Source organism: Triticum urartu, chromosome 5, assembly GCF_003073215.2.
Source record: "Triticum urartu cultivar G1812 chromosome 5, Tu2.1, whole genome shotgun sequence".
NCBI lineage: Eukaryota > Viridiplantae > Streptophyta > Magnoliopsida > Poales > Poaceae > Triticum > Triticum urartu.
The window spans coordinates 597,054,977-597,127,065 of NC_053026.1; the positions used below are offsets into that span (position 1 = coordinate 597,054,977).

A 72,089-nucleotide genomic window follows, 5' to 3' on the forward strand; every position below is an offset into this window, starting at 1 on the left:
ATGATGATACCCTCGAAATCACTACTATCTTTGCTATGCTAGTTTGCTCGCTCTTTTGCTATGCCAATGCTACGATGCCTACCACTTGCTTGCAAGCCTCCCAAATTGCCATGTCAAACCCCTAACCCCCTTGTCCTAGCAAACCGTTGATTGGCTATGTTACCGCTTTGCTCAGCCCCTCTTATAGCGTTGCTAGTTGCAGGTGAAGATCGGAGGCCGTTCCTGTTGGAAAATTTATTTACTTGTTGGGATATCATTATATTCCCGAATTTTGTGATATTGGTGTTATGTTCCCGGATTTTGCGTTTCTTACGCGTTTGGGTTATAATGGGAACCCCTTGATAGTTCGCCTTGATTAAAGCTTTTCCAGCAATGCCCAACATTGGTTTTACCATTTGCCACCTAGCCTTTTCTTTCCCTTGGGTTCTGCAGACTCAAGGGTCATCATTATTTTAACCCCCCCCCCAGGCCAGTGCTCCTCTGAGTGTTGGTCCACCTGTCAGCTACCGGTGGCCACCAGGGGCAACTCTGGGCTGGCCTACCCGTACCTAGGACAATCTGAGTGTGCCCTGAGAAAGAGATATGTGCAGCTCCTATCGGGATTTGTCGGCACATTCGGGCGGTGTTGCTGGTCTTGCTTTAACCTGTCGAACTGTCTTGAAGAACTGAGATACCGAGTCTGATCGGAACATCTTGGGAGGAGGTCTATTCCTTCGTTGACCGTGAGATCTTGTCATGGGCTAAGTTGGGACTCCCCTGCAGGGATTTGAACTTTCAAAAGCCGTGCCCGCGGTTATGGGCAGATGGGAATTTGTTAATGTCCGGTTGTAGATAACTTTAACCTTAATTTAATTAAAATGAATCAACTGAGTGTGTTACCGTGATGGCCTCTTCTCGGCGGAGTCCGGGAAGTGGACACGGTGTTGGAGTAATGTTTGCGCAGGTTGTTCTCTAGTTTCTCGCTCGTGCTTTGCCTCCTCTTCTCGCTCTCTTTTGCGAATAAGTTAGCCACCATATATGCTAGTCGCTTGCTGCAGCTCCACTCATATTTTTACCTTGACATACCTATAAGCTTAAATAGTCTTGATCGCGAGGGTGCGAGATTGCTGAGTCCCTGTGGCTCACAGATTACTATTACACCAGATGCAGGGCCTGATGATTCCCCTCCAGGAGACACGTATGAGCTCAAGTGGGAGTTCGACGAAGACTCTCAACGTTACTATGTTTCCTTTCCTAATGATCAATAGTGGTGCCCAGTTGGGGGTGAACGGGACCGTTGTCGCTTGTTGGGTTATCTTTTATTTTGGAGTCGTAGTCGGGCCATGAGTGTTTGGATGATGTAATGTTATTTATGTACTTGATTGACATGGCAAGTGTAAGCCAACTATGTTATCTCCCCTTGCATTATTATATTACATGGGATGTTGTGAAGATTGCCTAACTTGCGACATATGCCTTCAATGCGATTATGCCTCTAAGTCGTGCCTCGACACGTGGGAGATATAGTCGCATCGAGGGTGTTACACATATCCTAATAGAATAAGGTCAGTTAAAAGTCTACTTACTTGGACATTGGCCCGGAGAGCAGCGCTGGCGTCGTAAGCAGCCTGGCTATTCTTGTGCACCGTATTCATCCGCTCCGTCATCACGTTAGCCTGACGGATGGCTTCCGCAGCCGCATCTGACTGGTTTTCCGGAACAGGGTAGCTGGTGAACAAGGGGGCAGACGACCCGGGTGCAGCAGCTTGGAGCTCCGGAGTGGGAGATTGGACGACTGAAGGAAACGCCGGTGCAGTCGACAGTGCGAGGCGCTCACTCGACAAGGGTACAACGAAAGTTACAGAGGCCACGCCCGCGTCTTCAGATTGACGGACGGTCGGTGTTGTCGTTGGTCCCTATTGAGACGTCTTGCTAGCCGCTACCTTTTTGTTCTTTCTGGACCTAGGAGCCACATCTTCATCATCATCTGGGAGATGAATGACGTTGGGTGGAGCTGCAGAGAAGTTCAGTCGACCCCAAGTGAACCGCTAGAATTCAATCGGCCAAGTAATCAAGAACAAGATCATAAGAGTTTTTACCTGGGTTGGAGGTAACCACGTCTTCCATCTCCTCGTGTCGGTACTGGTAAGAAGAGGTTCTTGATGTAGCAGCACTGCAAATGTCCACACTCAGTCGGTTACGTTCTGTTGCTCGAGTCGACGAAAACAACAGATCAGATGATTACCTAGAGATGCTGGGGACGGTCACTTTGATCCTGGGCATAGCCTTCGGTAGTTTGGAGGTGGCCTTCGATGCTTTTGCACAGGAGGTGGTACAACCTTGAGCTGCGTTGGAGCCTTCTCAATCGGCGCTAGGGAAGACGTCCGGGGGCGCTTCGAAGATTGCCCAGTCGGCGCGGTCGCTCGGACCGGCGTGCTGACCGGGTCGTGAGCGTGCTTGGATCTCCTCTCTCTGCGAGGAGGCGAGTCGACCTCCTCGTCATCACTCAAGTCGTCGCTCTCCTCGCCCTCCTCGGCATCCGAGTGCCACTCGCCGCTCTCGCCCCGCTCGCTCCTTCCTCGACGCCTTGCTCCTGCACTCCATTGGGCATCGAGTACATATCAATGAGGGCCTGAAAGGACAATGTGCAAAGGAAATACAGTCGACCATCAACAAGGTGTCACACAGTGAATCAAGAAGATACTCAGCAAAGCAGAATCATACCTGTTCTGGCTGGCGCGAGTGGTCGAATGGAATCACCCTCCTAGACCCCTAGGGGATGTCTTTGTTTCCGGTGATTCCCCTCAGCCACTTCTCCACCGTGTCTTCGTTGACGTCCTCCGGGTGGATCCGAGTGGAGTCCTCGAGTCCCGAGTACATCCACATCGGATGGTCACGGGCCTGAAGCGGCTGGATGCGTCGACCAAGAAAGACCTCCACCAGGTCCATCCCAGTCACTCCATCGTGGACAAGTTGGACGACATGCTCGACCAACGTCTTGACATGCGCCTTCTCTTCTGGGATCACCCTCAAGGAGGAGGGCTTCTCCACTCGAGCCAGGGAAAAGGGGGGAAGTCCAGTCGACTGACCCAGGGTCGGCTGGTCCTTAAAGTAAAACCAAGTCGACTGCCAGCCCCGGACCAAGTCGGGAAGGATCATCGCTGGGAAGGTACTCTTGTTCCTCATTTGGATCCCGAGGCCACCGCACATCTAGATCACCTGCGTCCTCTCATCACTCGGATTGGCCTTCTTGACCGACTGGAAGCGACAAGTGAATATGTGTTTGAAGAGACACTAGTGCGGTCGACAACCCAAGAAATTTTTGCACATTGACACAAAGGCAGCCAGATAAACTATGGTGTTTGGAGTGAAGTGGTGGAGTTGAGCCCCAAGGAAGTTCAAAAAGCCATGAAAGAAAGGATGGGGAGGCAAAGAAAACCCGCGGTCGACGTGAGTGGCGAGGAGAACGCACTCAACCTCCCGCGACTGCGGCTCGGTCTCGTTCCCCGGGAGCCGCGCCTATTCGTGGGGGATCAGTCCCCCCTCCACCAGGTCATCGAGGTCGCCCTGCTGATCGTCGAGCTCATCTAGTCGCCCTGGATCCAGCCCGGCGGCAGGCCGGATCTTGACGAGGATCCGCCCTGGCTGGTCCTCTTGTCCTTCGCCTTCGCGGTCGCCTTCTTCGCGTGCTCCAATGCCACCGTCTTCTCTTTTCCCATGACAGCGGATCGAGCCCAAGCGAGGTTGCGACACCGAGAACGGAAGCGGGTGCGGCGGAGAAGTCTGAGGAAGAAGGAAGAGAATGAGAGCGCACAGTTCAAAGGCCCGGTCCGGTGTCTTTTATAAGGTCATTCCCGAGTGACTGACTTGTAGGCCCAGGCGATCTAAACAAATCCCGCAACAGTCACGCGCGCGATACGTGGCGAAAAAGGTGGCGTGGGGATCGAGGCGACCTACCTAATCCGTCCCGATTACCACGGCCTCGCCCGTCCGGCGCGCTTACCAAAATTTGAATCCCGCGAAATCCACAGAGAGCAGAGCAACTTGTCAGACGGAAAACATCCTCCACATTGTCATTCGGAACTCTACTTTGAAAGTTCACTCGACAAAAACTAAGAATGGACCAAGGCGACTGAAAAAGAAGTCGATCTTATTCCACTACTAGGGAAAAGCCTAGCAGCAGTGCGGGTTTTTGGCCTTTTAGTAGCGCGGGGGCCGGCGCTACTAATAAGGCGCTACAGCTAACGTATAGCAGTAGCGCTGGTCCACCCGCGCTACTGCTACACAAGTGTTGCAGCAGCGCTCTTAAAGGAACCTCGCTGCTGCTAATAGCTATAGCGCGCTTCCCCTATGCGCGCTACTGCTACAACCGCGCTGCTGCTAACTTTTCTCCACTCGCTACTGCTAATTTTAGTAGTTTTTTTTGTTTTTTCGGCATATTTGTTTTGTACTTGAACAGGCTTTATAGAAGAATCTTTAGCACATACAAATGTCATCATGATACACATACAAATGCCTACGAGACCACAAATGTAATTATAGCATATACATTCAAATAGTCTCGTCATAATCATCATCCAACACAAAGTGGTATCTTGTCATCATCTCGAAAATAGCGATACATGCAAGTCTCGAATACTTGCAACTACAACGTCATCCATCTAAACAAAGGTATTCGCGAGAAGAGCTATCACTATGAGTGAGAGCGGAACTATGCAATACATGAGATGGCGGTTACGAGTCCTCTCTCGCGCTAGCGTGAACCTCAAGTAACTAGCTTATCCTTCTTGTCTGCTTTTGAAGCCTTTATGGCCGGCGTCCGAGAACCCATTCACTTGCGCCTGGCACTCATGCCACTCGTTGTACACCCCTGGAACCTTCCCTTTGTACACGACATAGCAGTTCCATCTCGCCATCAAGAAACTAGGTACCTGTTAGAGATGCATGTTCATGAAGAGGATGTACAATCATATATATGCAACAAAATATACTAGAGAACACCGAAAAAGAAAGGGTTAGCAACTAGATGCAACATACAGTATGCAAATTAATTAACTAGAGGTATGCAGGTCATCGTACGCAAACTAACAAAGTAGCGTTATGCAAGTTCGGCAGGGATCATGGACATCACAAAGTTGCATCGCTACAAATAGTATACAAGTTCAACTGACACATATCATCATCATCGACATCATAAATGACTAGAAGTTCCATCCTTCCATATCATCAAGGATGGACCCTAGCTTCTTGAACGGCGTGAGGTCTAGACGTTGCATGCCTATGCGAGTTCGGACGTCAGCTCGCGATATAGGGCCGTGGTGGAACATCCCCTTCTCATCGACGACTTCTTTCATGATGATCGTCGCAATGTCGCTTTGGATGCGAAAGAAGTCATCTCTAAGTTTATAATCCGCTTCTCCATGAGATTCTAGCCACTTGTGGATATGATCATCATTTCTGCTTCTCATGCGAAGCTTTTGGTGATCCGTGTTGAACTGAATCATGAGATGGAGGATGTAGAATCCATCCTTCTTGCTTGGTTTTGGGACTTGGATGCAGGAGAAGTTAGTTTTATGCGCGAAACCCATCTTCTTGTTCCTTTGTTTCCTGATCTGCATGTGGCCACCTCTAAAGTTGAAGCCTTGGAGAGCATCATCTAGAATATTCATTATGTGGGTGTAGTCTTTTTTCTCGTAGTCTCTGGAAGGGTCAAAATACAGGGCGTGGGAGACTTGCGGATAAAGAACGATAAGGATGGCACGCCCGTTGCTGCGGGGAAAAGACACCTCAAATTATTCCCCATAGAGAGAGAAGGAATGATTGAAATGTATGAAAGGATTCTTCGAAACTGACTTACTTTGGATGATAAGGCGCGAGGACAATTTCAGCATGACCTTTGCTAAAAAATGGACATATCGAGCGCCTGAAATTCACCGGAACGGAAATGAATCAACATTCCAGCGTAACATAGGCAACTCGGATCATTTACCAAAACATGACATGTCCAAAACATGACATATCCACATATCACATGTCCAGTTAAAATTTGCATATAAATTCAGCAAATTTTGAAACCTATCTAAATTCATAACTAAATAGATAACCTAATTAACATAACTAAAACCTAAGTAAATTAACCCTAGCTAGCAGAGAGAGAGGGGGGTAGTTTACAGAGGGTGCAGGGCGAGGAGGCAGGCCCGACGACGGCCGAGGTTGGGAGGGGAGGAAGCAGAGGAGGGAGGCGAGGGCCGACGGGTCGGGGGCGAGCGCCGGTGCCGGGGGAAAGCGTGCCTGGGTCGGGGGTGGCGGGGTCGGGGACGAGCGTGCCGGGGTCGGGCACGGCGGGGTCGGGGGCGAGCGCGCCGAGGTCGGGGGCGGGCGCGGCGGTGCGACGGGGCTGGGGAAGAGAGAGTGGGGATTTGGGGGAAAAGAGGCGGGATGAAGCAGGGAGAGGGAGAATTGTGGGTTAAGTGGACGTAGCAGTAGGGCGTTTACACGAAACGCGCTACTACTATTACGAGCAGCTATAGCGATTTTCTGCAGAAACCGCTACTGCTACCTTGACTAGTTGTAGCTCTTTTTCACTAAAGCGCTACTGCTATAACCAGTTTCCCTTTTTTATTTTCCTCAGCATAATAGGAACATATATATTACATCATTGGACCCTTGCATAATAATGGCTAAGTGTGTATACAAAATAGGAACATATATATATTACATCATTGGACCCATGCATAATAATGGCTAATTAAGTGTGTATACAAAATAGGAACATATATATATATATATATATATTACATCATTTGACCGATTCCTCAGCGCTGACGTTTTCATTTTTGAGTTAGCTTCTTTCCCTTCTTGTTCATCGAAGAATAATTGAGCCCCTCATTGTGACTTTGCCTTTTCCATGGAGTACGATTTTTCTTTGGTAATGTAGTATTGATTCTTCTTTTGATGTATACTTCATTATCATCATCATCTTCCCTCATTGGGTTGCCGTACTGATCATAGTCTTCCTCGTCGGCGACTCCATCCATTCCAATGATGTTTCTTTTGCCTTTCCTCACGAAAACACGACTGGGATTGCATGGGTCGGTTATGAAGAAGCATTGTGTCACGTGCTTAGTGTGTACCCATGGCTCGTTTTTTGCGATAGCGTTCACAGTAGCGCTCTTGGCGTCGGGTATAGTCATGGTAGTGAAAATCCAGCTTTGTCTTTCAACATTCTTAGCCCATCTGACACGGAACATCGTCGTGTTGTGCAGTCCAGAGTAGTCAAGCTCCCAGATCTCCTCGACCCTTCCATAAAATCGTTCAGTTGCGCCGTTGTCGCTACCGGTCATGCATTCCATCGTCACCCTTGAGTTCTGATATTCATCATTGTCCATATCTTTGGCCTCCGTGTAGAACATGTATCCGTTGATATCATATGCCTAATAGGTTACGAGGTTGGGCGAGGGGCCATGTGCTAAGGCGTATATGAGCAATCCGTCCTTAGAGCCCTCCTCCGGGGGATTAGCAATAATATCCTCTTTGAACCAATGCAGGAAAGTGGAGTTGTGCTCTCTAGTAACTTCGGCCTCCGTCCTGCATACCCCCCGGTCACGATACTTCTTTGCGATAATTTCTTTGTGCAGTGCCAGGAAAGGATCTACCTCATCTATGTGTTGTAGCACTACCAAGTTTGCTCTGTGAAAGTCGTTGCATCGATCTGAGTATGCCACGTGCAGTTCCCTGCGACCGTTGCAGTGACCTTCTCCTTCGAGCCTCCCATCGTGCTTGTTAACGGGCAAACCAACACTAACACCAGGCGGCTGGTCTACGCCATATAGAAAATTCTCACAGAAAGAGATGCACTCTTGTGTCAAATAGTCCTGGACGATGCTTCCATCCGGACGGGACATGTTACGAACGAATCCTTTGATGATCCCATTCATCCTCTCAAACGGCATCATGTTGTGCAGGAATGACGGCCCCAGGTTTATTATGTCATCCACAATATGGACACATAGATGCACCAGCACGTCAAAGAACGCGGGCGGGAAGTACATCTCAAGCTCATTCAATATCACAACGATCTCTTCCTGTAGCCTTCGGAGCTGCTTCACACTGATCGACTTTCGATAGATGACGTCAAAAAAGTTGCAGAGACCAATAAGTGTGTCATGGACGTGCTTGTCCATTATCCCTCTAAGGGCAACAGGTAATATCTGCGTCATCATCACATGACAGTCATGAGACTTCATCCCGCTAAACCTTTTCTTGTCCGTGTCTAGATATCTACTTATCTTGCCACAGTAACCGGAACAAACTTTGACTCCGGTAAGGCACTTAAAGAATTGATTGATCTCAGCCTGACTTAAGGTGAAGCAAGAAGGGGGGCAATAATCCTCATTATTTATTTTCTTGCCCTTCTTCTCCCGTGCCTCTGTCTCCGTCTCTGTCTCGTCTGACATTTTACGGGGCGGCATGTGCAGATCTTCCCTGATTTTCAAATCTTGCAAGTCTTTTCTTGCCTTCGGCCCATCCTTGGTCTTATCCGGCATGTTCATCAGTGTTGCGAGCAAGCTCTCAAGGACATTCTTACAGATATGCATTTGATCAAGGCAATGAGGTGTATCGAGTTTGTTCCAGTACTCCAAGTCCCAGAACATAGACCTCGTCTTCCATACCTTCACCAGCGGCTCCGGCGCCTTTCTCATCATCTTTCCCGGCGCGGGGCACTCCTTCCAGTTTTTCAACAGCTCATCGATTTCGGCACCGCTCCGCTTACGTGGAGGTCCTCGATGCTCAGCGTGACCATTGAATAGATCTCCACGGTTTCTCCATGGGTCATCCTGTTCGAGCCATCTTTGATGCCCCATGTACACGATTTTCCCAGACCCTCCATCTTTCCTTGACGTTAGCTGCTGAGACGTCGTATCATTCATGCACCGCGTGCATCCGCAATATCCATGGCACACCTGGCCTGCCACATATCCGTAACCAAGATAGTCGTGCACTGTTGTGATCAGCGCGGCTCTGATGTTGAAATACTCGCCTTTGCTGGCGTCCCATGTCTTGGCCGGTGTTTTCCATAACGTGTCTAACTCCTCTTGAAGTAGCCCCACATACAAATTAATATTATTTCCTGGTTGTTTCGGCCCTTGAATAAGCATGCTCATGTGAATGTACTTCGATTTCATGCACAACCAGGGGAGAGGTTGTACATCCATACAAACACGGGCCATGTGCTATGGTTGGTGCTCTGGTTGCCAAATGGATTCATGCCATCGGTACACGCACCAAGCACGATGTTCCTTGCATCACATTCAAAATACCGATAGAAGCTGTTCAACGCTCTCCACTGGCTTCCATCCTTGACGTGTCTTAGCTTCGGATCATCTCCATCGTCGGGCTTCTTCCTCTCCGCGTGCTAGCGCATTAGCTTTGCTTCCTTGGGATCTACAAAATACCTCTGGAGACGGGGAGTGATCGGTAAGTACCATTCCACTTTCTGGGGACATTTCTTCCTGGCCTTCTTGTATCGAGAAGCATTGCACACCGGACAACTTGTTTTTTCCGCGTGCTCCTTCCGATAAATTATGCAATCGTTGATGCATGCATGGTATCTAACGTGTGGCAGATCAAGAGGGCACATGATCTTCTTGGCCTCATCAACAATACTAGGACATAGATTACCCTCGGGAAGAACATCCTTTAGGTACTTGAGATGCTCATCGAGGCTAGTGTCGGTCCATTTGTTTTTAGCCTTCGTCTTCAGCAGTTGGAGCGTGAAACTCAAGCGGGTCACCTCAGGATTGCAACCATCATACAATGGAGTGTTCGAGTCTACCACCAGTTGCTCTAGCTTAGCCTCCTCTCTAGAAGCAGCTCTCTCAGTACTCGTCTCCTTGCGAAGCAATGCTTGAACATGAGGGTTCCGCATGATTGAACTTAGTATCGACGAACTCTCCTGCGTGGAATCCATGTCGTTCTCTCCGCCGCCATGTCCGGCCCCTTCTCCGCCGCCATGTCCGGCGTCTTCCCCGCCGCCATTATCGATCATCTCTTCGTCTTGCCCTGTGTCATCATTGCCTGCCCCGTCGGCATCCTCAACATCGTCATCCTCATCTTCAGTTATCCACCGAGTATAGCCATCCATGAAACCAGTCATGAGCAGGTGCGCTTCGACACGACCATCGACATGGGGGTCAAGCCAAACTATTCCTTTGCATTTTCGACACGGACATAAAACCTCTGTTAGGTTATTTTCCTTCATGTCCTGCATCGCCGACCGCAACCACCTGTCCACCATCGTTCCATTAACCATCGTCAACTCTGCACGGTAACAATAAACAAATTGATTATAAGAATGCGTGCATTCATCAAAGTCATACAAAAATTCGGCATGACCTTCCTTAAAATAGGACATATATAGATCTAGAGTTTGCCCGGAATTCGCCGAAACAGAAATAAATCGACATTTCGGCAAAACATAGGCAACTCAAATGCACAATTTGGCATCAACTCGTGCCACACACACATTTTCCATAAAAATATCACACACACATGCATAAACATATTTCCATTTTGCAAAAGCATGAAATATTAATCACACCTCTATCTCAAGATCAAGCACACGGTGGAGATGATGATGTAGGGAGGTCAAAAGTGCACAAAGCTCTTCTTGACAAAGAAAGATCTAGTTAGGGGGCAAATAGGTCACTTAACTAAATGCTACATCTACCTAGCTAGCTAATTTGGGAGGAGACAACTTCAACTAGTGGAGGGGGGAGGAAAAAGAGAAAGGAGATGAATTAATGGAGGTGGTGTAGTTATAGCTAGGAGTAATAAAGAGAGAGAAAGGTAGGTAGAAGAGGGAGAGTAATGGGGGAGAAGTATTGAGGAAGAAGAAGAGTGAGAGAGGGAGGATGTGGGAGGTAGGGGAAAGGGAGGAGAGGAGATGGGGAGGGGGAGATGGAAAAGGTGGTGGGTGCTGCGTCTTAGCAGTAGCGCGGGAGAGAAAGCACGTTGCTGCTAAGAGCATAGCAACAGCGCACTTTCCTGTCACGCGCTACTGCTAAATGGGCCAACCCTGTGCACAATTTCAAAATTAGCAGCAGCGAGGTGACAAAAAAGCACGCTGCTACTATGGCATTAGCAGCAGCGAGCTCCCTGGCGCCGCGCTACTGGTAAACTTATGTCGTTGTGTACTGTCGGTGGATTTTTGTAGCAGCGCGGTTTAAGCGTCACGCGCTACTGCTAAGTTTGCACCAGTAGCGAGCTTTCCGTAGCCGTGCTGCTACTACTTAGCAGCAGCGCCAGTTTTTATGCCGCGCTGCTGCTAAGATTCTGAGTATAAGGTTTTCCCTAGTAGTGTTCCCTCAGTTCATTGATCCAGAGCAAGATATACTCATAGCACGAAGAATGAGTCGGAAGTGTTCTCAACTCCTTCCTCACTCAAACCCTGATCCATTCGGGGGCTAATGATGAAGTCATGTACCTAGGGTAGGGTCATGGATCTGAACAAGATACCCTCCCCAGGGACATCCCAAAGAACAAGAAGCAGTCGAAGAAAAATCATCATTCACTCGAACATAAAGCCATGTTCCACTCGACAGTCTTGAAGACACTCGACCATATAAACAACTACTCAACTACCAGAAGACTAAGAGCCACTCACTTTGCAACGGTCGGGATTTAAGTCATAGCTTTAATGGTCATTTATGTACTTTTATTACAGGCGTTACCAGTAACGTCTCCACCTTTATGTACCTTAAACCCTTCGTAACTGAGGGCGGGAGGGGTCTGGCAAAATCTATATAAGCCCCCCCTCCTGAGGGACAAGGGTTTGCACCCCCTGTAACTCACACGCGCATAATCCAGTCGATCGCCTTCGGGCTCCGAGACGTAGGGCTGTTACTTCCTCCGAGAAGGGCCTGAACTCGTAAAACTCGCGTGTACAACTCCTCCATAGCTAGGATCTTGCCTCTACATTCCTACCCCCCATTGTAGTGTCATACTTAGAACCACGACATCGATATCATCCAAACAGTGTGTGTATGCGCGGTATCCCTTGTTTCTCTATCCTGAAAGATTACTGAGAGTAGGCCAGTCATTGATGGTCATGAACAGCAACGCCTTTAGGTCAAATTCTTCCTGTCTGTGATCATCCCACGCACGTACACCTGTTCCATTCCACAGCTGTAAGAGTTCTTCAACTAATGGCCTTAGGTACACAATAATGTCCCTGTCGGGTTGCTTAGGGCCTTGTATGAGCACTGGTATCATATTGAACTTCCGCTTCATGCACAACCAAGGAGGAAGGTTATATCTACATAGAGTCACAGGCCACGTGCTATGGTTGCCGCTCTGCTCCTCAAAAGGATTAATGCCATCTGTGCTTAGACCAAACCATACGTTCCTTGCATCACCTACAAATTCCTTCCTGTACTTCCTCTCGATTTTTCTCCACTGCGACCCGTGAGCGGGTACTCTCAACTTCCCGTCTTTCTCACGGTTTTCTCTGTGCCATTGCATCACCTTGGCATGCTCTTTGTTTAGGAACAAACGTTTCAACCGTGGTATTATAGGAGCATACCACATCACCTTGGCAGGAATCTGCTTCTTCCTGGGGCACTCGCCCTCGACATCACCAGGGTCATCGTGGGTGATCTTATAGCGCAATGCACCGCATACCGGGCACGTGTTCAAATCCGCGTACTCACCGCGGTAGAGGATGCAATCATTAGGGCATGCATGTATCTTCTGCACCTCTAACCCTAGAGGGCAGGTAGCCTTCTTTGCCTCGTACGTACTCTCAGGCAATTCTTTGTCCTTTGGAAGCATCTTCTTGAACTTTACCAGCAACTTTCCAAATGCCTTGTCAGATACACTATTCTATGCCTTCCATTGCAGTAATTCCAGTGTGGTGCCCAGCTTTTTCTTGTCAGCTTCGCAATTTTGGTACAACTATTTCTTGTGATCCTCTAACATGCTCTGCAACTTCTTGTTCTCCTTTTCACTTGCGCGGTTTCTCTCTGCATCGGCAATGGCCCGACCTAGATCATCAGTTGGCTCATCTGATGACTCTTCTTCAGCTTCTTCCCGCATTGCCGACTCAGCTTCTTCTCGCATTGCCGGCTCGGCTTCTTCCCCCCATTATTGTATCATCATATTCAGGGAACCTGTCATGGCCAGGATAGCTATCGTCATTCTCTTCTTCTTCATTTTCTTCCATCATAACCCCTCTTTGTCCGTGCTTGGTCCAAACATTATAGTGAGGCATGAGACCGGACTCAAACAGGTGGATGTGAATGGTTCTTGAGTTAGAGTAATTGTGATTATTCTTACAGCCAGCACATGGACAAGGCATAAAACCATCCGCCTGCTTGTTTGCCTGAGCCGCAATCAGAAAAGTATGCACGCCTTCAACGAACTCGAGAGAGCATCAGTCATCGTACATCCATTGTTGGCTCATCTTCATTACACATCACCAAATAGACCAAATTAATACAAGTTCACATATAAATTTCATACAACACTTATTCTCATAAAGCAAACATATAAATAACTCTCTAGCTCAAGCATTTAAATGCAACAACAAATGCGATGAAGATTGCAACTAAGGTAACAATTGATCAAACAGCATAACGATACCAAGCCTCAGTATCAATGACATATTTTCTAATCTTTCTAATCTTCAAGCGCATTTTCTCCATCTTGATCTTGTCATCATCGACGACATCGGCAACATGCAATTACAATTCCATCTTCTCCCCCTCAATTATTTTCAATTTTTCTTTCAAATACTCGTTTTCTCTTTCAAATAAATTTAACCTCTCGACAATAGGGTCGGTTGGAATTTCTGGTTCACATACCTCCTAGATAAAAATATCTCTGCCAACTTGATGGGCATAATTTTTCATAAACACGAAATGCAACAAAATAGTTATAAAAGAAAATATACCACATCCGAATCATAACCCGGACGAGGGCCAACGGGGACAGATATCAAAACCATGGCACTATGAATAACAAACAACGTTCGGGTAAGATAATTATACAAGTAACTATATATCTAAATCACACAAACATGATTTTTTATATAAAAAAGATAAGAACAAGAGGCTCACCCCACAAGGTGGTGCCAGCGACAGGACGATGCGGACAATGGACGGTGGTTAGGACGGAGACGGGAAGACACTAAGTAAACCACACCTACATATGCAAACTAAGAGTTATTTTGAGCTCAAATTGCATATTAATCAAATAAACTAGCTACCACATATAATTCCTCCCAAATTCCTAAAACCCACAAATTAATGACTATATAAAGCATTGCAAGAGCTAATCTAGCAATGAGAAATGAAAGGACAAAGTTGATTACCTTTGTGATCACTTGAATGGATGGGGGCCTTTAAATCTTGACAAAATTTGTGAAAAATGTGTGAGGGGAAGAACAGAGAGGAGAGGTGAAAGGGGAAAAATAGAGCGAGCTCGGGTGGACGAAGGGTTTATATAGGATGACCTTTAGTACCGGTTTGTGCCACGAACCGGTACTAAAGGTGCTGAAGGGGCCCCAGACTGACAACATCCTACCACCACTCTCTTTAGTACCGGTTCGTGGGACGAACCGGTACTAAAAGTTCGACACGAACCGTTACTAATGAGAGTGGCCCGCCTAGCCGTTGGAACCGGCACTAATGGTGACATTAGTTCCAGCTCAAAAACAAACCGGGACTAATGAGCTGAACATTTGACCCTTTTTCTACTAGTTCCTCTTCAATCTCCAACACTTCCCCTCTATGTAGTGGAGATATACAAAAGAGACGATGTGTAGGACAAACACCTCAGTGCACACACATATGCCAAATTCCTAGTGCGGAGCTATACTTCTCCGATGACCCCGTCCTGATGACTGTGTGCACAACCATCTGGGAGAGCATTCCTCCATAACTGTGTCCCTTGAGAACTAGCTGCCCAGTGTGCAATGCTTCTCAATACAAGAAGGCAGGAAAGAAAGCTCCTCAGAAAGTTGTATGGTACTTTCCGATCACTCCCCGTCTGCAGGGTATTTCGTAGATCATAAGGAAGAAAAGCTCATGCGCTGGCACGCAGAGAGAAAGAAGCCCGACGATGAAGATGATCCGAAGCTGAGACTCCTCGTAGATGTTAGCCAGTGGAGTGAATTCAATGCCGTATATGGATTTTTCGCAGAAGATGAAAGGAACATCATGCTTGGTGCGAGTACCGATGGCATGAATCAGTTTGGAAACCAGAACACCAACCACCGCACATGGCCCGTCTTTGTATGGATGTACAACCTCCCCTCATGGAAGTGCATGAAGAGAAAGTACATACACATGAGCATGCTGATTCAAGGGCCGAAACAACCGGGAAATAATATTAACCTGTATATAGGACTTCTGAGAGAGGAGCTAGACAAGTTATGGAAAGCGCCGGTCAAGACATGGGACGCCAACACAGGAGATTATTTGTATATGAGAGCCGCACTGATGACAAAGGTGCACGAGTATCTCGTTACGGGTACACCTCAGGCCAGGTGTGCCACGGATACTGCGGATGCACGAGGTGCATGGATGATACAACATCTCAGTAGCTTACATCAACAAAAGATGGCAGGTCTAGGAAAATCGTGTACATGGGGCATCGTAGATGGCTCAAGAATGATGACCCCATTCAATGGTTTGGCTGGGCATCGAGGACCTCCACATAAGAGGAGCAGCGCCAAAATCAACGAGTTGTTGAAAAACTCGGAACAGTGCCCCGCACCGGGAAAGATGAAAAAGGGTCCCGAGCCACTGCTGAAGGTATGAAAAATGAGGTATGTTTTCTGGCACTTGGAGTACTAGCCCAATCATGACACACCTCATTGCCTTGATCAAATGCATATCACGAAGAATGTCCTCGAGAGCTTTCTTTGCACACTAATGAACATGCCAGAGAAGACCAAGGATGGGCCAAAGGCATGGAAAGAGTTGGAAGATTTGGAGATCTGGAGAAATCTCCACATGCCGCCCCGTAAAAAGTTGACGGAGGAGACGGAGACAAAGGTGGGGGAAAGGGGAACAAAAGTCAACAAGAAGGAGGATAATTATTGCCCCCTTCTTGCTTCACCTTAAATGCGAAGGAGATCAATCAATTCATCAAGTGCCTTATGGGAATCAAAGTCAGTTTCGGTTATTGCGGGGAGAAAAACAGATTTCTATACACCAAGAAGAAAAGGTTCAGCGGGATGAAATCTCATGACTGTCACGCGATGATGATGCAGATACTCATGGTTTCCATTAGAAGGATAATGGACAAGCACATCTGTGACATGCTTACTGGTCTCTGCAACTTCTTCGACATTATATGTCGAAAGTCCATCAGTGTGAAGCAGCTCCGAAGGCTACAGGAAGATATCGTTGTCATACTATGTGAGCTTGAGATGTACTTCCCGCCCGCGTTCTTTGACGTCATGGTGCATCTGTGTGTCCACATCGTGGACGACGTTATCGACCTCGGGCCGACATTCCTTCACAGCATGATGCCATTCAAGAGGATGAATGGGGTCATCAAAGGATTCATTCGTAACATGCCCATCCCGATGGGAGCATCGTCCAGGGGTATTTGACCTAGGAGTGCATCTCCTTTTGCTAGAATTATATAGGCGGTGGAGACCCTGTTCTTGGTTTGCCCGTCAAGAAGCACCATGGGAGGCTCAGAGGAGAAGGTCACAACAACGGCTAGAGGGAATTGCACGTGGACTACTCGGATCAAGGGAACGACTTTGATAGGGCTAACTTAGTAGTGATACAACACCTAGATGTGGTAGATGATTATGTGACACTGCACAAACAAACCATCGCAAAGAAGTACCATGATTAGGGGATGCGCAAGACGGATGACGAAGTTACTGTAGAGCACAACGCCACTTTCTTGCGTTGGTTCAAAGAGAAAGTTCTTGCTAATCCCCCGGAAGAGGGCGGTTCGGACGAATTGCTCATACACGCCTTAGCACATGGCCCTGCGCCCAAACTTGCGACCTATCAGGCATACGATATCAATGGGTACACGTTCTACACGGAGGCCAAAGACATGGATAGTGATTACCAAAACTCAGGGGTGACGATTTAATGCGTGATCGACGCCAACGGCACAACTGAAAGAATCTATGGAAGGGTCGAAGAGATCTGGGAGTTCGACTATGCTAGAATGCACAATGCGACGATGTTCCGTGTCAGATGGGCTAAGGCCATCGTAAGAGAAAACAAGTATTTCACTACCATGTCTATACCCGACGCTAAGAGCACTACCATGAATGTTAACGTCATCGCCAAAACTTAGCCATGGGTACATGCTAAGCACGTGACACAATGCTTCTTCATAACCGACAAGACCAATCCCAGCCGTGTTGTCATGAGGAGAGGCAAAAGGAGCATCATCAGAATGGATGGAGTCGGGAACGAGGAAGACTACGACCAATATATATGGCAATCCAATGAGGGAAGATGACGGTGACGATGAAGCATACGTGAAAAGAAGAATCAAGACTACATTACCTAAGAAAGATCGTACTCCATGGTGCCGGAAAAGTCACAGCAAGGGGCTCAATTATTCAAAAACAAAAAAGAAAGGGGAGAAGCTCAATGTGAAACGTCGTCCACGCAGCTGAGAAACCACCATTTATATGTATGTATCTATTTTGTGTATGCACTTAAGTAACCGTTATCGGTCAAATGATGTATATGTCGTATACCCTATAGTGTGAGAGGAGACATTCTCGTCGACTGCGTGCGAGGCCTTCGGGAGAAAAACAAAAAACAAAAACCAAAAACAAAAAGGAGAAAGCAATAAAATAGAAAAATAAAAGTAAACTAAATTGGAAAGTAAAATAATAAAAAGAAAAGTAAACAAAAAATTAGAAATGGAAAATAATAAAAAGAAAATAATAAGATTTAGCAGTAGCACTGGACTAGGACCAGAACTATAGCTAACTTAGCTATAGCGCTGGTTTGTAGCTAGCGCTACTGCTATTTTGACTTAACCACCACGCGCGCGGGCTCAAAAATTTTCTAAGTCTTTCTCCCCCTCTCCCCCACTCCTCTGCCCTACCCTCGACCAGTCGCCATTGTCCCCCCTCCCCCGGCCAGTCGCCGCCGTCGCCCTGCCCACCCTCGACCTCACCGCTGGCTGTCGCCTGAGAGCCCGCCCTCAACCTCACTATTGTCACGCAGGCCCACCCTCGACCATGCCTCCGCCGCCCTTCCCCCGCCCTCGACCTTGCCACCGCCTATAGTCCTCTCCCTCTCCTCTCTCCTGCCATCCTCTCTCTCTCCCTTTCTCCTCTCTCTCTAATATGAACCCTAGATAGGAGTTGGATGTATGAACCCTAGGTGTTTATATGAACCCTGGGACATGATGTTGGTTCTATGATTAGGAAATTAGGACAATATGGATATTTTTAGGACAGTAGGAATTTTTGTAGGACAGTAGGAATTTTTTTAGCAATTTTTTTAGGAAATTAGCTAGGGTTACAATTAGTAAAATTGTGACATTGTGATGATGTTGTTGATGCTGCTGTGATGATGTTGTTAGCTAGGACAGTATAAATTAGCTAGGACAATATAAATTAGGAAAATATTTTAGGTGATGTTGTTGCTGCTTTAAACAAAAATAGTAAATTTTTGAGTTAACAGAGAGTAGTTAGTATATAAATTAGCCAGGGAAAATTAGCTAGGGCACTTAGCTTTAAACAAAAAACAGTAGCTATGGCATATGTCATTGATATTTTTCTTTTCAAAAACTTGGTTAAAGTAATTGTTGCTATATAAACAAAAAACAAGATTGACGTTATATGATATATGTCATTGATGCTCATTTGCATATTCCATTCTGGTTGTCATTGGTGTTCATTTATTATTGGTGAATATGATATGATTAATGTTGGTTGAACGGACAATCATCAAAGAATATCCAAGTGGCCTATGTTTTGCCAGAATGTTGATTCATTTCCGTTCCGACAAATTTCAGGCCCTCCATGTGTCCACTTTTTAGCAAAGGTCATGCCAAAAATTTCGGTGAATTTCAGCATGACTTGTGCTAGATACTAGGACATATGGAGCCCAGGATTTGCCGGAAGGGGAATGAATCAACATTCTGGAAAAATTGTGGTCACAGCGATGCACCCCAAGAAATTAGGACAACAGAGCCGGAGGAAGTGTGCGTGTGCTACGGCAATCAACTAGGATGCATCCTCAGGGAAACCTCCAACATCAATGATGAAAAGTTAAAGAAGATACCACATATGGAGCACATGCTCCTAAAGAAGTTGCACGATAGGTTCCTATTCCCTGGCCGGGATGATAGCAAACATCCGTGGGATGATGAACCCATGACAAAGATAAACAACAAGGCAATGATGATGTTCACCAACGACTTGTCCGCCTAGAAAGTAAGGGTGAAAAGGCGATTGCGAAGAATGAACCGTGGTCCAAGATTCATGCCGACAATCCGACACGAAAGGAAGAGGACTTCGAAAAATTCTAGGAGACTTGCTATAAAGAAGAAGTCAAGAAAAAGTCGAAGAAAATGAAGGCGCTCCAGGCCAAGAACACGCCTCCCCACCGCCTCAAAAGTCGTGGTTGCAAGGGGAAGAGGCGCGCATCGGCCAAGGAGGACGCCGAACATGGAAGTCACAGAATCCCTGACCCCTTGGCGGAGTTCACCGACCCACAGGAGCTGGACTCGATCAGGGCCCAGTACAAGTGGGACCCGATAAATAAGATCTTTTTACATTTACCAGAACACGAGGGAGTTCATGAGACTACTGGTTATTGTTATATTACCACCTTGTATTAGCTTCCAATCACTTCGACTACAAGTTTTGTCACATCAGTAAACCATCCATGTTACTTTTGCAGAAAGAGCAGCACCAAAAGGTAGCCGAAAGTGATGACTCGTCTCAGTCGTCGGCGAGGCCCAAGTGGGACACCCCTTTCAACCGGGCCCTGAACATACTGAAAAAGGCCTCGGAGGACAAACCATCGTCTTATGGAGGTGTGAACGGCGACACGAGAAGCCGATGGAAAGAAGACAGTGATGGTTGCTTACTCAACAGACCATCAACGAGAAGGTCGCGATTGCAGTCCATAAGACCAAAGCTAAGACCAAAGAAGAGTTGTTCAAGGTAGTCAATGCAGGGGTAGCTGGCGTCTCGGCTGACTTCACATCTTCCATCTCCAGCTTGATTTCGGCAATTATAGATTGGACGAAGTACAATCCTGATGAAGGGCCAGCAAACTTTCCCCTTCCCAGCTATGTCGGGAGCAATTCTGTGCACATCACACCACCAGCACCTACTCATGCCACTCCACATGCTCCCGTACCTGGTCCTGCTCCTATTCATAGCAGCTCGTCCTCCGTCTCTGGCGTGCTCGGCATGGCTTCATCTTTGGCAGAGCTTGACACCCTCAAGGTAATTACGTGTCATACCCTCTTCACCAACATATCTGTAGTCTTCCGTTTCACTTGCCTTTTGGATGTTTCACATCGCAGACATGTCTTCGCAGGCCGACGATACCCCGTGCACCCTACTGTACGACATCAATGGCCGGAAGGTGGATGTGGGAAAGGCCACGATCGTGAAGCCGAAGGACGACATGTTCCACAGCTGACAGATTCCTGGCGTCTTCAAGGTTTGCGTGGCCAGTGTCAAAGCAGCCTTCGAGGATTTTTCCTCCTCTGGTACCAGTACCACATAGATATCTGGTGTTCTTGTGGCTTTCTTATCACAACAAGATCCTTACTAGGGATAATCTGTCCAAGAGGCAACATGTAGCCAACATGACCAGCTTATTATGTGGTGAACACCAGTCTGTCCATCATCTATTTTTCGAGTGCATTGTAGGTCAAAACATTTGGGAAGACATTGTTGATACACTTAGTTTCCCTTGGCCACACAATATGACACGGTTATCTATTTTGTAGGGGCTGATCCAAACCTTGACAATTTACTAGAATACCTCTGTATAAAGTTGTAGTTTTCTCTGCTGTCCCCCCCCTCTTAGCCAATGGCTATGTACAAAATGTAAAGTGTAACCACTCCTTTTTTTTCAATAAAGCAACTGTAGGAGCCTCTCCTGCTGTTATAATGTTCAAAAAAAGAAAACTGATATTAATATTGCATGTGTTGTTGCCATTTGGAGCATTTGGATCATGTGTAATGAAATGTGTTTTTAGGGTGTGTCGTGGACAAGCACTCGAGTCATCTTGTTAAAAGTCAGCTCCCTCCTTCATCTATGGAAGATCCTGTGTGTGGGCGACCAATTAGTTCTACTATGGCCACTACAAGAAATATGTCAACTTGTGACCTTCTCTTAGTGACCCAGCTGAATTGGTCGTAAATCCATGACCATTTCGCTTGGAGGGGCTCAAACCCTCAAATTGCTTACACCAAATGGTCACAAAGCAGACAAGAGGCGCCAATGACCTTATTTCTACTGGATTACGACCAATATAAATGGTCATGAGGTTGTGAACATGGATGCATTGCTACTTATTGCTTTGACTAGGCGCCACCTCACCAGTTTTGCCTATGTGTCATGTCCATGTGTCAATTTTTTCCCTAGGTTGTGAAGCAAACTATATTTCTGTCATTCCCAAAATTCCCCAAAAAATGGGCATTCTTTACTGGGAAAACTTTGTTTTTGCCACTCTAGCTTTTCACCACTTTGCTTATGCCACTCTAGAATTTGACATTTTACTTTTTCCACTCTTAGTTTTTGATAATACATCACAATTGCCATTCCGTGTCAAAAGCAATAATTTTAGAGTGGCAATTACGATACATTGTCAAAATCTAGAGTGGCAAAAGTGAAATGAAAAGTTATTGTTTTTGCCACTGAATGGCATTTGTGATGTATTGTCAAAAACTAAGAGTGGCAAAAGTGATATGTCAAAATCTAGAGTGGCATAAGCAAAGTAGGCAAAAGCTAGAGTGGCAAAAACAAAGTTTTCCCTTCTTTACTATCCAAATCATTACCTCACAACAATATTCCAATCCATTTGCCTGGTAAATCTTCCTCGGCAAATTTCCAAAGTTTTTGTTCAACTCGAACTGTTGTGAAGGATGTACTAGCTAGGCATATCCTAATGAGCTGAATGTTTGCCACATCTTCTATATTCCCAAATGATAGCTCTCCACAAAATTTGAGCCCCATCTAACAATACATGTGAGCGTGGCTTCAACATTCATATTTCTGTCCAGTGTGGTACGTTGCAAAGCAAGTGACACATAGGCTCCTTCATTTGAGCTGCAAATTTTCAAAGATAGTGTCCTTAGTAGATGATCATCCTCGACCAAAACTTAGGCCCATTGGCCATGTGCATTTCCCATACTACTGATCAAACACTTGGGTGCTAATTCATGTTTGAGCATTGTTCGGTCTCCTCGGGAGATTCTTCTGTTATTATTTTATTCCAAGCATCTATCTGGGGAGTGCCAAACCTACTAGACATGCCTAGGCTTCCCAAAACGCATGGCAACGCCATGGTCACGCAATGACCATGCGGCGAGCATGCGAGTCTACGCGCTTTGGAGTTGGGGCCCTGGGCCACCGTCCAAACCTCAACGTATCACCACCACACCATGTATTTATGCTTAAATAGATACTTATGTACCTAAAAATTATTTTTGGAAAAAATAAATAGCAAACTATGAGGCAGCTATAGTTCAAAGTTGACCCGCTTCCAGCTGAAACGGCAGAAATTTGTCTTTTCACCAGAGATGGATCAAAGCTTTTGACACCCGACCATTTTGTCAATTGTGCATTAAATATGGCCTAGTATTTCAAAAAATTGATTTGGTCCAATTTTGCAACAAATATATGGTAGGTCCTTCACAAAAAAACTCATTTCAGGCACTCAAAAAATGGAAAATGAATTTTCCGTGCAAAAAAATTAAAACTCCCTTAGGTGACATTGTTTGGAATTCCAACATGCACCCATGTGCACAATATTAGATCTTTTGAACAAACTATGCCATGAATCTGGCCATAAGATTGATCATCTGGCTTGAAAGCCATTGATCTCCACACATTGTAGCTCGTTTCTGAGAACACTTTTTAAAAATAATTGCTGTGTTACATGTTTATTATTTTTCCTAGCAACTTGGTCACATATAATGACACAATTCGAAGGTTTTCCAATTTTTTGATTTTTTTGAATTTTTATGCCCGTTTCAAAATGCGGTTAAAACGGCGGGCTTGACCATTCATAGCTAGTGGTTGAATCTTGGAAAACTTTTCATGTTTCTCTGATTAAATAGATACTTTTGTACCAAGAAATGATTTTTGGAAAAAATAAATAGCAAACTATGAGGCAGCTGCAGTTCAAATTTGAGCCGCTTCCTACTGAATCGGCGAAAATTTGTCTTTTTCACCAGAGGTGGATAAAAAACATTTACACCCAACCATTTTGTCAATTGTGCATTAAACATGGCCTAGTATTTTATAAAATTGATTTGGTCCGTTTTTGCAACAATTATTTGGTAGTTCCTTCACAAAAAATCCTCATTTTGGGCACTCAAAAAATGGAAAATGAATTTTCCGTGCAAAGAAAATGAAAACTCCCTTAGGAAACATTGTTTGGAATTCCAAGATGCACCCTTGTGCGCAATATGAGATCATTTGAACAAACTATGCCATGAATATGGCCATAAGATTGATCATTTGGCTTGAAAGCCACTAATCTTCATGCATGATAGCTCGTTTCTAAGAACACTTTTTAAAAATAATTATCGTAGTACAAGTTTATTATTTTTCCTGGTAACTTGGCCACATATAATGACACAATGCGAACATTTTCCAATTTTTTGATTTTTTTCGAATTTTTTATGCCCGTTTCAAAATGCGGTCAAAACGGCGGGCATGATTTTTCCTAGCTAGTGGTTGAATCTTGGAAAATTTTTGGGGTTTCTCTGATTAAATAGATACTTATGTACCTAGAAATAATTTTTGAAAAAAATAAAGAGCAAACTATGAGGCAGCTGTAGTTCAAATTTGACCCGCTTCCAACTATATCGGCGGGAATTTGTCTTTTTCACCAGAGGTGGATCAAAACTTTTGACACCCAACCATTTTGTCAATTGTGCATTAAACATGGCCTAGTATTTTAGGAAATTGATTTGGTCCAATTTTGCAACAAATATATGGTAGGTCCTTCACAAAAATACTTCATTTTGGGCACTCGAAAAATGGAAAATGATTTTTTCATGCAAAGAAAATGAAAACTTTCTTAGGCAACATTGTTTGTCATTCCAACATGCAACCTTGTGCACAATATGAGATCATTCGAACAAACTATGCCATGAATGTGGTCATAAGATTGATCATTTGGCTTGAAAGCCATGAATCTCGACACATGATAGCTCATTTGTGAGAACACTTTTTTAAAATAATTGCCGTATTACAAGTTTATTATTTTTTCCTCGAAACTTGGTCATATATAATGACATAATGCGAAGGTTTTCCAATTTTTTGATTTTTTTGAATTTTTTATGCCCGTTTCAAAATGCGGTCAAAATGGCGGGCTTGACCGTTCGTAGCTAGTGGTTGAATCTTGGAATTTTTTTGGGTGTTTCTCTGATTAAATAGATACTTATGTACCTAGAAATGATTTTTGGAAAAAATAAAGAGAAACTATGAGGCAGCTGTAGTTCAAATTTGACCCACTTCCTGCTGAATTGGTGGGAATTTGTCTTTTTCACCAGAGGTGGATCAAAACTTTTGACACCCAACCATTTAGTGAATTGTGCATTAAACATGGCCTAGTATTTTAGAAAATTGATTTGGTCCAATTTTACAACAAATATATTATTGGTCCTTCACAAAAAATCTTATTTTTGACACTCGAAAAATAATTAAATATAACTACAAAGATCAGAAATGCATACAAATTGGTGCTCATCCATAAAATGTGGTCTACCTTGAGTGAAAATTTATGTGATGCCCTTTTCGAAAATATTTTTGATAGCTGCTTCGCAAAATAGCTCTATTTTAAATCACTGTTTTTTCGAACCAATCAAAACTCTTCCCATGGATCGATGACATGGCGCCCTTCCATCCATCCATCCCTATCTCCATCCCACATCCATCCATCCATCCGTCCATCCGTCCATCTATCTACAGAAAAAAGAAAAAGAGATAACCCCGCAGCCCAAACCCTAGATCAGATCCCCACATCGTACCCCTCTCCCCACTCCCAATCTCCCCCCCGCCACCTCCTCCGACCTCGCCGTCCTCCTCACCCACCACCGCCGACCTCATCCCTCCCTCCCCTCACCATCTCTCCCTACCCTAACTCCCATCGATGCCCTCTCATCCTCTCCCCCGATTCAGATCGACCACCGTCCTCCCCCTAACCCGATTCAGATCGACCACGCCTCACCGAAGAGAGAGAGGCGTCGCCACCAGCGACTATGGCTGGCTTGCTCACCGGCGCGTGCGTGCGTGCTTCGAATCCTTCGATGTGTGACCCTCCATGGGGCTGGCTGGACCGCGGCGCACATGTGGCTTGCCTAGGGTTGGCGGTGGCAGCGCTGCACGCCGTGTCTCCGGCCACCACGACGACGACAGCGCGAACCTCGGAGACCGTCGTCCACCTCCCACTTCAGGACGGGTTCGTCGTCTTCCCACGGCCCGCCCACTCCTCGGCCGCCTCCCGGGCAAGGTGCGCCCCCACCTCTCCGACTACCCCTCACCCTCCGCCCCCACCAACTCGGTCCGCTTCACCGCCCGCAGCGGGGGCACCCGCGCCGTCTCCCTCCGCACCTCCGCACCGCCAGATCCGTGGTCAAACCAGATGTTGGATGTTCTCCTCCACGCATATTTTTAAAGTGAAATACGTAGGATCGTTTTATCTTGGAAGGATTTGGATCGAATCCCCTTGGCAGACTCCTATTCTGAGAACCGGTAAAATGAAGCCAGATTAATGCGTAGTTGCATACCATGTGAAATATGCAGCGATGGCCATAAGGGCTGATCTTGATGTAGCGGTGGCGCGCCTCGTTATGTTGATTCAGTCAGCTGAAAATTGTCGATTGGATATTGGTGAGTGCGTAATTGATGGCGTTGCCTGGCATGTATTGCCTAAGTTAGTTGCCTGCTAGTAGCTTGTGTGCCAGAGTGGTTGTCCCCACTAGGCTTATAATCAGCGCGACTCCGTCCTAATTGCAGATCTTCCATCCATGACTGTGGGAGTCCTGGATTAGGGGGTCTTCGGACAGCCGGGCTATCTCCATTGGCCGGACTATTAGACTATGAAGATACAAGATTGAAGACTTCACCTCGTGTCCGGATGGGACTCTACTTGGCGTGGAAGGCAAGCTAGGCAATACGTATATGGATATCTCCTCCTTTGTAACTGACCTTGTGTAACCCTAACCCTCTCCGGTGTCTATATAAACCGAAGGGTTTTAGTGCATAGGACAACAATCACAACATACAATCATACCATAGGCAAGCTTCTAGGGTTTAGCCTCACTACTAGGGAAAAGCCTAGCAGCTTGGGTTTTCGGCCTTTTAGTAGCGCGGGGGCCGGCGCTACTAATAAGGCACTACAGCTAACGTATAGCAGTAGCGCTGGTCCACCCGCGCTACTGCTACACAAGTGTTGCAGCAGCACGCTTAAAGGAACCTCGCTACTGCTAATAGCTATAGCGCGCTTCCCCTATGCGCGCTACTGCTACAACCGCGCTGCTGCTAACTTTTCTCCACTCGCTACTGCTAATTTTAGTAGTTTTTTTGTTTTTTTCAGCATATTTGTTTTGTATTTGAACAGGCTTTATAGAAGAATCTTTAGCACATACAAATGTCATCATGATACACATACAAATGCCTGTGAGACCACAAATGTAATCATAGCATATACATACAAATAGTCTCGTCATAATCGTCATCCAACACAAAGTGGTATCTTGTCATCATCTCGAATATAGCGATACATGCAAGTCTCGAATACTTGCAACTACAACGTCATCCATCTAAACAAAGGTATACGCGAGAAGAGCTATCACTATGAGTGAGAGCGGAACTATGCAGTACATGAGATGGCGGTTACGAGTCCTCTCTCGCGCTAGCGTGAACCTCAAGTAACTAGCTTCTCCTTGTCTGCTTTTGAAGCCTTTATGGCTGGCATCCGAGAACCCATTCACTTCCGCCTGACACTCATGCCACTCGTTGTACACCCCCGGAACCTTCCCTTTGTACACGACATAGTAGTTCCATCTCGCCATCAAGAAACTAGGTACCTATTAGATATGCATGTTCATGAAGAGGATGTACAATCATATATATGCAACAAAATATACTAGAGAACACCGAAAAAGAAAGGGTTAGCAACTAGATGCAACATACAGTACGCAAATTAATTAACTAGAGGTACGCAGGTCATCGTACGCAAACTAACAAAGTAGCGTTACGCAAGTTCGGCAGGGATCATGGACATCACAAAGTTGCATCGCTACAAATAGTATACAAGTTCAACTGACACATATCATCATCATCGACATCATAAATGACTAGAAGTTCCATCCTTCCATATCATCAAGGATGGACCCTAGCTTCTTGAACGACGTGAGGTCTAGACGTTGCATGCCTATGCGAGTTCGGACGTCAGCTCGCGATATAGGGCCGTGGTGGAACATCCCCTTCTCATCGACGACTTCTTTCATGATGATCGTCGCAATGTCGCTTTGGATGCGAAAGAAGTCATCTCTAAGTTTATAATCCGCTTCTCTATGAGATTCTAGCCACTTGTGGATATGACATCATTTCTGCTTCTCATGCGAAGCTTTTGGTGATCCGTGTTGAACTGAATCATGAGATGGAGGATGTACAATCCATCCTTCTTGCTTGGTTTTGGGACTTGGATGCAGGAGAAGTTAGTTTTATGCGCGAAACCCATCTTCGTGTTCCTTTGTTTCCTAATCTGCATGTGGCCACCTCTAAAGCTGAAGCCTTGGAGAGCATCATCTAGAATATTCATTATGTGGGTCTAGTCTTTTTTCTCGTATTCTCTGGAAGGGTCAAAATACACGGCGTGGGAGACTTGCAGATAAAGAACGATAAGGACGGTGCGCCCGTTGCTGCGGGGAAAAGACACCTCAAATTATTCCCCATAGAGAGAGAAGGAATGATTGAAATGTATGAAAGGGTTGTTCGAAACTGACTTACTTCGGATGATAAGGCACGAGGACAATTTCTCGGTCCTTATTCTGTACCATGAAGTTTTGGAGGTAGTCCCTAGCAGTTTCACGCTCAAAGTCGCCGAGACTCAAGAAAGACTCGTGCATGTAGTACGGATCCGCCACACAGATTTGCGAGACTTCTTCACTGTTCATGACAGAGCTCATATGTAGCGCAAAAAGTCGGATCCGCCACACAGAATCTTGGACAGGGGTTCCTTAGCCTCAATAGCTCGTTTCACCCTCGATTTCCAGGAGGCCAAATAATTGCTGAACATGCCCATGGCGTGATTGTTAATCTTTTTCATCTTCGGATCATCCCACGGTTGTTCTATGTTATCATCCCGATGCGGGAACTTGAATCTCTTGTGCAACTTCGTTAGGAGCAACTGCGTCAAATGTTCTTTACTCCTTAAGTCATCATCATTGATGCTCGTGCATTCCCGTAGGATGCATCCTACTTGCTTCCCATAGCACTTGCGAGGTTCTTCCGGCTCTAACGACTCAAACTTGCCAGGTGCCATCTTTGTGATCACAAGTCGTCCAATCCCTAGTTTGTTAGGTTTTCGTATCCTCTGCTTCTTATGCCTCTTTTCGGTACCGGCATCGGCGCCGGTATCTTCCCCGGCGGTACCTTCCCCACCGGTCTCGGCGCCGCCATCGGTGCCAGCGCCGTCGGTGTCGGCGTCAGTACCATCATCGAGGCAGACCTGCAAACCTTGCTTAGCAGTCAAAAAGTCGAGGTAGTCTTGTTCACCCTCATAATCCATCTCGTCTGCATCTTGGTCAGAAGGCCCGGTTTCTTCCTTGTTTGACATGTTTCCTATGATTAAGTGTCCTCATTTATTTCTAAAAGTATGAATAAATGAGAAATGAGATAAAAAAGAAATCTATGTGCCAGCACTCGATATGCCAACTATGTAGCACAAATCATGCCTTTATTCACGGGAAATTTCGGCATGACCTTTGCTAAAAAAATGGACATATCGAGCGCCTGAAATTCACCAGAACGGAAATGAATCAACATTCCGGCGTAACATAGGCAACTCAGATCATTTACCAAAAATGACATGTCCAAAACATGACATATCCACATATCACATGTCCAGTTCAAATTTGCATATAAATTCAGCAAATTTTGAAACCTATCTAAATTCATAACTAAATAGATAACCTAATTAACATAACTAAAACCTATGTAAATTAACCCTAGCTAGCAGAGAGAGAGAGGGGGGGTTTACAAAGGGTGCAGGCGAGGAGGCAGGCCCGACGACGGTCGAGGTTGGCAGGGGGAAGCAGAGGAGGGAGGCGAGGGCCGACGGGTCGGGGGCGAGCGCCGGCGCGGGGGGCGAGCGCGCCTGGGTCGGGGGCGGCGGGGTCGGGGGCGAGCGCGGCGGGGTCGGGCGCGGCGGGGTCGGGGGCGAGCGCGGCGGGGTCGGGGGCGGGCACGGAGGTGCGACGGGGCCGGGGAAGAGAGACTGGGGATTTGGGGGAAAAGAGACGGGATGAAGCAGGGAGAGTGAGAATTTTGGGTTAAGTGGACGTAGCAGTAGCGCGTTTACACGAAACACGCTACTACTATTACGAGCAGCTATAGCGATTTTCTGCCGAAACCGCTACTGCTACCTTGACTAGCTATAGCTCTTTTTCACTAAAGCGCTACTGCTATAACCAGTCTCCCTTTGTTCTTTTCCTTAGCATAATAGGAACATATATATTACATCATTGGACCCTTGCATAATAATGGCTAAGTGTGTATACAAAATAGGAACATATATATATTACATCATTGGACCCATGCATAATAATGGCTAATTAAGTGTGTATACAAAATAGGAACATATATTTCCATTTTGCAAAAGCATGAAATATTAATCACACCTCTATCTCGAGATCGAGCACACGGTGGAGATGATGATGTAGGGAGGTAAAAAGTGCACAAAGCTCTTCTTGACAAAGAAAGATCTAGTTAGGGGGCAAATAGGTCACTTAACTAAATGCTACATCTACCTAGCTAGCTAATTTGGGAGGAGACAACTTCAACTAGTGGAGGGGGGAGGAAAAAGAGAAAGGAGATGAATTAATGGAGGTGGTGTAGTTATAGCTAGGAGTAATGAAGAGAGAGAAAGGTAGGTAGAAGAGGGAGAGTAATGGGGGGAGAAGTATTGAGGAAGAAGAAGAGTGAGAGAGGGAGGATGTGGGAGGTAGGGGAAAGGGAGGAGAGGAGATGGGGAGGGGAGGTGGAAAAGGTGGTGGGTGCTGCGTCTTAGCAGTAGCGCGGGAGAGAAAGCGCGCTGCTGCTAAGAGCGTAGCAACAGCGCGCTTTCCTGTCACGCGCTACTGCTAAACGGGCCAACCCTGTGCACAATTTCAAAATTAGCAGCAGCGAGGTGACCAAAAAGCGCGCTGCTACTATGGCATTAGCAGCAGCGTGCTCCCTAGCGCCGCGCTACTGGTAAACTTATGTCGTTGTGTACTGTCGGTGGATTTTTCAGCGCGGTTTAAGCGTCACGCGCTACTGCTAAGTTTGCACCAGTAGCAAGCTTTCTGTAGTTGCGCTGCTACTGCTTAGCAGCAGCGCCTGTTTTTATGCCGCGCTGCTGCTAAGATTCTGTGTATAAGGTTTTCCCTAGTAGTGCCTCTCTGATCTCGTGGTAGATCTACTCTTGTAACACCCATATCTTCAATATTAATCAAGCAGGACGTAGGGTTTTACCTCCATCAAGAGGGCACAAACCTGGGTAAAACTTCGTGTCCCTTGCCTCCTGTTACCATCCAGCCTAGACGCACAGTTCGGGACCCCCTACCCGAGATCCGCCGGTTTTGACACCGACATTGGTGCTTTCATTGAGAGTTCCTCTGTGTCGTCGCCGTTAGGATTGATGGCTCCTACTATCATCAATAGCGATGCGATCCAGGGTGAGACTTTTCTCCCCGGACAGATCTTCGTATTCGGCGGCTTTGCACTGCGGGCCAACTCGCTTGGCCATCTGGAGCAGATTGAAAGCTACGCCCCTGGCCATCAGGTCAGATTTGGAAGTTTGAATTACACATCCAATATCCGTGGGGACTTGATCTTCGACGAATTCGAGCCACAGCCGGGGCGCCGCACTATCGCGATGGGTATGACCTAGCTCTACCACCGGACGGTAGCCCAGAGGCAGCACCCGCATGAGCTCCGACCCCTAGCCCGGAGCCAACTGCGCCAATCGAGGACGGGTGGCCAGACGCCGCCTCAGGGGCTGCAGTTTCGACGGAGATCGAGCCGAACACCAGCATAATCCTCTGCGCAGCCCCTGACTCCAAGGTGTCGGACTCTCTTCCGGACCCCGAACCATCCGCGCCCATGCCAATCGAATCCGATTGGGCGCCGATCATGGAATTCACCGCCGCGGATATCTTTCAGCACTTGCCCATCGGCGACATTCTGAATTCACTAAGGTCTCTCTCTTTGTCAGGAGACCCTGGCCGGATTATGGCCAATAGGATTGGGATGCGGACGACGAAGAAATTCGACGCCCACCCACCACCCACTTTGTAGCCACTGTCGATGATTTAACCGACATGCTCGACTTCGACTCCGAAGACATCGACGGTATGGACGACGATGTAGGAGACGAACATGAACCAGCACCTACAGGGCACTGGACAGCTACCTCATCGTATGACATATACATGGTGGATACACCCAATGAAGGCAATGGCGACGAGATAACGGAGGATGACCCCTCCAAGAAACAACCCAAGCGCCAACGTCAGCGGCGCCGCTCTAAGTCCCACCAAAGTAAAAGTGGTGATACCGGCACAGGAGATAATAACACTCCGGATAGCGCCGAAGACAACAACAATCCCCTCCAGCAAGAGCAGGAGGATGAAGGAGCTAGCTCCCCTGAGAGAGCGGCTGGCGGAGAGGAGGATGATGACAATTACATGCCCCCCTCCGAAGACGAGGTAAGCCTCGGCGACGATGAATTCGCCGTACCAGAGGATCCCGTCGAACAAGAGCGCTTCAAGCGCAAGCTTATGGCCACGACAAATAGCCTGAAGAAAAAGCAGTAGCAGCTACAAGCTAACCAAGATCTGCTAGCTAACAAATGGACTGAAGTCCTCGCGGCCGAGCAATATAAACTCGAGCGTCCCTCCAAGAGTTATCCAAGGCGCAGGTTGCTTCCCCGACTGGAGGAAGAAGCGTACGAAACGGCTGATCGGCCACCTCATGGCCGCGATAGAGAGGCATTCCCGCCAAAAGCTCAGCCTCCACCCCAACGCCATTCAAATAAAAAGGCATGGGGAGATACGCCAGACCTGTGAGACATATTGGAGGACAAATCAAAGCATTCAAGATCGATCTACGGATCACAAGGGCGCACCACTCTACGAGACGATAAACGTCACGCCGGATACAGTAAAACCAAATCCGACCGGGATGAACACAGCGGGCAGGACCCATTCGAGCTGCGTCATGATATAGCCCAATGCAGAGGCGTCGCACACCCCTTATGCTTCACAGAAGAAGTAATGGAACATCAATTCCCAGAAGGTTTCAAACCTGTAAAAATTGAATCATACGACGGCACAACAGATCCCGCAGTATGGATTGAGGACTTCCTCCTCCACATCCACATGGCCCGCGGTGATGACTTACATGCCATCAAATACCACCCACTAAAACTCAAAGGACCAGCGCGGCATTGGCTTAATAGCTTGCCAGCGGACTCCATTAGCTGTTGGGAAGATCTGGAAGCCGCATTCCTCGACAACTTTCAGGGCACTTATGTGCGACCACCAGACGCGGATGACTTGAGCCACATAATTCAGCAGCCAGAAGAGTCGGCCAAGCAATTCAGGACTCGGTTCCTTACAAAGAAAAATCAAATCGTCGACTGTCCAGATGCGGAGGCCTTAGCGGCTTTCAAGCACAACATCTGAGACGAGTGGCTAGCCCGGCACCTTGGTCAGGAAAAGCCAAAATCTATGACAGCCCTCACGACGCTCATGACCCGCTTTTGTGCGGGAGAAGACAGCTGGTTGGCTCGCAGTAACAACATATCAAAGAACCATGGTACCTCAGATACCAAGGATGGCAACAGCAGGTCACGTCGCAACAAGCATAAGTGCCGCATTAACGGCGAAAGTACTAAGGATACGGCAGTCAATGCCGGATTCAAAGGCTCTAAACCCGGTCAGTGGAAAAAGCCATTCAAACAAAGTACGCCAGGTCCGTCCAACTTGGACCGTATACTCGATCGCTCGTGTCAAATACACGGCACCCCAGAGTAGCCAACCAATCACACCAACAGGGATTGTTGGGTGTTCAAGCAGGCCGGCAAGTTAATTGCCGAAAACAAGGACAAGGGGCCGCATAGTGATGACGAGGAAGAACCCCAGCAGCCGCACACTGGAGGACAGAAGAGGTTTCCCCCGCAAGTGCGGACGGTGAACATGATATACGCAACCCACATCCCCAAGAGGGAGCGGAAGCATGCGCTCAGGGACGTATATGCGTTAGAGCCAGTCGCCCCAAAGTTCAACCCTTGGTCCTCCTGTCCGATCACCTTCGATCGCAGGGACCACCCCAGTAGTATCCGTCATGGCAGATTCGCCGCACCGGTCCTAGACCCAATCATTGACGGATTTCACCTCACTCGAGTCCTTATGGACGGCGGCAGCAGCCTGAACCTGCTTTATCAGGACACAGTGCGCAAAATGGGTATACACCCCTCAAGGATCAAACACACAAAAACGACCTTTAAAGGCGTCATTCCAGGCGTAGAGGCCCACTACACAGGTTCAATTACACTGGAAGTGGTCTTCGGATTCCCGGATAACTTCTGAAGCGAAGAGTTAATCTTCGATATAGTCCCGTTCCGCAGTGGTTATCACGCGCTGCTCGGACGAACCGCATTTGCTAGATTCAATGCGATACCACATTACGCATACCTCAAGCTCAAGATGCCAGGACCTCGCGGAGTTATTATAGTCAATGGAAACACAGAGCGCTCCCTCCGGACAGAAGAGCACACCGCGGCCCTCGTAGCAGAAGAGCAAAGCAGCCTCTCAAGGCAATCTACCAGATCGGCGTTTCAAAGCCTGGACACCTCCAAGCGCGCTCGGGGCAATCGGCAAACAGACTGCCTGGCGTGATCTGAGCTCGCGTAGCAATACGGCGGCCACCCCAATCCTAGCCCAACGGTGTTGTTCGTGCCGCGCGTACATAATTACGCATTAAAAATACCATGGGAACAGGTTGGGAGGGGGGCACAACTACGGCACGCCCCAAAACGCGGCCTAAACCGCACCAGGGGCTTCCCGTTTGGTTATTTTTCTTTTTCTTTCAGGACTTCAATCTCCGGAAACACTGTCCGGCAGCTCTATTGCCGAACACATGATACAGCAACCAAGGAGGCCGACAACTACGGAATTCCCAGGTGGATTACAGATTTCATATAATTCCTCAGCTCGCCCTTGGAAGGGACATAGTCCTGCTCTTTTGCTTATTACACTATCTGTATCACTCTGCTTTAATGCAATTTTTTAATATACAATACATGATATTACGACTATTATCGCATTTTTGTTATATATACATATCTATGTGTTCATTAATAATGCCTAGCAACCATACACTCTGGTACGGCCAATGCACCAGGGGCTTACGTACCCACAATATGGTGTGAAAAGTCCGAACACTTTCACAAGTGCGGCACCCCGAACTTATAGCATTATATGCATCAGCTCCGAATCATGTCTTTGGTCAAATGTTGGGTTTGCCCGGCTCCTATGTTTTGGTACCTTACGATCCGCTCTATCGGCTAAGGTAGCGCTAGGAGAACTACTGCGATTCTGCCCCGGTTCTGCCGGGCCGAGCACCTCAGTAGAGAAAGCTAAAACTGACTGTCATGATAAGGCGAGAGACTGGTCGCTGTTTGGCGAGGTTTTTCGAGTCCCTAAAGACTTATGTCGCTTAGGGCGAGGGGCCGGCTCCATCCGGCTTACAGGCGTGTATCGCGCCCCGAATTCGGCCTTCTGAATACCAGGGGCTTTGCCGAAATTTGAAATTATAGAATTCTATGGCTAATTGAGAGTGATAAAGCATTATTAGTCCGGTTGCCTTGTTCGTTGTGCTGAGCACCTCCCTCGAAGGACCCAAACATGGGAACAAGAGTGCTCAGGTTTATCCCGAACACCCCGGCACTCGTGGCATGGGGGCAGAAGCCGAGGACTAGCCATCTCTCAGATTGGATAAACAGCCAAACAGAAGGTAATATTTTAAATTCACACAAGCGTTGCATAGCGAAAACGATACAAGTTTTCATACATACAGGACAAAACGAGCAAGTCTCATTCAAATATTACATTTTGTTAACACTCATCCACGATAAGACGGGCGCCCGGTAGAACACCCGCGTAGTACACCTCGGGGTGGCGGTGCTCCTTGCCCTCCGGAGGCCCCTCCTTGATCAGCTTCACGGCATCTAGCTAGACCCACTGCGTTTTTACACGGGCGAAGGCCCGGCGTGCACCTTCAATGCAGATGGATCGCTTGACGACCTCCAGCCGTGGGCACGCATCCACAAGCCGCCTCACCAGTCCGAAGAAGCTGTTCGGAAGGGCGTCGCCAGGCCACAACCAGACCATGAAGCCCTTCATGGCCTGATCGGCCGCCTTATGTAGCTCGGCCATCTGCACCGGATGTTCGGCCTCAGCATACTGAGACCAGAACAGCTTCTCTGTCGAGCTTCCGTCCTCGGCCTGGTAGAATAGTGCGGCATCGGACACACTGCGGGGCAAATATGCGAATGCTCCTGAAGAGCTCCGGATTCGGGTAAGTAAACGGTAATTCACCTTTACATGCTTGCTTTGCATATAGAAAGCCTTACCCGCCGCTATCTTCTTCATCGCGTCAATCTCCCAAAGGGCCTTATGGGCCTCGGCCTTGGCACTCTTCGCGCTCTCACGGGCCGCGGCAAGCTCAGACTCTCTCGTCTTCAAGTCAAGCTCCAACGCCTCGTGCTTTGTCACAAGAGCCTGGAGCTCTTGCTGCACCTCGCCCACCCGAGCCGCGTGCCTCTCTCGCTCGGTGCGCTCCTGGGCTGACTTTTCTTCGGCCTGGGACAGCGCTTGCTTCAGGGTCGCTACCTCGGTCATGGCCCCTGGCAAACATACAATGATCCTGTCATTTAGCAATCGCGTCCTTTTTCTCATCTACAGACGGGGTATTACTTACCCTTGTTCTCCTCGAGCTGCCTCTTAGCAAGGCCAAGCTCTTTCTGGGACCCCTCGAGGGCCTCCTCCAGTACGGCGACCTCCGCAGTTAGTGCGGCGGACGCCAGCAGCGAACCCTGCATATGCATATTAACATACTTATATTAGACTCCTGCGATATTATTTGATCCTCTGTTCGGCTTTTCTTTGTGAACACCGAACAAAGCATCAGGGGCTACTGTCTATGCAGTAATATTTCTACTACATTTTAAAACACTTACCTCGAAGCTCTTGGCGGACTGAACCTTCTGGATCACCGCACTCATGATAGTGTGGTGCTCCTCCTTGATTGAAGCGCTTCGAAGCGCTTCCAACATAGTGTCCGGCACCTCTGGATGGACAGAGGTCACTGGCACAGGCGTCTCACCCTCCTTAGAAGGGGACCGCCTGCCCGAGCTCGGATCCGTTGGAGGGTCCGGCGCGGTGTTCGGCTGAGGGCCGAACTCGGAGCTCTCGGGGACCCTGTCCTCTCGGCTCCCGGAGTCCGAAAGGTCGCCTTGAGGCGCCTCCGGGACTGTCCCCCCTCGATCCGGTGCCTCTTGAGACAGCACCTCGGCGTCATCGGCTGGATGAGGAGAGGTGGCGGTCAGGACTGGATCGCTATCCGTCTCCGACGAGCCCAGGGAGCCGTCCGAGGATACCTCGATATTGGCTCGGGGCGGCCTGCACAATTGAGTTCGGCGTTAGGGAAAGCAATGCGACAAAGGAATGCTATGGGTTACTTTGGTATCCGAATACTTATGATCTCCCCTGGGGCTTGGCCCTGGGCAACCACTCGTCCTCACTTTCGTCGGCGGCGGTGGAGCTGTCCGGAAGGAGCGTCCTTCCCTTCTTGGACCCTCCGGCCTCCCCAGTTAGGGCGGCCTCCCTTTTCTTGTCTCTCCCAGTCGGTGGGGGAGCCTCTTCTTCATCTTCCTCGTCTTCGGGGGAAGAGTGGGCCGCAGAGTCATCGGACGGTCAGTCCAATGACGCCTGGCGACGGGAACTCTTTCGAGCTCCCTTGGCCTTCTTGGTCTTCTCCGGCACCTTATAAGGGGCCGGAGTCAGCATCTTCGTCAGAAGAGCATCTACGGGGCCTTCGGGGAAGGGAGCCGGACAGTCGATCTATCCGGACATCTTCTGCCAGTCCTAACAAAATTACGGGAGTTTAGATCCCGCATAGAGTCAATCTATATAGAAAACAAGTATCATGTAAAAGATAAAACAACTTACCGCACTGGCATGGCGCTTCGCGCTGAATCCGCGATCCTCGGTAATGGGGGGAGGGACCTCGGCGCTCTTGAATAGCACCCTCCAGGCATCTTCATGAGTCGTATCGAAGAGCCTGTTCAGAGTTCGGTGCTGCGCCAGATTGAACTCCCACAAGGTAAACTCCCGTTGTTAGCACGGGAGTATCCGGAGGACAAGCATAACCTGGACTATGTTGACAAGCTTGAGCTTCTTGTCCACCATGTTCTGAATATATGACTGGAGTCCGGTCAGCTCTTTTGAATTACCCCAGGACAGGCCCTTCTCTTTCCAGGAGGTGAGCCGCATGGGGATGCCAGATCGGAACTCGGGGGCCGCTACCCATGCGGGGTCGTGTGGCTCGGTGATATAGAACCACCCCGATTGCCACCCCTTTATGGTGTCCACGAAGGTGCCCTCGAGCCATGTGATGTTGGGCATATTGCCCACCATGGCGCCTCCGCACTCCGCCTGGCGGCCGCTCACTACCTTCGGCTTGACATTGAAGGTCTTCAGCCATAAGCCGAAGTGGGGCTTGATGCGGAGAAAGGCCTCACACACGACGATAAACGCCGAGATGTTGAGGATAAAGTTCGGGGCTAGATCGTGGAAATCCAGGCCGTAATAAAACATGAGCTCCCAGACGAACGGATGGAGAGAGAATCCCAATCCGCGGAGGAAATGGGTGAGGAATACCACCCTCTCATGGGGCTCGGGGGTGGGGATGAGCTGTCCCTCATCTGGGAGCCGGTGCGCGATGTCGTCGGGCAGGCATCCAGCTCTCCTCAGTTTCTTGACGTCTCCCTCCGTGACGGAGGAGACCATCCACTTGCCTCCCGCTCCGGACATGGTTGGAGAAGGTTGAGATGGAAGTGAGGACTTGGGCGCTAGAGCTCGAGTGTGCGTGAGCGGATGAGCAATGGAGGAAGAAGGCGTGGATAGAAAGGTGAATCCTTATCCCTTTATATGGGCGGACAAAATTAAACGTCCACACTTGCCTGGTAAAACTCGCTTATCCCCCAAGCGCCGCAATTGATGGCGCGGTTGGGTTACCCACGCCCGTATTGATGAGTATCCCGTAATGAGGGGACACGATCTCTGCTTTGACAAGACGTGTCGAAAAACTGCCTCGCGTTATGTGCGGAGCTGGTTAAAAGAAACAGTTCGAATAATCACCGGGCCATGACATGACGTCATGTTGCCAAAACAAGCTAGCGGATTAGATCTGCGAAAACATTATTCTCTCTATGGTGAAATGTGAAACTTATTTTGCAGGGTCGGACACTATCCTCGTATTCAAATTCTTCTGTGATGTATTCGGAGAAGGAACCCGCCTTGCAATGCCGAAGACAACTGCGCGCCGAACTCTTCGTCATTGAAGCCTAGTTCAGGGGCTACTGTGGGAGTCCTGGATTAGGGGGTCTGCGGACAGCCGGGCTATCTCCATTGGCCGGACTGATAGACTATGAAGATACAAGATTGAAGACTTCGTCTCGTGTCCGGATGGGACTCTACTTGGCGCGGAAGGCAAGCTAGGCAATACGTATATGGATATCTCCTCCTTTGTAACCGACCTTGTGTAACCCTAACCCTCTCCGGTGTCTATATAAACCGAAGGGTTTTAGTCTGTAGGACAACAATCACAACATACAATCATACCATAGGCTAGCTTCTAGGGTTTAGCCTCTCTGATCTCGTGGTAGATCTACTCTTGTAACACCCATATCTTTAATATTAATCAAGCAGGACGTAGGGTTTTACCTCCATCAAGAGGGCCCGAACCTGGGTAAAACTTCGTGTCCCTTGCCTCCTGTTACCATCCGGCCTAGACGCATAGTTCAGGACCCCCTACCCAAGATCCGCCAGTTTTGACATCGACAACGACCCCTATTAAACAATTTAGACAACATGGGTAGATCGGACACATGCTTCCACTAGGTAATCCTACTTCTGGTTGCAGTATCAGCCTATCAGGTGGGAAAGCAGTTATGTTACGCGTGTGGCATGTTTCTGTTCTCTTCTCTATGGCATTGTGGCATTGTGGCATTCTGGAGTTTGTTTGTACCACATAAAAACTTAAATAGATAATAATGTAATTGTTATACATTAGTTTGATCATTATACGCTGTATCTGGTATGCGGTATGCATATATCTTGATATCTATATCTATCGTTAGTAGATACTAGTAGTTAGGTACTTAGGCCTTGGTTGCATTATTCCTATCTATCCAGGGGGATTAAGCAAAGATGTTGTCATTATAAGTTCTTTCCTTGTAAACTTGCGATGCACCCGTCCTGGCTGAGAGATGCACTTATTGGTGCTAATTTGAATTGATGTCCGTGACTGTTCTACAGATGAAGTAGACTGATGTTTATTGTTGTTTTGTTAATTGTATAGAATGAGGACGCATCCAAGCTTGAGTATAGGGTGTGGAACCCCTTCAGATCCGAGCTGGCTGCTGCTGTGCTCGGTGGTGTGGACAACATCTGGATTGTAAGTTCTTTTTGTGCCTTCGCTTGCATTCTGGATTGTTTGAATACCTTGTTTTGTCAAGGATGTAATTCAGACTGGAACCATTGTTGTAGTAGCTGACTTTGTGGTTCTTGGTTCAGGCTCCTAGAACACGTGTGCTGTACCTCGGAGCTGCCTTTCGAACAACCATGTCTCATGTGTCTGACAATGTTGGACCGGTGAGATCTTGTCGCTATTTCCTTTGTGTATTTCAAGTGAATGCTACTTAATGTGAGTTGTCTTAACGAAGTCTTGTCACTTTGCAGACTGGGTTGGTGTATGCCGTTGAGTTCTCTCACCGGAGTGGTAGGGATCTTGTCAACATGGCCAAGAAGAGGACCAATGTCATTCCCATCACTGAGGATGCTAGGCACCCGGCAAAGTAACTGATGCTGGTCGGCATGGCTCAAGCTGTACCAGATCAAGGTATATTGCTTTCCATGTTCGCCCCTTTCTTTATGCTTGCTAGCTGCATATGGCGCAAAGCTCGGTTTCTTCTGCTCCTAATTCAGTGCCGCAGCTGCAGCTCATTGGTTGAATGGTCTTCGGTTTTGTTGTGCTGGTTCGGTGTTGTAGGATGTACGTAGTACTGTCTTCAAACCTTGATGCATTCATTCATTGTGTGGTCCGTGGACGAACTAGAATTAGCTGCTTCACTCGGATTAGTCTGTGTTAACATAGTAAGTTAGCAAGACCATGTCTAGTGAGATATATCAGCAAGAGCAGCTGCATTTGCTTCAGTTGTACTCTATATGTTTGAGAGAGATATATCTTTGGAATATTGCCTTCATATACTATCTAATTTCTGCAGTTATTGAAGTTAAAATGCACGATGTCAGTGACTAACCAGAAAAGTTCTTGAGTTCCATACATTGAGCAAAACATTTCAATCTGTCATTGAGTTAGCTATATATATATCCATGATACCATTTCTATACTGTGATAGTTTCTCATATTTTTGTATTATACTTGTATACATTATTCCTATTTGAAGTCATCGACTGAGATGTTGTAAACATTGCTGCCATGTGCTGCTTCCTTTTTCATGCTTTGCTATTATAGATGATTTCCTTGAACTGAGATGATTGGTGTATTTGTACTTATAATTATGCTTCTATGTGATTGTTGCAGCATGACCCAACCAAGTAAACATTTTGTGCCTTGATCTAGCTCTAGAAGTGTGGTGTTACCTCTCTTTACAGGAGCTCTGGGCTGAAGAAATTTGAAGAACCTTGAAGCCCGACAAAGTAAAGAGTAGCGAGTAATAATGTAGTGCTAGTTATGTTCTACAGTAGCCAGCATATCTGGTTGTATGAACACTATTGTAAATACTATAATTTCGTATTTGTACAGTAGTCAGCATATTTGGTGCTAATATTGGCTATCATTTTACAGTTTCATATGTTCTCTTGCCATTTGAAATATTTTTCATTTGTTTATTGTGGAAGTGTGAGAAATAGAAAGATGGCCAGTGTGACAAACGAAAAGGCCAAGGCCCAAAAAGTAGATGGAATGTAAAAAGGCCGAGGCCCAAAACAGAAATGGACAATAAAAGGGTTGAGGGTGAAAAAAATGTACTATAAAAGGCAATGGCCAAGAAAAAACGCCGAATCGCTGGGCTAGGCCCATGTAGCTAGCAAAAAATAACAGGAAAAATACATTACAAAGGCCGAATTGTTGGGCTCGGCCCATGTAAAACGCCGAATCGGACCGGGCTGTTTCTTGTGCCACATCAGCTTGCCACGCTGGATGCCTACATGGCCTGAGGAGATTTCTAGTGACAAAAAATTTGGTCGTGGAACCAACGACCTTTTACATATCACAAATAAGGTCACTAATTTCAGTTTACGACCGCCAGCTTTTGATCTTCTATTTTTGGTCACAAAAAGGTCGCAAATGAAAAACTATGACCTTTCAACGGCCAATAGTGAGGGTCACAAGTTGACATATTTCTTGTAGTGGGCACTGTCTCTTGCTGTTGGACCATCGAAGAGGAGAACTGCCGCGCGTCACCTGGAAGTGAAGACCGAAGCTGATGCGGTGGGGAGACTAGGCGGTTTCTTTCTCAGGGCTCATTTAGGATGATTCCGCCAGATGGGTACAACATGTAAAACGAGGGCCTAGTTCTGCCTTGGCTAGCCTATAGTATCATGATACGTCTCCGTCGTATCTACTTTTCCAAACACTTTTGCCCTTGTTTTGGACTCTAACTTGCATGGTTTGAATAGAACTAACCCGGACTGGCGCTGTTTTCAGCATAATTGCCATGGTGTTATTTTTGTGCCAAAATAAAAGTTCTCGGAATGACCTGAAAATCAATGGAGAACTATTTTGGAATATATAAAAAATATTGTAAGGAATATCCATGTCAGGGGGGCCACCACCTATCCACGAGGGTGGGGGTGCGCCCTACCCCCCTTGGCGCGCCCCTGCCTCATGGGCCCCCTGACACTTCATCGACCTCAACCTGGACTCCATATATTCACTTTCAGGGAGAAAAAAATCAGGGAGAAGGACTCATCGCGTTTTACAATACGGAGCCTCCGCCAAGCCCTAAAGTCTCTCGGGATGGCTGATCTGGAGTCCGTTCGGGGCTTCGGAGAGGGGAATCCGTCGCCATCGTCATCATCGACCTTCCTCCATCACCAATTTCATGATGCTCACCGCCATGCATGAGTAATTCCATCGTAGGCTTGCTGGACGGTGATGGGTTGGATGAGATTTATCATGTAATCGAGTTTGTTTTGTTAGGGTTTGATCCCTAGTATCCACTATGTTCTGAGATTGATGTTGCTATGACTTTGCTATGCTTAATGCTTGTCACTAGGGCCTGAGTGCCATGATTTTAGATCTGAACCTATTATGTTTTCATCAATATATGAGAGTTCTTGATCCTATCTTGCAAGTCTATAGTCACCTATTATGTGTTATGATCCGTTAACCCCGAAGTGAAAATAATCGGGATACTTACCGGTGATGACCATAGTTTGAGGAGTTCATGTATTCACTATGTATTAATGGTTTGATCTGGTACTCTATTAAAAGGAGGCCTTAATATCCCATAGTTTCCAATAGGACCCCGCTGCCACAGGCGGGTATGACAAAAGATGGCATGCAAGTTCTTTTCCATAAGCACGTATGACTATATTCGGAATACATGCCTACATTACATTGATGAACTGGAGCTAGTTCTGTGTCACCCTAGGTTATGATTGTTACATGATGAACCGCATCCGGCATAATTCTCCATCACCAATCCATTGCCTACGAGCTTTCCATATATTGTTCTTCACTTATTTACTTTTCCGTTACTATTGTTATCATCACTACAAAACACCAAAAATATTACTTTTGCTACCGTTACCTTTTACCACCGTTACCACTACTATCATATTATTTGCTACTAAACACTTTGCTGCAGATATTAAGTTTCCAGGTGTGGTTGAATTGACAACTCAGCTGCTAATACTTGAGAATATTCTTTGGCTCCCCTTGTGTCGAATCAATAAATTTGGTTTGAATACTCTACCCTCAAAAAATGTTGCGATCCCATATACTTGTGGGTTATCAAGACAATTTTCTGGCGTCGTTGCCGGGGAGCATAGCTCTATTCTTTGAGTCACTTGGGATTTATATCTGCTTATCATTATGAAGAACTTGAAAGATCCAAGAACCAAGATTTATCCCTCAACTACGAGGGGAGGTAAGGAACTGCCATCTAGCTCTGCACTTGATTCACCTACACCTGCTATTCATTCTGATATGTCGCATGTTATTGATGATGCCACTTATCCTATGCATGATATTTATGATGAAACTACTTCTATGCTTGATACTACTGTGCCACTTGGTGAATTTTTTGATGAACAACTTGCTAGGGCTAGAGAGAATAAAATTATTGAAACTGATAATATTGATGAAAGTGATGATGAAGACTCTCCCCCTAGATATGAATTACCTGTTGTGCCTGAGGGCTATTTTATGGATGAAGAAACTGCTAGAGATTTTCTTGCTTGCAATGATAGGAGTGATCTTAAGTAATTATTAGTTAAGCTGAAACAAAAAACTTTGAATGCTAGAATGAAATATGATCCTGCTTATGCTACTTCACCAATCTTTGTTACTGATAAGGATTATGATTTCTCTGTTGATCCTGAGATAATTACTTTAATTGAATCTGATCCTTTCTATGGTTATGAATCTGAAACTGTTGTGGCACATCTTACTAAATTAAATGATATAGCCACCCTGTTCACTAATGATGAGAAAACTCGCTATTATTATATCCTTAAGATATTTCCGTTCTCATTAAAGGGTGATGCTAAGATATGGTTTAATTCTCTTGATCCTGGTTGTGTGCGTAGTCCTCAGCGTATGATTTATTACTTAATATTTCCCCATTCATAAGAAACAAGCTGCTTTATGAGAAATATATAATTTTGTGCAAATTGAAGAAGAGAGTCTCCCACAAGCTTGGGGGAGGCTTCTCCAAGTATTTAATGCTTTGCCTGATCATCCTCTCAAGAAAAATGAAATACTTGATATGTTTTATAATGGACTAACCGATGCTTTCAGAGACCACCTGGATAATTGTGTTGGTTGTGTTTTCAGGAAAAGAACACCAGATGAAGCTGAAATTCTATTGAATAATATGTTGACTAATGAAAATAATTGGACACATCCTAATCCAATTCCTGAACCAACTCCTAAGCCAACTCCGAAGAAAAGGGGTATTCTATTTCTCAGTCCTGAAGATATGCAAGAGGCAAGGAAATGTATGAAAGAAAATAGTATAAAAGCTGAAGATGTTAAGAATTTACCTCCCATTGAAGAAATACATGGTCTTAATTTACCGCCTATTGAAGAAATACATGGTTTTGATAACCCGACACAGGTAGTAAAGGTAAATTCTCTCTATAGATATGATAAAGCTAAAATCCCATTTACTAACTTTGCTAGCCCATGCTTAGATGAGTTTGATAACTTTATGGTGAAGCAAGAAAACTTAAGTGCTTATTTTGGTAGAGAATTAAAATGCAATGCTGATATGCTTGAACACTTGAGTGATTATATGGCTAATATTAAAGGTGAACTTAAACTTACTAGTAAACATGCTTCTATGGTTACCACTCAAGTAGAACAAGTACTTAAAGTTCAAAATGATTTGCTTAATGAATTGAATAGTAAGAAAAATGGTAATGTTGTTAGAGTTATGACTAGAGGTGGCAAAATGACTCAGAAACCTTTGTATTCCGAGGGCCATCCTAAGAGAATTGAGCAAGATTCTCAAAGAACTAATATTGATGCACGTAGTCCTTCTAAGAGGAAGAAAAAGAAAAATGATAGGACTTTGCATGCTTCTAGTGAACCTGTTGATGACACACCTAAGAATCCCAATGATATTTCTATTTCTGATGCTGAAACACAATCTGGTAATGAGCATGAACCTAGTGATAATGTTAATAATGATGTTCATGTTGATGCTCAACTTAGCAATGATAATGATGTAGAGATTGAACCCGCTGTTGATCTTGATAACCCACAATCAAAGAATCAACGTTACGATAAGAGATATTTTGTTGCTAGGAAGAAACCCATGCCTTTTCCTCGTAAACCATCCAAGAAAAAGGATGATGAAGATTTTGAGCGCTTTGCCGAAATGATTAGACCTATCTTTTTGCGTATGCGATTAACTAATATGCTCAAAATGAACCCTTATGCTAAGTACATGAAAGATATTGTTCCTAATAAAAGAAAGATACCGAAAGCTGAAATTTCCACCATGCTTGCTAGTTATACTTTTAAGGGTGGAATACATCCAGGAGTACCAACTATACCATGCTCCATTAAAATAAACTAGATTTTACTTCGTAATTTTTATGTTGGGCTGATCATATCCCATAGACAACTCTTGGATTTTGCCGCTAAAGGGAATTTTATTGACATTGATCCCAATATTGCTTATGAAATTATAGAGGGAATAGTAGGAGTACTTCCCCCACAAAAGGAACTACATATTACTCAAGAAGGAACCCAAATTTTAGAGAAATTGTGTGAATTGCAAAAATCTATTGAGCCACTTAAAAATGTTAGTGGGAACCTTCACCGTATGAATACGTTGATCACTCTTTGCAATAAGCGGTTGGATGCTCTAGATCTTAAAATCTTTGAGCATGAAGGGAAATGTAAGGAACCTCCCGGATCCGAGCATAACTCCATTAAAAATATAAATACCAAAGATGGCAATACCTAGATCTATTCTTACCTTTATGCCTAGCTAGGGGCGTTAAACGATAGCACTTGTTGGGAGGCAATCCAATTTTATTTTTGTTCCTTGCTTTATGTTCCTGTTTAGTAATAAATAAATATTCTATCCTCTTTTATGATTGTGTTTTTTATGTTTTAATTAGTGTTTGTGCCAAGTAAAGCCTTTAGGATCTTCTTGGGTGATTGTTATTTGATATCGCTAAAAAAATAGAAAGTATGCGCTCACGAGAATAATTTCCATTTTCTACCAGAGAGAGATAAAATACCAATTCCAACTGCAGTAGATCAATATAAAAATTATTTAGTACTTCCTAATTTCTCAGTATTTTTGGAGTAGAGAAGTATTCGAAACCTAAAGATTACTGCAGACTGTTCTATTTTTGACAGATTCTGTTTTTCGTGTGTTGTTTGCTTGTTTTGATGAGTTTATGGCTAGTATCGGGGGTGGGGGGGGGTATGAACCATAGAGAAGTTGGAATACAGTAGGTTTAATACCAATATAAATAAATAATGAGTTCATTACAGTACCTTAAAGCGGTGGTTTGTTTTCTTATACTAACGGAGCTCATGAGATTTTCTGATGAGTTTTGTGTTGTGAAGTTTTCAAGTTTTTGGGTAAAGATTTGATGGATTTTGGAACAATGAGTGGCAAGAGCCTAAGCTTGTGGATTCCCAAGGCACCCCAAGGTAAAATCCAAGGACAACCAAAAGCCTAAGCTTGGGGATGCCCCGGAAGGCATCCCCTCTTTCGTCTTCATCTATCGGTAACTTTACTTGAGGCTATATTTTTATTCACCACATGATATGTGTTTTGCTTGGAGCGTCTTGTATTATTTGATCCTTTGATTTTTAGTTTACCACAATCATCCTTGCTGTACACACTTTTGGGAGAGACACACATGAATCGGAATTTATTAGAATACTCTATGTGCTTCACTTATATCTTTTGAGCTAGATAAATTTTGCTCTAGTGCTTCACTTATATCTTTTTAGAGCACAGTGGTGGCTTTATTTTATAGAAATTTAGTGATCTCTCATGCTTCACTTAAATTATTTTGAGAGCCTTTTAGAACAGAATGGTAATTTTCTTTGGCTATAAAATTAGTCCTAATATGATAGGCATCCAGGATGGGTATAATAAAAACTTTCATATAGAGTGCATTAAATATTATGAGAAGTTTGATACTTGATAGTTGTTTTGAGATATAAAGATGGTAATATTAGAGTCATGATAGTTGAGTAATTGTGGAATTGAAAAAATACTTGTGTTGAAGTTGGCAAGTCCCGTAGCATGCACGTATGGTAAATGTTGTGTGACAAATTTGAAGCATGAGGTGTTCTTTGATTGCTTTCCTTATGAGTGGCGGTCGAGGACAAGCGATGGTCTTTTCCTACCAATCTATCCCCCTAGGAGCATGCATGTAGTGCTTGATTTTGATGACTTGTAGATTTTTTGCAATAAGTATGTGAGTTATTTATGACTAATGTTGAGTCCATGGATTATACGCACTCTCACCCTTCCATCATTGCTAGCCTCTTCGGTACCGTGCATTGCCCTTTCTCACCTCGAGAGTTAGTGCAAACTTCACCTGTGCATCCAAACTCCGTGATATGATACACTCTATCACACATAAGCCTCCTTATATCTTCCTCAAAACAGCCACCATACCTACCTATTATGGCATTTCCATAGCCATTCCGAGATATATTGCAATGCTACTTTCCACCGTTCCGTTTATTATGACACACTCCATCATTGTCATATTGCTTTGCATGATCATGTAGTTGACATCGTATTTGTGGCAAAGACACCTTCATAATTCTTTCATACATTTCACTCTTGATTCATTGCACATCTTGGTACACCGCCGTAGGCATTCACATAGAGTCATATTTTGTTCTAAGTATCGAGTTGTAATCCTTGAGTTGTAAGTAAATAAAAGTGTGATGATTTTCATTATTAGAGCATTGTCCCATGTGAGGAAAGGAAGATGGAGACAATGATTCCCCCACAAGTCGGGATGAGATTCCGGACGAAAAAAGAGGCCATAAAAAAGAAGAGAAAAAGGCCCAAATAAAAAAATGAGAGAAAAAGAGAGAAGGGGCAATGTTACTATCCTTTTTCCGCACTTGTGCTTCAAAGTAGCACCATGATCTTCATGATAGAAAGTCTCCTATTTTGTCAATTTCATATACTAGTGGGAATTTTTCATTATAGAACTTGGCTTATATATTCCAATGATGGGCTTCCTCAAAATGCCCTAGGTCTTCGTGAGCATGCAAGTTGGATGCACACCCACTTAGTTTCTTTTGTTGAGCTTTCATATACTTATAGCTCTAGTGCATCCGTTGCATGGCAATCCCTAATCCTTGCATTGACATAAATTGATGGGCATCTCCATAGCCCGTTGATTAGCCGCGTCAATGTGAGACTTTCTCCCTTTTTGTCTTCTCACACAACCTCCGTCATCATATTCTATTCCACCCATAGTGCTATGTCCATGGCTTGCGCTCATATATTGCGTGAAAGTTGAAAGAGTTTGAAAAGGCTAAGTATGAAACAATTGCTTGGCTTTTCATCAGGGTTGTGCATGATGGGTGCATTTTGTGTGACGAAAATGAAGCATGGACAAACGATATGATTTAGTAGGGATAAGCTTTCTTTGGCTATGTTATTTTGATAAGACGTAATTCTTTGGTTAGCATGCTTGAAGTATTATTATTTTTATGTCAATATTAAATTCTATCTAGAATGTTTTGGATCTAAACATTCATGCCGCAATAAAGAGAAGTACATTGAAAATTATGTTAAGTAGCATTCCACATCAAAAATTCTGTTTTTATCATTTACCTACTCGAGGACGAGCAGGAATTAAGCATGGGGATGCTTGATACGTCTCCAACGTATCTATAATTTTTTATTGTTCCATGCTATTATATTATCTGTTTTGGATGTTTAATCGGCTTTATTATGCACTTTTATATTATTTTTGGGACTAACCTATTAACCGAAGGCCCAGTGCAAATTGTTGTTTTTTGCCCATTTCAGCGTTTCACAGAAAAGGAATACCAAAAGGAATCCAAACGGAACAAAACCTTCGCGAGGATCTTTTTTGGAACAAACACAATCCAGGAGACTTGGGGTGGAGGTCAAGGAAGCAACGAGGCGACCACGAGGTAGGGCGGCGCGCCCCCACCCTCGTGGGCCCCACGGAGCTCCACTAACTAACTTCTTTCGCCTATATATACTCTTATACCCTGAAAACATCCAGGGGAGCCACGAAACCACTTTTCCACCGCCGCAACCTTCTGTACCCATGAGATCCCATCTAGGGACCTTTTCCGGCGATCTGCCGGAGGGGGATTCGATCACGGAGGGCTTCTACATCAACACCATAGCCTCTCCGATGATGTGTGAGTAGTTTACCACAGACCTTTGGGTCCATAGTTATTAGCTAGATGGATTCTTCTCTCTCTTTGGTTCTCAATACAAAGTTCTCCTCTATGTTCTTGGAGATCTATTCGATGTAATACTTTTTGTGGTGTGTTTGCTGAGATCCGATGAATTGTGGGTTTTTGATCAAGATTATCTATGAACAATATTTGATTCTTCCCTGAATTCTTATATGCATGATTTGATATCTTTTGCAAGTCTCTTCGAATTATCAGTTTGCTTTCGCCTACTAGACTGATCTTTCTTGCGATGGGAGAATTGCTTAGCTTTGGGTTAAATCTTGCAGTGTCCTTTCCCAGTGATTGTAGGGGCAGCAAGGCACGTATTGTATTGTTGCCATCGAGGATAAAAAGATGGGGTTTATATCATATTGATTGATTTTATCCATCTAAATCATGTCATCTTGCCTAATGTGTTACTCTATTCTTATGAACTTAATACTCTAGATGCATGTTGGATAGCGATCGATGTGTGGAGTAATAGTAGTAGATGTAGAATCGTTTCGGTCTACTTGACACAGACATGATGCCTATGTTTATGATCATGCCTAGATATTCTCATAACTATGCACTTTTCTATCAATTGCTCGGCAATAATTTGTTCACCCACCGTAATATATGCTATCTTGAGAGAAGCCACTAGTAAAACCTATGGCCACGGGTCTACTTTCCATCATATAAGGTTCCGATCTAAAATTCTAGTTTACTATTTTGCAATCTTTACTTTTCAATCTATACAACAAAAATACCAAAAATATTTATATTATTATCTTTATCAGATCTTACTTCTGCAAGTGGCCGTGAAGGGATTGACAACCCCTTTATAGCTTTGGTTGCTAGGTTCTTATTTGTTTGTGTAGGTACTAGGCGACTTGTGTGTAGTCTCCCACTGGATTGATACCTTGGTTCTCAAAAACTGAGGGAATACTTATGCTACTTTGCTGCATCACCCTTTCCTCTTCAAAGGAAAACCAACGCATGCTCACGAGGTAGCAAGAAGGATTTCTGGCGGCGTTGCCAGGGAGATCTATGCTCAAGTCAAGACATACCAAGTACCCATGACAAACTCTTATCCCTCGAGTTACATTATTTGCCATTCGCCTCTCGTTTTCCTCTCCCCAGTTCACCTTTGCCGTTTTATTCGCCCTTCTTCCACTCATCTCTTTCAGCTTGCCTGTTGTGTGTCCGTCTGTTAGATCGTTTATTTCCCCTCATGGCTAGCCGTTTCTCCATTCCTTCGTGGCGCAATAGGTTCCCGTTCCTCGGCCAGGATGATAGCAAACATCCATGGGACAACGAAGTCATAACAAAGATAAACAACAAGGCGATGATGACGTTTCACCAAGGACTTGTCTGCCTAGAAAGTAAGGGTGAAAAAGGCGATTGTGAAGAATGAACTGTGATTCATGCTGACAATCCGACACTAAAGGAAGAGGACTTCGAAAAAATCAAGGAGACTTCCGCTAAAGAAGAAGTCAAGAAAAAGTCGGAGAAAATGAAGGCGCTCCAGGCCAAGAGCACGCCTCCCCACCGCCTCGAAAGCTGTTGTTGCGAGGGGAAGATGCACGTATCGGCCAAGGAGGACGCCGAACGTGGAAGTCAGAGAATCCCAGTCCCCTTGGCGGAGTTCACTGACCCGCAGGAGCTTGACTCGATCAGGGCCTGGTACAAGTGGGACCCCGTATATAAGATCTTTTTACAGGGACCCAAACATGAGGGAGTTCATGAGACTACTGGTTATTGTTATATTACCACCTTATATTAGCTTCCAATCAATTCGACTACCAGTTTTTTCACATCAGTAAACCATCCATGTTCCTTTTGCAGAAAGAGCAGCACCAAAAGGTAGCCGAAAGTGACGAGTCGTCTTAGTCGTCGGCGAGGCCCAAGTGGGACATCCCTTTCAACCGGGCCCTGGACATACTGAAAAGGGATATTTAAATTAGTGCCACTGGTTCCTTAGTTGTGCTCACTTTTCCCCACGCTCCAAACATTTGCTCACTTTTCCCCTCTTCCTTAGCTAAAACTCTCACAAATGCTCATAGCGGGCGTTTGCCGTCTTGGCCGTCCATTGACCGTTGGTTGCTGACGAGTGGGGCTGAGTCTTTGTCTGACTGTTGCTTGCTGACGGGTGGGACCGCAAGGAGACACGTATTGGGCAGCTTGTCTAAATCTGAAACAGATCTAGACAGGCCGCACTACACAGCGCCGCCCCGCCCCCTCCGCCGGCGTCTTGCCGCATCCACCGCAGTTGTTTCCTCCACCCTATGCCATCACCCGTTCATCGGCGACGCCGCGTCTCCGCCAGATATAGCCCACCCCCCCATCTGGGATTACATAGCGATGTTGAGTGAGGACGCCCGGAATGCAGTCGATCATGGAGAGGATTGGGTCAAATCCGCGGGAGATAATTCATGGATTAAACCTGGGTAAGCATTGTTTCCTCTCAAATTGACGTTCTCCATCGTATTGTAGGCCATATTTGACTTCTATTTGCTTGAATCGTTCGAATTTGTGCTCGATTTTACCCAGCTAACCGAAGCCTTTGTTTCCTTCCCCAACGAAATAGGATTGATCCCGCGCTGGCTTTCCAGCTGGCGATTAGAATGGAAACTAGTGTGCTGCGTGGTACTAAACCGCATTTGATTTCATCATTTTTCTATCCCAAAGTGGTAGAAACCAGTATGTCTTTCAAAGATTTGCGAGCTGAGCTCCGAAACACCTATCCCTGGAGTGATGCCGATGTTGTTGAACTGAATTACTTCAGCAGTGACGAGCAAAGATTTCTCCCACTAACTTGCGACGATCATATGCCGTTGCTTTTTGCTGGGATTGCTGGCTGCCGATTCGGTAAACTCCAAATCGATGTGCTTCAGCCACGCGCGGAATGGGCGAAGGGGAAGGGAGTTCAGACATCATCTGTCTGTGCTAATAGCCAGCACCCCGGCACTCCTTGTAGGTCAACACCAAGTAAAGCAAGTGGTTCATGGAGCCACAACATGCCTGCTGCCAATTCTGGTTCCGATTCAGCTGCTGCTTCTCGTGTACCTTCTGCAGTTGGTGTAGAAGAAGATGCAGAACCTGACGAGGCAGTGCCTACAAATGATGATGAAGACGAGATGATGTTTCCTGAACTGGTCGATGTAGCCAGTCAGCAAGCAGTGGATGACGAATATATGGAGGAGCCCATCAGCCAAGCTAGGTTTGATGACACTGACGATGAAGAGAAGGTGGAGAACATGGACAGCTTAATCGAGGATGAATACGATGGTGATGACATGCCAACAATTGAGTGGAACAGGGAAAAACCTGAGCTTAGTGTAGGTACCATTTTCCAATCAATGGTGGACTGTCGGAATGCAGTGACAACATGGTGCATTATATCTGAAAACACCTATAAGATTAAAAGGAGTGAGCCAACAAGGTTCACAGTTTTTTGTCCATATCCCAGGTGTAGGTGGAAGTTGCATGCAAGAGAAAGAGCAAATATATTCAGGTAATCCAAGTTCAGTTAGTAATTTAGTTTCAGATCGTTGAGTAAGGTTTCTTAACTGTTCTTTACCCTTTTATTTTGTTTCAGATAAAGAAAAACCCACACAAGCACACCTGTCCACCTAGAGGGGGAGGGGGGAAGGCCAAAACCAAGCTAGCAAAAACTAGGTGGGTGGCAGATGCTATATTGGATTGGCTGAGAGAAGAACCTGGACTTGGTCCAACTGCACTCCATGGGAAGATTTTTGAGAAGTACAAGATAGAAATTCCTTACATGAGAATTTTCAATGCTAGGGAAAAGGCTCTTGACAGAATTAATGGTCAATGGAATGACAGTTTTCAGCTGCTTTACACTTTCAAAGCTGAAGTGGAGATGGCAAGTCCAGGGAGTGTTGTAGATATTGACAAGCATACAGTTCCATTCAAAATAAAAGGGAAGTCATTTCAGAAGGAGTGCTTCAGAAGGGCTTTTGTTTGTTTCAAGGCCTGCTGGCAGGGGTTTCTAGATGGTTGAAGGCCCTATTTGGCTGTAGATGCTACACATTTGACTGGAAGATGGAGAGGACAGCTAGTAGCAGCTTCTGCAGTTGATGGACACAACTGGATATTCCCAGTTGCATTTGGTGTGGTGGAGGCAGAGTCTGAGGAAAGTTGGGTCTGGTTTCTGCAGCAGTTGCGCAACATTATAGGCACACCCCTAGGTTTAGCTATACACACAGATGCTTGCAAGGGTTTAGAGAGTGCAGTGGAAATTGTATTCCCTGGAGTGGAGCATAGGGAATGTATGCGACACCTAGCGCATAATTTCAAAAAGAAGTTCAAAGGTAAAGTTTATGATGAGAACTTATGGCCAGCATCATACACATGCAGCAAAAGGAAGCATGAACACCATTTGAGAGTGTTGTATGCTCAAAATCCTCTTGTGAAGGAGTACATGGATGCACATCATGGCAAGGTGTGGTCAAGAAGCAAATTCAACAAAATCTGCAAAGTAGATTATGTGACCAGTAACCTTGCAGAATGCTTCAATTCAAAGTTCAAGTCAGTGAAAGGGCTCTTGTTGTGGCAAGCATTTGACAAGATGAGGCAAATGATCATGATAAAGATGGCTCTTCGCAAAAGAATTACAGAAACACAATATGTTGGTCATCAAATTCTCCCATCACTGATTAAGGCATTGCACTTGAAGGCAAGAGGACTGAAGATGAAATGTATTCGATCTGGTACATATGAGGGAGATGTTACCTATACTGACACTAAAAATAGGGTATGGAGGTACCCTGTGAACCTAAGTACTAGAGAATGTACTTGTAGGCAATGGCAGATCCGTGGGAAGCCATGCATACATGCCCTACATCTGATGACCGTTATCGGGGGTGCAGATGGTGAAGTTGATCAATATTGCTCTGAGTATTTCTCTGTTGCCAAATTTATGGCTGCTTATGCTGACAATGTGCCTGCACTATTGGGGAAAGATCAATGGAACATAGTACATCCAGGGTTCAAACTCCATGCTCTTGTCATTACTAGACCACCAGGAAGACCAAGGAACCAGAGGATTAGAGCAGGTGAGGAGGGTCGTCTACCAAAGAAGCGTGCTTGCAAAAAATGTGGAGTTCTGGGGCATATTGCTAGGCTTTGTACCAATGTAGTGGATGCATCATTTGGAGAGGAGGAAAGATGGACAGCAGCCAATGCCGAGGAGAATGCAACAGCAATGGAGACTGAAGATGCAGTGGAGAATGCAGCAGCAAATGAAGCAGTGGAGAATGCAGCAGCAAATGAAGCATCTTGGTATGTGTTTGCACCCTTTGTAGAATGCAGCTACCCTTTTGTTTGCATTTGTTCTATTTTTTTCCTATGGCTTATAATTTTATTTACCAGCTCTAGGGAGAAAAGGCCAAGAGATGAAGAAGCAGAAGATTTTGAAACCATGGCCCTTGATGGTTTTGAATATATAAGAGAGGAAGAGGAGGGCGTAATTTTTCCAATTGTGCCTTTAAAGATTACTGAACCCATAGATGACCGTCAAATGGTCGTCAAGTGCTCGGCGAGTGCAACTACTCCATCAGCACCTCCACGAGGAAAACCCCAAGTAAAGCCCAAGATCAAAAGGAACAAGAGTCTGAAAGAAAAGAGCATCTCAACTAGGGAAACTAGGAGCAAGATGGTGAACCAGCTGCAAACACAAGGAGCAAGTCGAAAATTTGAATTAAGTTGTTGGGAAATGTTTGTGTTGTCAATTTGAGGGCGAGTGGATCGCTTAAAACTTGGTAGATTTGTATTAAGATGTTGGCATCTTAAAACTTGGTAGATTTGAGCTACTGTGATAACTTATCAGTTGTAATAATGTTGCTTCTACTTTGGTTTCTTATTTGAGTCAGAATTCAAATTTCCATCAAAATTTGAATTTAAATCAATATTTCAATTTGGGCCAAAATTTGGATTCGAGTCAAAGTTGAAGTTGAACATTGGAGGTTCATTGCTCTGTGCGGTGTATTTGATCAAGCATTTGAAGTCCAATATTCGTAGGTGAACAGTCCGAATGAGAAATGTGCTAGAAACGAGCTCGAAAACTAGGGTAAACAGCCCTATTTGAAATCAAGTTTTTTTTAACCTTGCCTAAATGAGGCATATATATTTTTTTAACACTTGTTCCATATATATAGGGTAAAAACGAAGTCTCACTATTTATTGATTAATATTCATATTACTACATTTTTTTGAAAAAAATATGCTTTTAATTCAAAACCGTCAAATAACACGTTTTAATATGAAAATGAAAAAGTAAGTTCAGATCCTTCTTACTCACTCCAAAATGAAGCTATGGAGATTTTTCTGATTTTTTTAATTATTTTGATTTTTTTTCAAACCCTTAACCCTCTCTCCCTATTCTATGAACTCTGAAAATGTTCATAGGTGATACCTCATTTGTGTGAAGACTTTTTTCATGAAAATGACCTACACCAAGTTTATATATTTTTTTCTCATAACCTTGTCACATATGACGGCTATGTGCGCAAGAATTACAACATTTTGAATTTTTTAAAAACATTTGAACTTGATTTCGACAGATCACTTCAAAAATGATTTTTCAAAAAAACGCCCCTATGCCAAGTTTATATTTTTTATGGTAACTAGGTCTCATAAACGGACGAACTACGTTTGTTTTATATTTTTGCGATTTTTTCTAATTTAGTTATGGCCATTTGAAATATGGTCAAACCCTAATAACCCCGTTGACTCGCTCATAACCCCGCAGAAATGCTCCAAACCCTAGCGTCGAACGTGCGCCATCGGATCCTACCAAGTGCCAAACACCACCCGTCAGATGTGGGGCAGGCATGCGCAATCCGCGTGATGCATCCTGATTGGCTACTGCACTGTCCTTCTCGGGTTTTTTACGATCTGCCCCACTTTACATATGAAATTGTATTTTTCGCACATGACCACCACATGTCAGTGTTAAGAGTTGGTTCAAAAATTGAAACTGCAAAATACAATGTGGCAAATTGTCAATATAGCTTCCCCTTCTCCTCTTCTCCATCTGACAGACAAAGGCATCGAGCAGATCGAGCAATTCCTCTGTTTCTTTCCGCATCTTCTTGTTCTTCTTCCTCTCGAGCAATTCCTCTGTTTCTTCCTCTCGGGCGATATGTCGACCTCCTCGTTAGCCCCCCGTTCCACGTGGCCGGTGTATGGTCCAGTGCTGATGACTCGATGCCCTGACTACCCACGGACTGCGCCACTGAAGCGGTTGACTTCGAAGGAGGAGAAGAATGGGAACTTTGGGCGCGAGTTCGTCAAATGCGAGAGCAAGCCGGAGGGGCAGGTTAGATCTAAGTTTTCCTCGCATCCTTTATCTCTAATTTCTCAAAAAATCTGTCAGATTTGGATTTAGGTTACATGATTTCGTTTTCAGATCGTGAAGAAATGCCACCATTTTGAGTGGATGGATGATTACATCCAGAGGCTTCAAGGGTCGGGCTTGCTGGATTCGAGGGGGAATGCAATCCGCGAGTCCAATCTGCCCCATGACAGTGCCGCTCCGGCAGCAGCAGCGCGTCTGGAATACCCGACGGTGGTAGATGTCGAACTGAAGACGGAATTGAAGAAGATGAACAAGAACTTCAAGCAGCTGATTGAGTTGAAGAAGCAATCCAATCTGATAGCTTTAGGAATACTTGCTCTAGGAATTTTTTACTTGATGGCCATCTCTCGTTAGAGATGTTTGTCTACTGTTGTTGCCACTGTTTAGGAATCCAAGTCTATTTATCTCAAATGAAACTCTGTTTAGTGCAACTATCGATCACTGAATGTATGCAGTTTACTGTTAAGTTTCGACACTTTCAGTTTCGGCAGAAAACAACTACCAGTTCATTGATAGGATTATTTTTTTAGCTAATAACCTCGAGTATTGGATCATACCATAGCTCCTCAGATGGCAGTAAGTATTACTTGAGCAGCACAAGGAATATACATCAAGTTCATCTCTTCTCTCTCGCACTTGCCAAACTTTTGACCTCGAGTTCGTCAGTTCTGCTAAAAAAAACCTAGTTCGCTGGCCCAAAAAGAAGCCCAGAAACAAGCGATGTTTCTTTTTTTGTTTAGGAAGGATTGCTTTGTTCTTTTTTGTTTCTGATTGCTTTTTTCATTAATTTGATTGCCCAATCTCTTCTATCTCATTGAGGAATTTTTTTGGCTTTCCTTTATGGGTCCCTTCATTTTTTAGAATCAAAGTATTTGCAAACTGCAGTATTATTATGCCTAGCGAACCAATACTTCATGATTAGAAAAAGAGGTCTAACCCTCTTTTTTATATACTTCAAACATAGTGTAGTTAAAACTACACTTTTGACTAAATCCAAATATCTCAAAGTATTTGATACTTCAATATTTCTGAAAACCAAAGTATTCTTTGAATACCTAAAAAATACAGAGCTCTCAAACCAAAGTCGTGTACAAATGTACAATATGTTCTTATTTTTAGAAGGCATCTATAAACACATCATTTAGTTTGTTTGGTTAATTTTTCCCACGCCAATTAGCCGTGTCTAAACTTGGGACAAACAAAATACAAACATAACAAAACATTAATATAACACACATAACTTAACTTAGATAGGGTTGCTAGGGCAACATAAGTTCTTACATAGACACCGATAGATAATAGTTTAACCTTACATAGATAGCTCGGGCAACACACACACCAAACTCACACTACATAGTAGATAGATAGGGTAGCTAGGGCAACACCGTCTTCTTCGCCGCCGGCTTCATCATCTTCTTTGCCGCCGGCTTCAGTACTCCTCCTCCTCAAGGCCGTTGTCGCTGAGGTAGTACGGGAGGCTGTGCATGCGATTGCGAGCGGGGAAGACGCTCTCGAAGTCGGTGAAGATGTTATAGGTCGTGAATGCGATGAACTCGCACCCACACCAATACACCTTGCCGAGCAGGTAGTAGGCATCGAACCTGTTGGTGAAGTGGACGACGAGCCCTACCACTAGAGCGTTGGCGTGGGGACCCTGCTCCACGAGGTTGAACATGGGCGGCGAGCCCGCCGGGAGGTGGTGGAAGCCCACACGGAGGAACCCCCATGCAAGCTCAGTGCTTCCCCTCCAGCGGGAGAACGCCCACACGCGGAGGGATTCCTCGACGACGAGTTGGTGGGGTACCGCCGTTCCGGCACGGTGGGCGGTGCTTGGAACGTCGAACCGTTGTACTGCATCTTGCTCGCTTCGCTGAGTGGAATGGCTTTGGCTTTTGGGGGAAGGAGAGAAGAAGTTGGAGGCGCAGATGGATCTGTAGAAGAAGAGGCAATGGAGGGCAGTTTAAATAGCCGGGGGAGACGAAGTGGGTACACGCGCAAACGGCCGGCGTATATCGTGACTCAGTGCGTGTGTGAACCGATGCGATCATCAATGTGTGAACGTGAATCAATGCGAGCGTGCTTTGCGTGCTCTGCGTTGGCGGCTGCCTGCCTCCCCTTCTGCGTGCTCTACATTGGTGGCTGCCTGCCTCCCATTCACGAGCGTGCGTGCAGCCTACGGCGTGAACCAATGCCTCGACATATGGACGCGACCGTGCGTGCAGCCTGCCCCTTCTGCCACCGGCACGTATGCCTGCGACGCGTGAAACGACGCTGCGGAGCGACTGAATCCGCCGGCAACCATGCGGCACAGATCGATGCGTGCGTGTCGGCGTGCATGCATGCGATTAGGTTTAGGTCACTAGATGCGTGCGTGGCGGTGTTCGCATGCATAGCAGGCTACATCGATGCCAAAGCCGGGCATGCATAGCAGGCTGCATCCATCGATAGCAGGCTTTTTTAATTTATTACCAACAAACTAACGGGCCCGTCCTATGAACACAAACACGGCCCAACCAGCGAAGCCACAGCCACAGTCAACAGAGTCCAACGTGGCCCCACAAGTCAGTTAACGGCCAAGACGGCAAACGTCTGTTATGAACATTTGTGAGAGTTTCAGCTAAGGGAATGGGGAAAAGTGAGCAAAAGTTTGAAGCGTGGGGAAAACTAAGCACAACTAAGGAATTGGGGGCACAGATGGAATAAGCCCTATATAGTAAGTTATTTTAATACATGGTTTGTGTCATCTATTACTTTCGTTAATATGGTTGAAAGTTAAAATTCGAATTCAGTTATGTTTAATCCCATTTTCATAAGTTGGGTTCCATGTGAAAAACCACTTGGCGCACGTGCTCTAGTGAGCACTATATTTTGAATCTTGTCAAAATGGTATTTTGAAGGTTCAAAAAATGGGAGAAAAATTATATACATTTATATGCATGTAAACTACACATGTTAAAAATTTATGTGATGAAATAAGTAACCATCTTAACTACACAAAAATGACAAAATAACATTATGAGAACATAAATAGTGTTTGTACTGCTCACTATTAAGAAATCACAATTTTGTCATTTTGTGTAGCTCACATGTTTACTTATTTCATCACCAAATTGTAAACATATGTAACATACATGCAGAATTGCTTTTTGGAAGAAAAAAATTAACTAAAAATGTGATTTTCAAACTATACAAAATAAAGTGCTTCAATGCATCCATGCTAAAAAAACAGCTTTAGGCTATCGCGGGTTCAGAGTATGATAAGTAGATTAAACAAACAAATGATTGCAACTATAAGTCTTAAACATCAATTCACCTTATGGGCACATAGTTGTGTTTCCCTGGTAGATCTATCCAAAGAGCTAAGATAGCAGCATGAAAAGCATCGATCAGAATTTCTTGAGGCTAGACGACCTATGGCGAGGTTTCAACATACAGATCGGTGGCTCAAGCACTCAAGCCACGGTGAGGCCCATGGTGCTTGCCGAGGTGTCGTCCTCCTCCTCGGTGCTAAGTGGTGCTGCTAGACCACTCCCTGCCCTAGAAAATCTATCTCGGCCAAGGGGTCCCCTCCACATTGGTACTGTTGACGCTCAAAAGTGGCACGTTTATAAAGAGTGGCTTGAAGCTATGTCAAGAGTAATTCAAACTTACTATTGAAAGTCACTATGAGATGGCTCTCTTCGAGAAGATCAAGATGAATATGAAGATGGTCTAAAATGGAGTTCGGATGCACAAGTTATGACAAATTCAGAGATGCTCATGTTGACACCAGATTACAAAATGGCTTGAAACCCAATTAATATGTCCTCATATGGAAAAATGATCAACACAAATTGTCTTCGTCTCGTCGAAACGGTCGATTTTGATATAAAAATCATCCCAATACGAGTTCGTATGCAAAAGTTAGAGTTATCGGAGTGCAGCTCTGTCACGAGGCGAGATGTGGCGCGCCCCACCAGACATAGGTCTGATGGGTAGCGCGAGTGAACAGGTGTTCTGCGTGACCGTTTTGGCCCAGAAGATGGCCTCAAATCGAAAAACGTTCAACATGAAAGTTGTTCGTCTCGTCGAAACGATCAAGATTGCTTTTGGGCTCGTTTCCATCTGAGATCGTTTACACCAAAAAGGACCCACAAGGTGCAGCCAGTTTAAACCGAACAGTTTTGGAAAGTTCGGACAAAACCAATCCGAATTTGACTAGGGTTTTGAACGTGAATCCAAGCCTTTTCCTTGCACGGGAAGTCCAGCCGCCTCTTATATACCTAGGGGGTGACGGCAGATTGAACAACACACAATCGATCAAATCATATACCACCTTTTATCTTTTATCTTTTCTCCCTAACCCTAGTTCTTCTTCTTCCTCGTTCTTCGTCTGTTCTTCTTGTTGCAGGACGGCAAACCTCGAGGCCCTAGGGGCGATCAGGTCGACCTAGGGCAGCCCATATCTGCCGCGCGCCCTGACGGGGTCCCTCCCGGGCGTGTGGGGTTTCGGGTCCTCAAAAGCACCCGCCGGATTGCTTGCGTACCGCGCTTCCGGATGGGTCTCCTTCGACGTGAGCTGCAGTGCATCACCCCCGGCGTCGAGGGTACACGGTGACGTGTTCGTGTGCGAACACACTTTTTGGCGACTCCGCTGGGGACGAAGCTTTGAATGGTCTCCAGCCTGTTCTTGATACGAAGAGATCGTCATCAAGTTGCTGCAATCTACAAAGGTAATATGAATACCCAATTCCCCTTTGTAGATGCAAATAATCTATATGTTGTTGCTGGATCACCTAATGAGCATAATGTATCGGCTAGCCCTAGTTTTATTAATCATGCATCTAATTATGCGCAAGGGCCGATGCAAAGCAATCTTCATGCTTCAAATTCTTATGATTTTAGCAACGTACAACATATGTATCCAAACTCTCATGCATCGGCAACCCCACAAATCCATATGCCGATGAACAACATGATGGGTTTGGTTAATCAATTTGAAACACCTCATGTCAAAATTTCCAATAGCATACAAGAAAGTGTTTCACATTTTTATTCATCGGCAACTAATTTTCAATATGTGAATCCAACCTTGCCGATGGATGGGAGAATTGGCCATGCTACTACTAGCTATTCGGCCAGTTACTCTCAACCATCATATGCTACACATCATGTTAGTAATTTTTCAGCACCGTATGCAATTGTAGATGTTCATAATTCGGCCCCGCATCTTCATGGTCATAGCCGAATAAGTGAAAATTTTACAAGAACACATGTGCCATCATCAAATACTGTAGCATATAATGCATACTCTACGCAATTCAAGAATTTCGGCAACACTCACGAATCATTGCCGAAAGAATCTGAAAGTATTGCGGAGCAATCTCTTCCAGAAGTGGTTGTGGCTGCGTTAAAAAAGAGCTTGACACAAAATAAGAGGATTAGTGCTCTTTGCCTTGAACAATATAAAAAGGGTTTGTATCCTGATTATGATGCAATAAAGGCTAGAGTTTTGCAAGAAGATGAAACTTCATCAATTGATAGAATTGGTGAGAGAGCATATGGTTATACAGCAGTGCATACACCTCCACCTAGTACCGCAGCATATTATACACCCCCTACACAATTGCAAAATTCTGGCAACACTAACACTTCATTGCTGAAAGATTCTAAAAGCATTGGGAGGCAAACTAATCTAGAGCAGGCTGGAATTGAGAGGGGAGTTAAAGCATTGCGCGATAGGGTGCAGGTACTTCGCCAAGACAGAATTGATAGGGAATTGGCTCAAAGAAAAGAAGCCTTACCAATTGATATAATCGGCAAAAAGAATGATGATTCAGAAACTAAAACTGCTTCGGTTGAAAAAGCCAAATCAAGTAGTATATATTCCGAATCCATCAAATCCAAAGAGGCAAGCATTATTGAGAAAGGACATGGCAAGCATAGCAAAACAACCATGTTTGATTTTTCTGAAGTTAATGGAACCTACTTCCTGCCCTATGAGTTTCGTGTCATAGAAATTGACAAGCTTCAAGGACAAGAGCAAGTAGCCGAACAAAGTTCGGTTGACGAAGATCTTCAAATTTATGATGCACGAAATCAAGAAGAAAATTGTGACATGGTGTTGGGAAGTCATCCAGAAGCAAAGCACAATATTATTCATCATATGCAATCATCATGCTCTCCCAACATATTTGAAGAGGTATGTCTAGGAAGTAATTTACCTATTTTCAGATTTGGTCACAACTTTATTGTTGATGCATCTATTAGAAAAATTCTAATAAGTAATTTTCAAAGACCAATGAAGAAAGGAAATTTACTTGTTAGCAATAAAATTGTTACTAAGCATATCGGCAATATATTGTACCATTCAAAGAGACTGATAGTGACTTATTACTGCAGCCAAAGCTTTTCCCATTGCTTTATTCAAAGTGCATATCTAATTGGGTAGCTTTGCTTATTTCTTACTTGGCTTACACTTGGTCTCAATTGAGGCATGTATGTTCTAACTATTTTCGTTTCAAAAATTTAAAGCCAAGGTTAAAATCCTCTGAGCAAACCGATGCCAGTATAGTTTCTTATCCAAAGACATTGGAGATAGAGTGCAAAACACAATGCATAGCCGAATGGGGTGATGCAAAATCCGAACCATTCGTTTGCTTAACTCCAAAGCCGTTCTCACAACAAGATCGGATAGAGAATACAAAGTTTACCTTCAAATCAAGCATGTGTGACCAAATATTTAATTTGTTGTTGAGAAATAATTATATTAGAATTCTTGATCACCATGTTGAGCCATCTGTCCACGGACGAATGTATTGTAAGTTGCATGATTCGTACAACCATAATTTTGAGGATTGCAACATGTTTCGTCAAATAGTTAAATCGACCATTGATAAAGGACGATTGAAATTTGTTGAGACACCAAGGGATCACCAGTCTATTCCGATTGGTCCCGATGGCAGAAAGTTTTTGCATCGGCTACTTCAAGCCAATCCATTTAAAGAGAAGGTAAAAACTGCAGGTGATGGTGAGGGAGTCCTAGATTAGGGGGTGTTCGGGTAGCCAGACTATACCTTCAGCCGGACTCCTGGACTATGAAAATACAAGATTGAAGACTTCGTCCCGTGTCCGGATGGGACTTTCCTTGGCGTGGAAGGCAAGCTTGGCGATGCGGATATTCAAGATCTCCTACCATTATAGCCGACTCTATGTAACCCTAACCCTATCCGGTGTCTATATAAACCGGAGGGTTGTAGTCCGTAGGCAATCAACTCCATATACAAAAATCATGCCATAGGCTAGCTTCTAGGGTTTAGCCTCCTTGATCTTGTGGTAGATCTACTCTTGTACTACCCATATCATCAATATTAATCAAGCAGGACGTAGGGTTTTACCTCCATCAAGAGGGCCCAACCTGGGTAAAACATCATGTTCCCTGCCTCCTGTTACCATCTGGCCTAGACGCACAGTTCGGGACCCACTACCCGAGATTCGCCGGTTTTGACACCGACATTGGTGCTTTCATTGAGAGTTCCTCTGTGTCGTCGCCTTTAGGCCTGATGGCTCCTTTGATCATCAACAACGATGCGGTCCAGGGTGAGACTTTGCTCCCCAGACAGATCTTCGCTCTGCGGGCCAATTCGCTCGGCCACCTGGAGCAGATCGAAAGCTACACCCCTGGCCATCAAGTCAGGTTTGAAAGCTTAAACTACACGGCTGACATCCGCGGAGACTTGATCTTCGACGGGTTCGAACCACGGCCAAGCGCGCCGCACTATCTCGAGGGGCATGATCTAGCTCTGCCCCCGGACAGTGTCCTGGAGGCCGCACACGCATCGGTTCTGACCCCTAACTCGGAGCCTATTGCACCAATCGAGGATGAGCGGTTGGACGTCACCTCGGGGGCTGCGATCCCGAAAGCGATCGAGCCGAACGCTAGCCCCGCACTCTGCACGACCCGTGACTCCGAGGATCCGGACTCCTCCCCGGACTCCGAACCCCCCATGCCCCTACCAATCGAATCCGATTGGGCGCCGATAATGGAGTTCACCGCCGCAGACATCTTTCAGCATTCGCCTTTTGGCGACATCCTGAATTCTCTTAAGTCTCTCTCTTTATCAGGAGAGCCCTGGCCGGACTATGGTCAACGAGGGTGGGATACGGACGATGAGGAAATTCAAAGCCCACCCACCACCCACTTTGTAGCCACTGTCGACGATCTAACCGACATGCTTGACTTCAGCTCCGAAGACATCGACGGCATGGACGACGATGTAGGAGACGAACAGGAACCAGCACTTGTAGGGCGCTGGAAGGCCACCTCGTCATATGACATATATATGGTGGATACTCCAAAAGATGGCGATGGCGATGGAACAGTGGGGGGTGACGCCCCCAAGAAACAGCCAAAGCGCCGGCATCAGCGGTGCCGCTCTAAATCCCGCCAAAGCAAAAACGGTGATTCCGGCACGGGAGATAATACTACCCCGGATAGCACCGAAGAACACCCACCTCAGCAAGATTCGGCACAGGAAGATGGAGAAGCCAACCCTCATGAGAGAGTGGCAGACCGAGAGGTCCAGGATGATAACTATACGCCTCCCTCCGAAGACGAGGAAAGCCTCGATGACGACGAATTCGTCATGCCATCAGACCCTACCGAACAAGAGCATTTTAAACGCAGGCTTTTAGCCACGGCAAGCAGCCTCAAGAAAAAGCAGCAACAGCTTAGAGCTGCCCAAGATTTGCTAGCTGACAGATGGACTGTAGTCCTTGCGGCCGAAGAGTATGAACTCGAACGCCCCTCCAAGAGTTACCCGAAGCGCAGGCCGCTACCCCAATCAGAGGAGGAAGCACCTACATCACCAGCGCATGACATGGCAGACCGGCCACCTCGCGGTCGCGACAGAGAGGCCTCTCGGCCCTCCACCCAAGCCATGCCCCGACGCTGCTCAACTAAGGCACGGGAAAATGCGCCCGACCTGCGAGACATACTGGAGGATAAGGCAAGACAAACAAGATCGATCTACGGATCGCGCAGGCGCCCTACGGCATGTGACAATGATCTTCACTCCGGATACAACAAATCCGGCCGGGCCGAACACAACAGACATAGCTCTTCCGAGCTGCGTCGTGATATAGCCCAGTACAGAGGCGTCGCACACCCGCTATGCTTCACGAATGAAGTAATGGATCATAAAATCCCAGAGGATTTCAAACCCGTAAACATCGAATCATACGATGGCACAACAGATCCGGCGGTATGGATCGAGGATTATCTCCTTCACATCCACATGGCACGCGGCGATGATCTACACTCCATCAAATACCTCCCGCTCAAACTTAAAGGACCGGCCCGACATTGGCTTAACAGCTTGCCAGCAGACTCAATCGGTTCTTGGGAGGACCTGGAAGCCGCATTCCTTGACAACTTCCAGGGCACTTACGTGCGACCGCCGGATGCCGACGACTTAAGCCACATAATTCAGCAGCCAGAGGAATCGGCCAGACAATTCTGGACACGGTTCCTAACAAAGAAAAACCAGATAGTCGACTGTCCGGACGCAGAGGCCCTAGCAGCCTTCAAGCACAACATCCGCGACGAGTGGCTTGCCCGGCACCTGGGACAGGAAAAGCCGAAATCCATGGCAGCCCTCACGACACTCATGACCCGCTTTTGCGCAGGAGAAGACAGCTGGCTAGCTCGCAGTAACAACTTATCAAAGAACCCTGGTAATTCGGATACCAAGGACAAAAGTGGCAGGACACGTCGGAATAAGCAAAAACGCCGCATTAACAGCGACAGCAATGAAGACACGGCAGTCAATGCCACATTCAAAGGCTATAAATCCGGTCAGCGGAAAAAGCGATTCAAAAAGAATACTCAGGGCCCGTCCAGTTTGGAACGAATACTCGATCGCTTGTGCCAGATACATGGCACCCCCGAAAGGCTAGCCAATCACACTAATAGGGATTTTTGGGTGTTCAAGCAGGCAGGCAAGTTAAGGGCCGAAAATAGAGACAAGGGGCTGCACAGCGACGACGAGGAGCCCAAGCCGCCGAACAACAATGGACAGAAGGGCTTTCCCCCACAAGTACGGACGGTGAACATGATATACGCAACCCACATTCCCAAGTGGGAGCGGAAGTGTGCGCTACAGGACGTATACGCGATAGAGCCAGTCGCCCCAAAGTTCAACCCATGGTCCTCCTGCCCGATCACTTTTGATCGAAGGGACCATCCCACTAGCATCCGTCATGGTGGCTTCGCCGCATTGGTACTCGACCCAATCATCGACGGATTTCATCTCACAAGAGTCCTCATGGACGGCGGCAGTAGCCTGAACCTGCTTTATCAGGATACAGTGCGGAAAATGGGCATAGATCCCTCAAGGATTAAGCCCACAAGAACGACCTTTAAAGGCGTTATACCAGGTGTAGAAGCCAACTGTACAGGCTTAGTAACACTTGACGTGGTCTTCGGATCCCCGGAAAATTTCCGAAGCGAAGAGTTAATCTTCGATATAGTACCGTTTCGCAGTGGCTATCACGCCCTGCTCGGACGAACCGCATTCAAAAAGTTCAATGCGGTGCCGCACTATGAATATATCAAGCTCAAGATGCCAGGCCCTCGAGGAGTAATTACGGTCAACGGAAACACCGAACGCTCCCTCCGTATGGAGGAGCATACGGCGGCTCTCGCAGCGGAGGTACAAAGTAGCCTTCTCAGGAAATTCTCCAGTCCGGCTATTAAAAAGCCAGACACTGCCAAGCGCGCCCGGAGTAACCCACAGCAGGACCGCCTGGCACACTCTGAGCAAGCGTAGCAATGCGGCCCCAACCCCAGCTTTCGCAACATAGCGAAACCAGTACCTCACGTACATAACTACGCCCTTGAAATACCATGGGCACAGGGGAAGGGGCACAATAACGGCACGCCCAAAATACGGCTTAAAACGTACTAGGGGCTGCTGGATTCCTTTTTTTAATTTCTTCTTACTTTCAGGACTCCATACTTCGGACGACCTGTTCGGCAATTCGACTGCCGCACAAACGATACAAGATCCAGGGAGGCAGACAAGCCATGCCGCATTATGGAACTCCCAGGTGGTCTCTGTTACGAGCGGTATACCTGTTTTAAATACAATTCCGCGGCCTGCCCCTGGTCAGGACATACTGAATAGTCCAATATCTTTTGCTTACCGCACTATTTGTATCGTTCGGCTTTGATAAATAGCCTCTCTATAAACAATGCTTAGCTTCTTGTCTATTTTTTGCATTATCTTCTTTTCACATTTATGTTTATTAAATGACATGATTGCACCCGTACACCATGGTACGGCAAACACGCCAGGGGCTTCAGTACCCCTCATAATGGTGTGAGAAGTCTGTACACTTTCACAAGTGCGGCACCCCGAACTTATAGCACTATATGCATCAGCTCCGAATCATGATTTGGGTCAATAGTTGGGTTTGCCCGGATCCTATGTTTTGGTGCCTTACGTTCCGCTCTATCGGCTAAGGTAGCACTAGGAGAACCACTGCGATTGTGCCCCGGTTTAGCTGGGTTAAGCACCTCAGTGGAGAAAGCTAAAACTGACTGTCATGATGAGGCGAGAGACCGGTCGCTGTTCGAGAGGTTTTTCGAGTCCCTAAAGACTTATGCCACTTCGAGCGAGGAGCTAGCTTTGTCCGGCCAAGGGGTGGATAGCGCCCCGAACTCAGTCTTCCGAACTAGGGGCTTCGCCGAAATTTAAAATTATAGAGTTCTATGGCTAAGTGAGAGTGTTCAAGCATTATAGTCCGATTGCCTGGTTCGTTGTGCTGAGCTCCTCCCTCGAAGGACCCAACTATGGGAAAAAGAGCGCTCAGGTTTATCCCGAACACCCCAGCACTAGTGGCATGGGGGTAGAAGCCGACGACTGGCCATCTCTCAATTTTTTGATAAACGGCCGCACAGAAAGTAATATTTTAAATTCAATAAGCATTGCTTAGCGCATATGAACAAGTTTTCAGCGCACAGGATAAACACGAGCGAGTTCATTCAAAAATCACATCCTTGGTACATTCATCCGCCACAAGGCGGGCACCTGCAAGAACATCCTTGTAGTAGTTCTCGGGCTTGCGATGCTCCTTCCCTGGCGGCGGCCCGTCCTTCACAAGCTTCTCACCGTCCAGCTTACCCCAGTGCACCTTTGCACGGGCAAGGGCCCGACGGGCACCTTCGATGCAGACGGAGCGCTTGATGACCTCGAGCCTCGGACAGGCCTCCACCAGCCGCCGCACCAGCCCGAAATAGCTCCCAGGCAGGGCCTCTCCGGGCCACAGCCGAACTATGAAGCCCTTCATGGCCTGTTCGGCCGCCTTGTGGAGCTCGACCAGCTGTTTCAGCTGGTCGCTCAAAGGCACAGGGTGTCCGGCCTCAGAATACTGAGACCAGAACACCTTCTCCGTCGAGCTGCCCTCTTCAGCTCGGTAGAATGCGGCGGCGTCGGATACGCTGCGGGGAAGATCTGCGAATGCCCCTGGAGAGCTCCGGATTCGGGTAAGTAACAAGTAGTTTACTTTTATATTTCTGCTTTGCATGAAGAATGCCTTACCCGCTGCTATCTTCCTCATCTCCTCCAACTCTCGGAGGGCCTTTTGGGCTTCGGCCTTGGCAGACTTGGTAGTCTCAAGGGCCATCGCGAGCTCGAATGCTTGCGCCTTTGACTCAAGCTCCAAACTCTCATGTTTTTTCATGAGAGCCTAAAGCTCTTGCTGCACCTCGCCGACCTGAGCCCCAAGTCTGTCTCTCTCGGCGCGCTCCGCGGACGTTTTCTTTTCGGCCTCAGACAGCGCCTGCTTAAGGGTTGCCACTTCAGTCGTGGCCCCTACAATAAGCAGTACAATCCTGTTATCTTTTTTGCAATCACGCCTTTCTATAGGCACCTTTTCTGTAAGGTATTTCCTACCTTCTTTCTCCTCGAGCCGCCGCTTGGCAAGGCCGAGCTCTTGCTCGGTCTGCTCGAAGTCCTGCTTCAGGACACCCACCTCCGCAGTCAGTGCGGCGGTGGATAGCAGCGAAGCCTACATACGCATATTGACTCTTTTTTTGTTAGACTCATGCGAAATTTAATAGATCCTCTATTCGGCTTTTCTTTCCGAACGCCAAATAGAGCATCAGGGGCTACTGTCTATGCGGTAATATTTTTACATATTTTCACTTACCTCAAAGCCTGTTAGAAGGCTAGCGCAAGCTTCAGTCAGTCCGCTCTTGGCGGACTGAACCTTCTGGATCACCGTACTCATAATAGTACGGTGCCCCTCGTCGATGGAGACACCGTCAAGCACCTCCAGCAGATTGTCCGGCAGCTCCGGTTGGACGGAGGCCGCCGGCTCAGAAGGCTTGCTCCTCTTGGAAGGAGTTCGCCTACCGCGGTCCGGAACTGTGGAAGATGCCGGCGCGGTGTCCGGCACAAAGCCAGACTTGGAGCCCTAGGGGGCCTTATCCCCTTCACTCCTGGAGTCCGGGAGGTTGCCTTGCGGCTCCTCCGGGACCACCTCCTCCTGCCCCGGAGCTTGTCGCGACGCCACTTCGGCGTCATCTGCAGTGCGGGGGGAGACAGCGGGCGGAACTGAGTTCACGTCCGATGAGTCCAGGGAGCCGCCCGACGATTCGTTGAATTCGGCCCGGGGCGGGCTGCATAATTACGTTCGACATTAGGGAAAGCTGTGCAACAAAGGAACATCATGAGTTACTCTGATATCCGAACTTACGATTTCGCCGGACGCTTGGCCCTGTTTGGCCACTCCACTCCGCCCTCTTCGGCGTCGGGGGAGTAGTCCGGCGGAGGGGTCTTCCTTTTCTTAGACCCCTCGGCCTCCCCTGTTCGGGCGGCCTTCCTCTTCTCTCCTCCCTCCGCTGGGGGGGAGAGTTTTCTTCTTCCTCCTCCTCGTTTTCACGGGAAGAGGGCGTCTCGGACTCGTCGGATGACGAGTCCGACACCACCACGTTGCGGGCACTCTTTCGAGTCCCCGTGGTCTTCTTCTTCTTGGCCTTCTTCTCCGGCACCACATAAGGCGCCGGAACCAGCAGCTTCACTAGTAGAGCTGGGGCTGGGTCTTCGGGCAGCGGATCGGACAGTTAATCGGTCCGGATATCGCTCGCCAAGCCTGTCAAAGGTAAGGGAGTTTAGATCCCGCATAGAGTCAAACTATGAAAAAAGCTTAACATCTTGTAAAAGGTGAAGATAGCTTACCTCGCTAGCGTGACGATGCGAGCTATATCCGCGGTCCTCGGAAGCGGATGCGGGAGCCTCGGCGCCCTTGAATAGCACCTTCCAGGCATCTTCGTACGTCGTGTCGAAGAGCCTGCTAAGGGTTTGGTGCTGCGCCGGGTCGAACTCCCACAGATTAAAATCCCGTTGTTGGCACGGGAGGATCCGGCGGACGAGCATAACCTGGATTACATTAACAAGCCGGATTGGCTTGTTCACCATGGACTGGATGCATGTTTGCAATCTGGTCACCTCTTTTTCATCACCCCATGACAGGCCCGTCTCTTTCCAGGACATAAGCCGCGTGGGGGGTCCAAATCGGAACTCGGGGGCTGCGATCTAGTTCAGATCGCGTGGCTCGGTGATGTAAAACCACCCGGATTGCCACCCCTTTAGGGTCTCCACAAAAGAGCCCTCGAACCATAGTACGTTGGCCATCTTGCCCGCCATGGCGCCTCCGCACTCCGCCTGGCTGCCGCGCACCACCTTGGGCTTGAAGTTGAAGGTCTTGAGCCAGAGGCCGAAATGAGGGTGGACACGGAGGAAAGCCTC

At 46.2% G+C, this 72,089-nt stretch overlaps 1 protein-coding gene across 1 annotated transcript; it reads left to right on the plus strand.

Annotated features, from left to right (window-relative positions):
* The first annotated feature begins 25,990 nt into the window (after positions 1 to 25,990).
* LOC125507504 (rRNA 2'-O-methyltransferase fibrillarin 1-like) lies at positions 25,991 to 40,613 on the plus strand. The gene is made up of 4 exons (XM_048672064.1): positions 25,991 to 26,107; positions 40,101 to 40,196; positions 40,316 to 40,393; positions 40,481 to 40,613. Exons 1-4 carry the CDS (start codon positions 25,991 to 25,993, stop codon positions 40,598 to 40,600), a joined length of 411 nt encoding a protein of 136 aa, XP_048528021.1. The 3' UTR covers positions 40,601 to 40,613.
* The last annotated feature ends 31,476 nt before the right edge of the window (positions 40,614 to 72,089 follow it).

Excerpts from the sequence above, each read along its gene's own strand:
- LOC125507504 (XM_048672064.1), top strand. The coding sequence starts at position 25,991 with ATGGCCATAAGGGCTGATCTTGATGTAGCGGTGGCGCGCCTCGTTATG. Across the intron at positions 26,108-40,100 it reads TTGATGGCGTTGCCTGGCAT|AATGAGGACGCATCCAAGCT; the intron begins GTATTGCCTAAG and ends TTAATTGTATAG. Across the intron at positions 40,197-40,315 it reads GTGTGGACAACATCTGGATT|GCTCCTAGAACACGTGTGCT; the intron begins GTAAGTTCTTTT and ends TTCTTGGTTCAG.